The sequence below is a fragment of the Electrona antarctica genome, assembly GCF_951216825.1.
Source record: "Electrona antarctica genome assembly, chromosome: 15".
Classification (NCBI taxonomy): domain Eukaryota; kingdom Metazoa; phylum Chordata; class Actinopteri; order Myctophiformes; family Myctophidae; genus Electrona; species Electrona antarctica.
This window is the reverse complement of record NC_136796.1, coordinates 7,999,770-8,071,858: the sequence shown is the minus strand read 5'-3', so window position 1 is coordinate 8,071,858 and position 72,089 is coordinate 7,999,770. Positions and strand designations below refer to the sequence as shown.

Genomic DNA, 72,089 nt, shown 5'->3' with positions numbered 1-72,089 from the left:
GGTCATATGTGCCCAAATATGACGTGAATTTGTGGCAACACAAACATTAAATGCCATCAACAATGAAGGGAAAATTTACGTCATATGTAGACGAGCAAATCGGCTAACAAATAACATAAATTCACTTGTTCATGAGATGATGTATGATGATGATGTATGTATGATAACTACTTTTTATACATGTGATGTATGCCATGCTTTTTGTTATTGCTTAATGTAAGTCGCTCTGGATTAAGAGCGTCTGCTAAATGCCTAAATTGTAAATTGATGATATATAGAGCGCCCCTCACTTCACACGGGTGTGACTTTTGAGGAGTGCTAGCCCCTCCTATATACAGCTTTAATGTTTGTTTTTCAACAATGCTTGTTTAAGAAAACACCACGACAATAAAGAGAAATGTAATGTTTGTGTTGAGGACTAACACAAACATTTCCACCCGTTGCTTAAACACACATTATGTTGCAATTGATGTTGTAAGATGATAAGAGCGCCCCTCACTTAGTCCATGAGCCAGAGCTCCAAAATTGGTGGGAAAAACTAGACCTATATTAAATTGTTTATAGGATCAATACAAGTAAATGAATACATGATAACCCTTCCACAGTAGTAGCTTTTTCATATTTTCTATTATTTTGCATATCTTCCTACATAATGCCTCATTTGCACATTTAAAAATGTAAATTTTGTAATACAATAAATCATTGTCTTCGTGTAAGTAATCAATTGGGGATGTTTCATGGTGATAACAATCTAATATAGGTATGGTTTTGCCCACTCAATTCATAATTAACGTTCCAATTTTGGAGCTCTGGCTCATGGACTAAGAACCAAAAAGAACTGAACCGGTTCCCATTGGGAACCAACCGGTGGAAAGGGGGTCTATGCGGGCAGCTCAGTGGCATTACAGTGTAGCTTGTTCATGAGATGTAGTCAGGGGATATTAATAAAATCTGGGAATAAATTTCTTAATTCTTACCAAGAATTTTCTTCACTAATGTGTTTGTAAGGGTGTCTACTAACATATCCCACATTGGTTTCTATTCAACCACCCTAGGGGAAGTTTTGACAGCTGCTGAAAGCTGGGGTACAATCAACAACCAATATGGCAAAATGTTCTAAATTTCATTATGCTTTAAGTAGCATGTGCCGTGTCAAACTAGGGGGTTTTCATGATTCTGAATCCATTCCAAGCATTAGTTTTGCACGAAAAACACTCCTCAGGCTAAAAATGGCCATAGCCGTCATCACAAATGTGATGAAGTCAGCATATTTGGGCAAGTGGCTATGGCCAAACTAGGGGTCAAACTAGGGGTTTCACAAATGTGATGAGGTCAGCAACATTTGGGAACATTTGGGAAAGTGGCATGACGTAACTTTTGTGACCTAACGGCTAACGGTGACGTCACAGCATTAACGAATCTGGCCCTATAAAAGCAGGTCACACAGATATCAACGAAGACAACACCTCTCTGCAGCTTAGTCAAAAAGTTTGGTGTTTGTAGTTAGCCGTTATCGAAAGCAATCAGACCTAAACGTACAAACGTACTTCAACAGGGTTGACATGGCTTTGAGGAGGATAAAGAAGGAGTTGCAGGACCTGCAGACGGACCCACCAGCTCAGTGCTCAGCTGGTCCAATCGGGGAGGACCTATTTCACTGGCAAGCCACCATCATGGGACCGACCGACAGTGCATATCAAGGAGGGGTGTTCTTCCTCGCCATCCACTTCCCCACCGACTACCCCTTTAAACCTCCAAAGGTAGCCTTCACAACCAAGATCTATCACCCAAACATAAACAGCAACGGGAGCATTTGCCTTGACATCCTGAGGTCACAATGGTCACCCGCCCTCACCGTATCGAAGGTGTTATTGTCCATATGCTCTTTGCTTTGCGATCCAAATCCGGATGACCCTCTTGTCCCGGACATTGCGCACATCTATAAATCCGATAAACAGCAGTACAACACCTTGGCCAGAGAATGGACTCAAAAGTATGCAATGTGAAAAGACTGAAGGTTTGATGCACATCTTGCTGGACTCCCTTCCTCCAAAATAAGTAGCGGATCAGATCAGAGTGGCTTATTATCAGTATCGGCAAGAACAAAAGTGTTTCCCCAGTTCTCCCCCTGGGAGATGGATTTCTGCATGTAGATGAGAGAGTTCCGACAACTTGGGGAAGAGTGACAAAGGCCTGAATCGGAGGTTTACGGAATGCATTGCAGTCTATGGGCATTAGAGTGACAAACGAGTTACATGAACCTCGTGACCGGGCAGTTTTCTGCCCCCTCATTGGCGGAACTCTCCTGGATTGCTGAGGTTGAGCTCCACACCTACCATCAGCTCCCAGTACTTATTGCAAAACTTACTGTAGTTACCCAAGCCATGCTACTCCTATGCTGGTTGCCGATGACCGAGATCAAACCCAGAAACTTGTGGACCAGAATGAGGGCTGTACTGACTGAGCCTCAGAACTTTCTTTACCGGACTGAAAAGATTTTATCATTGTATTAACATTTTCCTCGTTTGCTTTTGGTTTGGTATATAAAACTACATATTCTATTTTTATCGTTTTTGCATTAAAAAGGCCAAAAAACGTAACAAAAAAGGCAGTAAAGATAGCCATACAATTGCCAGCATAAGGTTGACAGAGGCACACCGCCACAGCAAGTTGGCAGCGTTGATGCAACAATCTACATGATGGAGACCAGAACATCTCAGATCAACCCATGCCAAGCGAAACCCTCTGGCGTCTGGCCTTTTGTTTTAAAATACAAAATGACTATCCTTCAGGGCTGACTCCAGAGGAGGGTTGACAGCTGCAAATTTTCTTCCCAAGATCTTCATACAAAAATGACTTTTTTTCAGAGAGACAAATCAAGATAAAATAATAAACGTTATCAACCTTTCTCTGTTCCAGAAACACTTGCGGGATCTAGCACCAGTAAACATCAGTTAGTAGACCACACAAATCCTACATTGTGTACCATGTCACCTCTAGTGGCTCCAATCGGGATGGTGTATCTTCATAAATTAAACATCTTTAATCACTCAGGCCTCTCCACTGTGGCAAGGGGACGGCATGAGGACAGATGGCCATTATTATATTATAAAAGGGCTGGTTATTTTTATTTTTAAGTGGAGTTTTTTGTTAGTTATTTGCCCATTTTACTGGAGATGGTCCTTATAACCACTTGAGGTTCTTTTTAATGGCATGCCTCTCTGAAGCAAGACATCTACAAATGGGTCTGTGAGACTCGCTCAGGGTAGGCTAAATAATAGGTCTACGGTGTATTTTTTTGATAGGTCGTGGCTGTGACTAGATGATTTGTTTTGTGATGTTACTCCTTGTTTCTTATCTACAATATGTTATTATAAGCTATATACTATAAGCCAGACAGTTATTTTGTTGTGCTGCTTTTGAGTGTAAGACTGAAAAATAAAAACTTTAATTACAAAAGAATAAAAAAATAAATACATATAGTTTATTCTCGAAGGAAGCAGGAATAGCAGTTGGATCAAGGCAGGTGAGGTTAATGGTGTGTTTTATCAGCCTTGCCGTTCCCTATAGTTCCTCCCTAAACTTGTCCCGCACTGAATTATTCACACACTTTTTTGATTCATTTTCAATAATTAAATTGAATTATAATAGCTCTGATTAATATAGCACTTTTCTAAGTACCCAAAGACGCTTTACATAAAGGAAAAGGAAAGAACAAGCTTGTTAAGATTTTTTCTGAATATTTATTTGCTGCTGAATGTTTATTAGATTGGTAAAGTAAGATTCCATCATTGTGAATATTACTAATAGTACCGTAACAATTTGTGATAATAGTAATACTGACATAATAATCTCATCCACCGTCCTACTGAACTCCATATTTTGGCAAGACTGACATATGACGTTCATACTATGTGATGTATTGCCATGCTTTTTGTTCTTGCTTAATGTAAATCGCTCTGGAATAAGAGCGTTTGCTAAATGCCTAAATTGTAAATTGCATCAATGTGACATCAGAGACTCACAGGGAGCCACGCGTCTTGTTCTTTTTTACACGACTGAGACGACTAGAAGAGGGTCTGTGTCTCTGTCCGTGAGTGGGTCTGTCCAGGGATAATCATCTTGCAAAGTCTTGCAGAATCAACGCCGGATGTCTTGTGCGTGCTGCCACTAGGTCTATATTCTATAAGATTTCTTATTTTTTATCTTTGATTCTATACCTGCACTAGATGCGCCCAGACCTCTGTCTATGCTATGGTGTCTCATTTCTGTTGTTGTCCTGTATTGTTTGTATGTTTTAAACCACTACTCTTGCTGTAAACCTAATTGCCCTTCTGGGACATTAATAAAGACCTTGAACCTTGAACCTTGATTTTCTGTCTGTGTATCCGGAGGTTAACTAGCAAACCACTGGACTGATCAGTGCCAACTTTCTTCAGACCAGTAGGCTGAAGAAGTATCTCCACCCGTTTTGTTCACATTATGATTTAATGGAAAAAGGAAAAAAGGTTACTTGTCTAATGGAAGTCAATGAGGTTTAGATCAGACCTTGCACAGATTTTGAGTCAGTCACACATTCATCATCATAAATTAACTGATGTCACAGACTGGCCACATGAAGTCTAAGATCATCATGAGAGCTACTATATGCCGTTATTACTTGTTAGATGAAGTCTTGTTTTGTTTAACTCGACCCACAACTCCAAGATTCAACCTGCTTTTCCCCCCCTGTTTCTGTCCCTGTGAGTGTGTCCCTGTGTCCTGTGCAAACCGGACACAGGGCGAAAATAAATAACTCATGTTTTATATATTCTTTGAGGGGCGCTAGCCCCTCCCATGTCCAGCTTTGAGGGTCTGTGTAAACGCAAACATTGAAGACAAAAGTGAGGACACAAATTGTGATTGGCCGGCGTGATTGAGTGGGAGATGTGCCTGCCATTGGTTGAGAATGAGATGATGTATGATGACGTTACGGCGTATGATGATAAGAGCGACCCTCACTTCACACGGGTGTCATTTTTTTACTTTATTTTTTGAGGGAGCCACTCCTATGCCCAGCTTTCCGGGTCTGTGTGAACACAAACATTGGCTTGTGATTGGCTGATCACCCCATAGCGATGATTTGATTGGCTGAGCAAAGTACAATATTGAAGTTAAAAGTTTTGATTGATTGATCGATTGATTCTTTTATTAGACAATAACAAATGCAAAACAGTACATGGTACAGTCAAAGAACATTGGTCCAAAGGCATAGCACCGAAAGAAAAGACCTTGCGGTCTTGTTTCCATTCGGGTCCCATGCATTCATTCACAACACAACGATGACAATAATCGAGATATCTCAAAAACATGATAACTATGTACAGGTAACTATGTACTTCCGTACAAGTGAGGGCAGAAAAGTGAAGACACCAAAAGTGATTGGCCGGAATTACCTTTGTGATGATTTGATTGGCTGAGCACGGAATGTGATGATGATTGATGACTTCACCGGAGTGTGATTTTTGAGGGGCAGCTTTTGTCCACACACGTCTCAATATTTCTCATTGACAATGAAAGGAGAATTTCAGAGCTCACAGACCACACTGTCTGCACAGAGAAGATCAGAGTTCACAGGCCACACTGTCTGCACAGAGACAATCAGAGCTCACAGACCACACTGTCTGCACAGAGACAATCAGAGCTCACAGACCACACTGTCTGCACAGAGACAGTCAGAGCTCACAGACAACACTGTCTGCACAGAGAAGATCAGAGCTCAAAGACCACACTGTCTGCACAGAGAAGATCAGAGCTCAGAATAGTGTGGAGAGGGCAGGCGTACAGTGACATCTAGTGGCTCAATGTTGTCTATACAGTACATTTACATGGTTTCAGTATAGGCCTTGCCTAGCTCTGGTCCATAGCTCTAATGCGTTTCATTTAGAGCTATGTTACTCTCAACTTTTTGGCCAGAAAGGGATTTTTTTTCACCGGAGGAGAAATATTCCCTATGAGGCAGTTCTCTGGGCAATATCGGTAGAAGGCGCAGCGGAGTAACAAAGTATTTTTTTCCCGGTGGAAACGAAATCCCCTTTTGGCCAAAAAGTACAGTTTATACGTGTGGTGGGGGGCTCAGAGTGCGTCCACTAAGGAAAGTAGGCTTTCTAATGACACAACTCGCCTTTGTGAGTAGCAAAAACGTTTTTTATTTACGCTAAAGAGGAGAGGCTGGTCTGCATTCATGCGAGCGGCGGAAGTTTAGAGTAACATAGCTCTAAATGCAACGCATTAGAGCTATGGACCAGAGCTAGGCCTTGCCATACCTCAGTAGCCTACATGCTTGCTTATATAGCCGCCCTGGAGAAAAATGCACAGGGTGCAACTCACTCACATAGGCTAATCGGAGTGACCAAGAGCCACATACATGTAGTATACTTATACTGTAAACTAAAGAAAGGCTTGCCGAGCTATGAGGCCAACATAGGGCAGGAGCCCATCTCCTGTTTCTGTAGTGAGGCAGCATGATGTACAAGTACACCCCCTGGACATGATGTACAGTCAAGTACACCCCCTGGACATGATGTACAAGTACACCCCCTGGACATGATGTACAAGTACACCCCCTGGACATGATGTACAAGTGCACCCCCTAGACCTGGCGCTAGCATATTACCCCCAATCCAATACAAGCCTCGATGCTGCAGGGAGGAACTGGGTCCCATTTCTAGAGTCTTTGACCTTGCCGGGGATCCCCGAGCTCCAAGTCTCAGGGTGGATCATTCTAATCACAAGGCGTAGATGAGCTGTATACAGTATACATATACCCTGTCACAACTCACTACCTTCAACAACACAACCTAAACAGCCTAGTATACGTATACCCTGTCACAACTCACTACCTTCAACAACACAACCTAAACAGCCTAGTATACGTATACCCTGTCACAACTCACTACCTTCAACAACACAACCTAAACAGCCTAGTATACGTACGGTATACCCTGACACAACTCACTATATTCAACAACACAACCTAAACAGCCTAGTATACGTATACCCTGTCACAACTCACTACATTCAACAACACAACCTAAACAGCCTAGTATACGTATACCCTGACACAACTCACTATATTCAACAACACAACCTAAACAGCCTAGTATACGTATACCCTGTCACAACTCACTACATTCAACAACACAACCTAAACAGCCTAGTATACGTATACCCTGTCACAACTCACTACCTTCAACAACACAACCTAAACAGCCTAGTATACAATATATACTGTATGTATACTGTACCCAGGGGTCTGCAGGACTTGGTTTTGTCCATGGCCAATTTTGGATTTTCTTTATACACCATTGACCATAATGTTCATATTTTGCTCTTGACGGCCAAGCTACACCAGGCTTTTCAGCGTGCGTCTACGCGAAAACGCACACACGCGCGCTTTTAGGTCCAGTCCTATTTTAAGTGCGTGTATGTGGGGCACACGTGTGCGCGTAAACGTGCGCAAAAAGCATGGTGTAGCTCGGCCGTAAGACCCAATTATTTACTACGACACTGTGGCACATTAGGACTAGGAGTCCACTGGTACTGTAGTAGTGGTTCTCACATTAGGACTAGGAGTCCACTGGTACTGTAGTAGTGGTTCTCACATTAGGACTAGGAGTCCACTGGTACTGTAGTAGTGGTTCTCACATTAGGACTAGGAGTCCACTGGTACTGTAGTAGTGGTTCTCACATTAGGACTAGGAGTCCACTGGTACTGTAGTAGTGGTTCTCACATTAGGACTAGGAGTCCACTGGTACTGTAGTAGTGGTTCTCACATTAGGACTAGGAGTCCACTGGTACTGTAGTAGTGGTTCTCACATTAGGACTAGGAGTCCACTGGTACTGTAGTAGTGGTTCTCAAACCTTTTGATCTGCAAGGACCCCCAAATTGACACTAATTAGCCCGCGGACCCCCATTTGAAGAGATCATGCCAGGGACCCCCATAAGAGAAGATTTTTACCGCTCTAGCAGTGATTCTCAACCCGTTTAATTTCAAGGACCCCCAGTTTGACATGCATCAGTCTACGGACCCCCATTTAATGGCATTTCTATCTCTGGGACCCCCAATTTATAATGTAAAATCTATGTTAATTTAACTCTGAGAGTGTACATCCGAGTTCCATCTCACTCTCAGTTACAGACCCATAAGGGTCCATTTGGTTCCAAACTATCATTTAGCTGGGGACCCCCTGAAACTCCCTCAAGGACCCCTGGGGGTCCCCGGACCCCACTTTGGGAACCACTGGCCGACACAACACAATCAGCAGCAACGAAGAAAAAAAAGCTTCCTACCCTGAGATGTCTTCTTCTTGGCTTCTCCACACGTGTAAGTGATGCCAGGGTCAAACTTTGGATCTCATGGACTAAAGTCATTGTAGACCCCTCCTCTCTCTAGGTCAAAACCTCCGGTGCTGTCTCCAGTCATCATGTCCATCCGTCTGACTGGCTCCAGTGGTGGGGACTGTGTAGGGTTGAAGTGGTTTAATGAGAGATTATTGGTCTGTTGAGCTACTGTAGGCCTACTTCAGCTTCCACTTCAGTGGCAGCGGTGGCCGAACGGATAGCGGCGCGGTCTAGATACCGGAAGGTTCCCAGTTCGAACCAGCCGTCCGACACGTTAAAATTACCACCGCTGAAATGCCCTTGAACAAGGCATCAACCACTACGATGAAATGTGTTCTATGAGCAGGGCCTGGCTGGAAACAAGTTCTTGAGCTTAGCCCAGATACCCTGGGTAAATATAGATTTCATTTCATTTCACTAGAGGGCAGCATGAGTCTTTATTCAGAGGAACTTACAGGAGAACTATAGTAACTGCAAGGATAGGCTGTGCTACCTACGGCACACTGAACACATAATATTTAGAAATATAGGACCAGAGCACCTTATTCAAGCACCTGTTGAATTATATTTAAAAATAATACACATCTGTCCCTGTTTGCATGTTTTCATAGCCTACCAGTTATTGTGGGCAGCCTGGCAACGCACGCGCGCGGGTACACGCCCCACGCACACGCGCGCGCGCGCGCGGGTACACGCCCCACGCACACGCGCGCGCGCGCACACACACACACACACACACACAAACACAGTGCTTTAGCGTTTAGCCCTTTCGTCACAAAACACAGCTCATTGCAATATACTATTCAATAATTAAATTCACAGGTACACAGCTAAATGTGTAACCTATCCTACTAGTTTTTGCTTTAATAACACCATTTCACAGAGCAAAATAATAAAAGTTAAGTGACACAATGCACTGAATGCAGAGTGTTACGCTACTGAAGCAGCTATATGTGTTTAGCTAACTCACCTGAATCATAATCATTTGGAATTAAGAAATTGTTCATTGTTGTGAAGATAACTCCCTGGACCCATGGCAACACACTGACAGCAATGTACTGTAAGTCCATGTTGTGTAACGTTACATTATACGTTTTTATGTTTTATTTCACCAATATAATAGTATAATACTCTTTTAGTCACACACGAAAAGAGTTTGTATCAAACAGCTGTGTACAGTGTGGGGCGTCGACTCTTGTGCATGTGTGTGGAGGGAGGGGGGAGGATTTAAAGAGCCCGCTGCGCTGCTGGTTTTCATATCTCAAAGTTCATTTTATTAGGCTACTAGCTACTCACATTCTTTTTGCCAACGGCAGATTCGCGTTTGGCTTATTAAAGCTAGGTTTTCTAGTCCTGGGTGACAATAATCTGAATTTATGGAGCGTCTGCTTCTCTAGAGAGCATCTGACATGTTTTGTGTTTGTTCTTTTCATATTTTAATTTTTGATAGGCTACTTATTATGGCTGCCCTTTTGAATGTTGCCCCATGCATGGAAGTAATAAATAAGAGCAAAGACAAAGTTGTGGTGTTAGCTGTTGTGTTTTTATTGCAGTGGTTTTCAACCTTTTAAAGGCCCATTATTTATTCAACATTTGAGCCACGGACCACCATTTGACATTTAGCCTCTCAGACCCAAGACTTTATCCACAATTCCATGCTGTTTGATGGTACCATCAATACAGAAATGACAATTCTTCTACATTCTCCTATGTGTAGACTTTAACAATAACTTAACTCTTGAGATCGTAAAATGAAACCATATGGACCCTCTCAAGAGTTAAAAATAGGGTCCATTTGGTTACCAACTCTACATAGCTGGGGACCACCTGGCACCTGGAACCCACTCAAGGACCACTGGTGGTCCCCGGAAAACCACTGCTTTATTGTAATATAGTCCAGAAACACACTCTAATGATCAGTGAACAGTCAACATTTAGGAACTCTCTCCTCCGTGTCATCAGTGCCCATACTCCTTCCACGCGCTACGTCCGGCCGGGGAAACTCTCCCCTGTCAGGTGAAAGGAGGCGGCTTGGACTACTCATGCATAGAAGGAAGCATGAGGTCAATCTGCTGCCCCCCCCCCCCCCCCCCCAGGTTGGCAGAGGAAGTGTAGCGCCCAGGATTATATTAGATAATTGACACTGGGTGAAAAAAAAGGGGTTCCAAAATCGTGGGATAAAGATTAAGAGTAAAGAAAAATCACACCCGTGTGAACTGAGTGGTGTAAGGTCTTATATAGCCTGATCAGCTGTGGTCTGACGTAATGTCTGACGTAATGAAATCACACCCGGGTGAACTGGGTGACCGTAGCAACCATGCTCGTTTTTTGGTACGAACAGACAGACAGACAGACAGACAGACACGTAAACTAACAAAGCCAGTCGTAGGAGTGGTTTACACCACTCAAAAAAACACATTTAGGAACATGGACTCTGACACCATCAAGTCAAGTCGCCTTTGTTTATATAGCACAGGGGTGCCCAAAAGGTATAATAAGGGAAAATTAGCTTAAGTTATGGCAAATCTGGAAAAAAAAATGCTTACCACTAGCTTTCTTCACAGATGTGTTCATACAGGTGTCTACTATCACAGAAAAATGTGTTCCAACCCAACTCCCTTGGGAAACTTTGTGACAGCTGCTGAAAGTTGGGGTGCCATTATCAACCAATATAAGGCAAAAAAAATCATTATACTTTAAGTAGCATGTGACATGTGGCTGTGGCCGAATTTAGCCCGGACAGAAGAAGCTTCTTTTCCGAGTTTTTAGACAGCTGGTGGATGGAAAAGAAGCTCCACACACAACCAATTATTTGAATCAAATACTCCTGGACAAATATTACTGCAAGGGAATGATGTTCGGTCAGTTCTGTACTTGAGTTAAAGTACTGCTGTTTATTCCAAAGTACATTAACTTTTTAAGATACATTGCTGTGTTGTTTTCACAATACATATACAGTACATTGTAATTCTATTATGGTTATTTGTAGAACCACAATGCTACACACAGTTTATAGAAACATGTACCTTCAACATAAAAATGCAATACAATTGACAAAGAGACAATTAGATTTTACTTAGGCTACTTTTGCTTTTATAAAAGAAAAAAAGGGGAAAAATAAAATCCATCACTTCCATCATGATTTAGTAATGAGACTGTTCTGTTCTGTTCAAACACATCAATCTGAGAAAGGATTCAGAGAAAAAGGGGTTTCAAGATTGCAGTTAACATGGCAGTGGACGAGGGGGAATCATTTCATTGACGGACCACAGCCAGGCTGAGCGTTAACTACAGTAGTGACAGAGACGGTGGCTATCATCAATCTCATTCTGAATTAATACAACAACAAAAAAAGACGTCAGCAAGGAAAGCCATTGGGAAGAAACATAAAATATGTCATTTATCTTGCATTAAAAACATGGGCTGCATAGCAGGTGATACCGAAAATTCCTTCCTATCAGACCAGATCAGATTAGTCTCTTACGATTGATATGAAGTGTTTACATGAAGCATTTTTATTTTGATTTAATGACTAGTGGAATATTAGGGTCCATACATTATTTACCTGAACAGATCAATTTCCAGCTGAAAGGGGTAATATTGGACTGCTTTATTACACAGTCCCTCATTGAAGACTCAGGCCCAACACAGGAAGACGAAATCCCCCATATACGTTGTTCCACGGGAGCTATACTCATTTCTGCTGAAACAACAGATCCACAGTCCAGCTTTCTACACACTACAGATGCCAACATCTGGACTGAACTGTATGGTCCGTCAGAAGCAACTGGCCTCCACTTTCCCTGGTGTTTCATTTCCACTATACCGGTACAGTGACTGGTTCCACCCACCAACCTGACATCATCTGGCTCTGTAGAGAAAAAAATAGTTCATTAATATCATGTCATTGTAAAATATGAATAAAAACCAATGGAATAGTTTGGCTTTTACCTGAGCAGGTGAGTCCAACAGTCTTGGCAGGTGAGCAGGTGTTTCTAGTTGAATCTGAGGTTCTGCAGTCCAGGAGAACAGACTCACTGCCTTCACACTGGAACTCTTTGGTCCATGTCAGAGACTTCGATTCTCCATAGAGCGCCCCCTTGAGGACCGAAGGAGCCCCACAGTCCATTTCCCTACAGAGCACCTCTGCATCATGCTGGTCAAAGTCACCGTCACAAACTGAGACCCAAGACTGATTAGACTTCACCTCCACTCTGCCTGAACACAAACTATTCCCATTCACTAACCTCACAGACTCTGTAGAAAAAATGAGAAAGAAAGGGAGAGAGAGATCAGTCCACATCTAAGTAGGTATGTGCACCAAGACATATTTTTCCTGAGCGCAGTGTATGTTTTGAATGTTTAAAAATGGGAGTGTTGAATCATTAGTTGTGTTACCTGAACAGATCACATCCAGTCTGGCGTTGGAAGTACTAGACTTCTTTGTTACACATTCCTTCAGCGAAGATTCAGACCCAACACAGGAAGACAAAGTCCTCCAGACAGATTCATGTGTGGAAGCAGAAATAATTTCTGTTGAAACAGCAGAACCACAGCCAAGCTGTCTACACACTACAGATGAAGATTTCAGGTTCCAATCACAGTCCCTCTCAGACCGACCAACCATTGGCCTCCACTCTCCTTGGTGTTTCATCTCCAGTCTGCCAGTACACTTACTGGTTCCTCCCACCAACCTGACATCGCCGGGCTCTGTACAGAGACAATAGAGTATAAAATAAATGAAAAACACAACAACATAATAGTCCAAACAAATATTATAGTGTGTCTTTTACCTGAGCAGGTGAGTCCAACAGTCTTGTCAGGTGTGCAGGTGTTTCTTGTTGAGTCTGACGTTCCACAGTCCAGGAGAACAGACTCACTGCCTTCACACTGGAACTCTTTGGACCACATTGGAGCACTCGCTTTCCCATAAAGTGCCCCCTGGAGCACTGAAGGAGCCCCACAGCCAAGCTCCTTACAAACCACCTCTGCATCCTGATGCTCAAAGTCACCTTCACACACTGAGACCCACGACTTATTGGACTTCACCTCCACTCTACCTGAACAAAAACTATTCCCATTCACCAACCTCACAGACTCTGGAGAGAGAGAGAGAGAGAGAGAGAGAGAGAGGGGGGGGGGGGGGGGTACTTTATAAATACGTGGAAATAAATCATTTTTTTTTTTTTTTTTTGTAACGATTTCTGTTTGTTACCTGAACAGATCACCTCTACTCTGTAATCACTATAAACAGGCCGATTCTTTGCACACTCCACCAGTGAAGACTCGGAACCAACACAGGAAGATGTAATTATCCATGCATTTTCAGCTCTAGAAGCAGAAGTCCGTTCTGTTGAAACAGCAGAGCCACAGTCCAGCTGTCTACACACTACAGCTGCTGTCTTCAGGTTCCAGTGAAACCCACCATCCACTCCTCTCCAATCTCCCTGGTGTTTCAACTCCAGTATACCAGTACAGTTGTTGGTTCCTCCCACCAACCTGACAGGCTCTGTACAGAGAAAACACAATACAGTAAAAAGATAATATTACTTTAGTATAAAAGAATAATCCAAACCTACAATGTATGTAAATGTGTGCCTTTTACCTGAGCAGGTGAGTCCAACCGGCTTGTCAGGTGAGCAGGTGTTTCTAGTTGAGTCTGATGTTCCACAGTCCAGGAGAACTGACTCACTGCCTTTACACTGGAACTCTTTGGTCCACATTGGAACCTTTACTTCTCCATAGAGCGCCCCCTGGAGGACTGCAGGAGCACCACAGCCAATCTCCCTACAGACCACTTCTGCATCCTTATGGTCAAAGTCACCTTCACACACTGAGTTCCACAACTGATTAGACTTCACCTCCACTCTTCCTGAACACAAATTTGTCCCATCCACCAACCTCACTGACTCTGGAGAGAGAGAGAGAGAGAGAGACAGACAGACAGACAGACAGACAGACAGACAGACAGAAGGGGGGACACAAAGGGGAACAAAGGGGGACAGAGATCGAGTTGCATTAGGAAATATATCATCATCATCATCATCATCAGTCTATACCGTGTGTCTATATGTGTACTGTAGGCCAATAGGCCTACATGTATTATATGGTACTTAACCCATTTTGGGCGGGAACCCCTTGTGGTGTTTTAAGCATTCTGTTATACTTTAGCTATTGAAAAATAGCAGATCTACAAGCTCATAGCGCGCCACCGAGTGGCGCGCTGCGAGCTTGTAGGTCTGCTATTTTCGAAAAATCGTGAAAATGTGGCACAAATCTTTGAATATATATTTCAGAGCGAACATTTTTAATTAAAATATTGGCTTCTGGGGGGTCCCTGGAACTACATATTTTGAGATGGGGGTCTGTGGCCCAATAGAGATAATTCTGGGGGTCCTTGACATGAAAAAGGTTGAGCACTACTGACATAGAAACATGGGTTTTTCAGAAAGGCAGGCTTGCAGACTAGGGCAGTGGTTTTCAACCAGTTGTCCGGGGACCACCAGTCGTCCCTTGAGAGGGTTCCAGGTGGTCCCCAGTTTAATGGAGGGTTGGTAACTAAATGGAACCTGATCTTTAACTCTTGAGAGTGTAACATTTTACACTCAAGAGTTATTTAATGTTAAACATCATTACTTAATTTACAAGAAGTCTAAACAATTAGAGAATGTAGAAGAATTGTCATTTTGATCAACGTTTTCCTGTTATATCTCCTAATGGTACCAACATCAATACAGCATGGAATTGTGGGAAAAAATCTTATCCAAAGACAACAAAATATCCTTTAGTTTTAGGTCTGAGAGTGTTTTGTCATCACATGGTGGTCCGTGGCTCAAATGCCGAATAAATAATGGCCTTGATATGAAAATGGTTGAAAACCACTGGACTAGGGCATTAACCAACAAGTCGACTCCCACTAGGAGAAGTTTCTTTTAAATATATATATATATATATATATATATATATATATATATATATATATTAAAAATCACACCCGTGTGAACTGAGTGGTGTAAGGTCTTATATAGCCTGATCAGCTGTGGTCTGACGTAATGTCTGACGTAATGAAATCACACCCGGGTGAACTGGGTGACCGTAGCAACCATGCTAATTTTTTGAGCACAGACAGACAGACAGACACGTAAACTAACAAAGCCAGTTGTAGGAGTGGTTTACACCACTCAAAAATTGCTCTGTGTACAGAAGTCAAACTGTGTGATTGGTTATTGTCACAGACACAAGTGATTCTTTCCTTTTCCCACTGCATCAGGAGCTCATGTCTCAGCCATTAATAATTAACTCTGTGCCGTTATGAGTGTGAGTCTGCCTTTGATGTGCCGCCCACTGGCCGCGGCTTTTTTTCTTAAAATTATTATTATTATTAAGCTTATTGATTTCATTACGTCCATTACGTCATTGGCCATAAACCAGTAAGCTTAAGTAGATACAGGCTTTGAGAAAAACGCATTCAAAGAGCCTATCAATAATCTGCAGCTACTCAGTCAGGGGTATTATGTAAACTGAAAGTTGGATGAATAACAGTCCTTGAGCGTTATGGGATAACAGTCACATATACTGAGGAGGTGTTTGTTCAGCCTCTTCTTGAAGGTGTGAACACTGCTAGATGTAATGTCTCCAACAACCGCAGGGGGAAGGCTGTTCCATAGACATATAAACGTCCCTTTCCGGCTCTGGAGCGTATGTGCTCAAGGGAGGGCAAAACTTTCCCGAGATTCCTTGCGAAGCACTGCGGAAGCATGAGCGTGCGTCACAGTCAGAGCGCATGTTCGGGTCTGTAAGTCCCGGAAAAGATGCGCTGTGATTGGCCAGTAATCACTTGAGTGGCAGCGTGACGTAACGTGCCTTTCACACTTCCGCCGTACTTCCTTCCCCAGTGTAAATTCTTCCGCCCCTCCTTCAACACACATCGCTCCAACGAACTGCAGCGGCCAATGAGGCATCTATTTTTGAGTGGTGTAAAACACTCCTACAACTGGCTTTGTTAGTCTGTGCAGAAAAAATGAGCATGGTTGCTATGTTCACCCTGTTCACCCGGGTGTGATTTCATTACGTCAGACATGATTTCATTACGTCAGACAGGCTATATAAGACCTTACACCACTCAGTTCACACGGGTGTGATTTTTTAAATATCTATGGTTATAGCAGAGTGGAGAAAGCTCCTGTTAGCTCAGCTGCTCTGTGTTCCACCGATTAACTGCATGGCTGAACTGCACTGTTCCAGAGAAGTCAGATGAGAAGCGCAAACCTTTTTCCCCAAACGACCACTTTTAGTGACAGCAAGTCGACTTGCAAAGATCACAAGAAGTTGTTAATGACCTATTGCAGACCTATATTATACTGATGATACACACAGACTAACTATAATATATCGAGAGAAGCATCTTGTGTCTCTGTTTACAGAGGGAGCAGGCAGACAGACAGACAGACAGACAGACAGACAGACAGACAGACAGACAGGAAGTCATTTTACCTGAACAGATCACATCCAGGACATCCATGGAACGAGTCGATCTTTTTGTTGCACACTCCCTCAGTGAAGACTCAGAACCGACACAGGGAAACTGTGTCGCCCATACACGTGAATATTGGGAAAGGGACCTCTTCTTGGTTGAAACAGCAGAACCACAGCCCAGCTGTCTACACACTACAGATGCTGACCTCATGTTCCAGCCACGCTCATCAACCGCTGGTCTCCACTCTCCCTGGTGTTTAACTTCCAGTCTACCATTACACTTACTGGTTCCTTCAGCCAACCTGACATCACCAGGCTCTGTACAGAGACAAGAAAGTTAAGGAGCAAGAATAATAATATGAATTAACTATAAAAAAAAAATCACACCGGTGTGAAGTGAGGGACGCTCTTATCATCGTACATCGATCATGACGTAAAATAGACACTCTGTCTTTTGCTCTGACACTATAAAATTCTTGTAAATTGTAGGTTCTTCAAAAAGTTTGTGAACCTACAATATAAATATAGGAGGGGCTAGCCCCCCTCAAAAAAGAGATGACGCTTAGGTCGATTTGTAGACGGGCGTGCATTTATATTTTTTTAGATTATCTTTAGATAAATTAGAACTTTTCTAGCGTCAGTTGATGCTTTGCCATAATATTAGTACAATGCTCTTTTTAACACTATTATTAATTATTATCATATTAAGCAATAAAGAAAAGTCTGTGGGAGTTTTGAATAGGAAATATTCTGCATGACCCATGGGGCCATCGTTTAAATGTCAGGGACTTTGGTAAAAATGTGTAATAATCTGAACCTAAAGTTTAGTGTGTCTATTACCTGCACAGGTGAGTCCAACAGTCTTGTCAGGTGAGCAGGTGTTTCTAGTTGAGTCTGTGGTTCTACAGTCCGGGAGAACAGACTCACTGCCTTTACACTGGAACTCTTTGGCCCACATTGGAGACTTCCCTTCTCCATAGAGCGCCCCCTGGAGGACTAAAGGAACCCCACAGCCAAGCTCCCTACATACCACCCCTGCATCCTGCTGGTCAAAGTCACCTTCACACACTGAGAGCCACGACTGATTAGACTTCAGCTCCACTCTGCCTGAACACAAACCAGTCCCATTCACCAACCTCACAGAATCTGAAGGTGTGTGTGTGGGGGGGGGGGGGGGGGGGGGGGAAGATTACATTCCTTAGTGCATGAGCAGCTGCCATCAATCAAATGCACTCAGATAATACTGTATACACAGAGTGACTACGGAGAACATATAGACTAAATACAGAGAACAACTATCCCCTTTACAGAGCAGAAAGACAGTGTTTGACACAAACAACATCTTTAACAGCAGGCCATACAGTCACAAACATATACAACAGACAGACAGACAGACAGACAGACAGACAGCATAAGATACAAGATCACTGTTATTGTTTAAGCAATTGTGTTGTCTTACCTGAACATATCACCTCCAGTCTGGAGGAGGAAGAATCAGTGTACTGACTTCCACAATCGCTCAGTGTAGACTCAGACCCAACACAAGATTGAGAATAAAACCTCCACACAGGTTGATTGATAGAAAATCTAGGGCTATATTGTTGTGTTGAAACGGCAGAACCACAGCCCAGCTGTCTACACAATACAGATGATGACTTCAGGGTCCAGTCTTGACCAATCACTGGTCTCAACTCTCCCCGGTGTTTCATCTCCAGTCTACCAGTACAGTTACTGGTTCCTCCCACCAACCTGGCATAATTCAACTCTGTAAGGAGTTAAAAAAGTAATATAATTTGAATTTCATCATGAAATAATAATCACAACTTAAGGTGTAGTGTGTGTCTTTTACCTGAGCAGGTGAGTCCAACAGTCTTATCAGGTGAGCAGGTGTTTCTAGTTGAGTCTGTGGTTCCACAGTCCAGGAGAACAGACTCACTGCCTTTACACTGGAACTCTTTGGTCGACATTGGAGCCTTCACTTCTCCATAGAGCGCCCCCTGGAGGACTGAAGGAGCCCCACAGCCAAGCTCCCTACAGACCACCTCTGCGTCCTGCTGGTCAAAGTCACCTTCACATACTGGGACCCACGACTGATTAGACTTCACCTCCACTCTGCCTGAACACAAACTAGTCCCCTTCACCAACCTCACAGACTCTGGAGGAGTAAAGAGAGAGGGGGGAGACAGGGAGAGAGTATATAAATAGAAACTAATCATCATAAATAAATCATTATCATCAGTCCCCATCTGAGAGTCCATAAAATCCTAGATCTCCGGGAGTCCCTCCATAGTACTCCAGGACCAGTTACCACACGCACTCTTAATGGTCCAAGGAAGACCCTCCACTCTAAATGTTTTAAATCAGCCTCACGGAGGCACTATTAACAGTTGTCTTAACAGATAACAGTCTTGAACTGTAGGTCATACAGTCAATGGTCGCGTTCGGAAATACTGCACCGGAGCGCACTCGCCTATTAGTTTGCAGTGCACAGTGCGCTATTTCCGAACGCGCCCAATATTTTAACCCTGGATGTGTCGGATCATGATGCATGATAAGGTTTTCTTATAAAAAAAGCACATGATTTTCTATTAATTTGTCTCTATTTTGTCCAAAACTCACCAAAATCGCTACAAATCATCTCTGGAGTCATTATGATCAAGTTCGTTTTACAAAAAATGCTGCACATCATGAACTAACACAAAAACACACAATTGCACCGTCTGTCTTAAAACTCCCTTTCCCCCACAGCTTCCTGACGGCTGCACCGGCTATCTGACTCTGGTGGAAACCTGCGCTCTGAGGAGTCATTTAGTAGTAATTTCAGTCTTTGTGTTACCTGAGCAGACCACTTTGATTCTGTTAGAGATATCTTGTTCAGACTCCATTGTTTCACACTCCCCCAGTGAAAACTCAAGCCCATCACAGTGAGATTCAATTGACCATACTTCTTCACGTGTAGAATCAAAAGTCCTTTCTATTGAAACAGCAGAACCACAGTCCAGCTGTCTACACACTATAGATGATGTCTTCTTGCTCCAGTCAGAGTTCCAGTCAGTCCAACCACTCACTGGTCTCCACTTTCCCTTGTGTTTCAGCTCTAGTATACCAGAACAGTGACTGGTTCCTCCCACCAACCTGACAGGTTCTGTACAGAGACATGATAGAAAGGAGTTTTTAAAAGTTGTATTAAAATCCCATCCCATCCATGATCCAAAATTGCATTAAAAAGAAGAAAAAAGCCAAATAAGAAATGATTCCTTCATTATTTAACAATAATACAAATCCAAAGTGTAGTTTGTCTTTTACCTGAGCATATAAGTCGAACAGTCTTGTCAGGTGAGCAGGTGTTTCTAGTTGAGTGAGAGGTTCCACAGTCCAGGAGAACTGACTCACTGCCGTTACACTGGAATTCTTTGGTCCACAGTTGAGCATACCCTATTTCATACGGGTTACCGTAATCCCTTTTGAGGATTGAAGGAACACCACAGCGAAGCTCCCTACAGACCACCTTTGCAGCTTGCTGGTCAAAGTCATCCTCACAGACCGAGACCCACGAGTGATTAGACTTCACCTCCACTCTGCCTGAACATTTACTAGTTCCATCCACCAGCCTCACTGACTCTGGAGAGAGAGAGGGAGACTTTATTGATAAGAACATAAGGAAATCGCTCCATACTTCGTAGGTCCTGGGTTGTACAACCATATACAACCCAGATTCGGCACAAACAAGGGACTAAATTATTTTCGCTCCTATGCCACCAAAATGTGGAACGCCCTACCAACAGTCATTAAGACATGCGAATCCCTTGACTCCTTCAAAACCGCTCTCAAAGGGCACCTACGGACGGCTGCAATTCGAAACTGGCCCCCGTAAAAATCGGAATCCCCCCACCGCCCCCCCTTTTTTCCCCTCACTGTATGTTTCTTTTCCCTTTTTACCTCTGATGAATTCCTGTTCTGTTCTTTGACTATATAGAAGTGTCTATTTGTACGTCTCTAAATGTTTTGATGAATTGAACATGGTGGACCCTCTTGTAAACAAGTGTAATGCTTAATTGGGTCGTCCACTCACAGTTAACAGTCTTTGTATTGAGTTTGTGCTTGAAATGTACTGTAATTCTGCAAACTGTTAATAAATATTTCAATCAATCAATCAATCCAGATACCACAGCTCTGTCAGCACACACAGTGACCCTGTGTGATGACAGAGATGTGGTATCTGGACCTGACACGCACACATGCACACACACACACGTGCACGCACACACAGTATTAGTACACATACACATACACTACAGATAATCTACTATATGTTCAAGTTCTGGCAGTGTCTTTGGCTGGCAACCAACCCAAATCATGCCAAATATAGGCAAACCTGACGTCAATGACCTGGCAGATCATGCCCAGAATATGGACATGACTGCTATCACAGTACAACAGGGCGTGGGCATGAGCAAATCACCACAGATTGAAGTGAAGAATGGTAAATAATTTGTATGGGAGTGACAAATTAGAATGTGTACAGTCTAACTGCATTTTAGGAGTATAGGCTACATCAGGGGTTCTCAACGTTTTTGGCCGGGGACCCCCGGAAATGCTTTGGCAATGTCTCGGGACCCCCGCCCCGCCCCCTCCCGACCCCCAATATAAATTGACTGCTACAATAACCTTAAACCATTTTGGGCGGGAACCCCTTTTGGTGTTTTAAGCATTGTTATAATTTAGCTATTGAAAAATAGCAGATCTACAAGCTCGTAGCGCGCCACTCGGTGGCGCACTACGAGCTTGTTATTGCTTGTTATTGTAGCAGTCAATTTATATTGGGGGTCGGGAGGGGGCGGGGCGGGGGTCCCGAGACATATTTTTGAAAAATCGTTTTTTGAAAATAATTTGGGGACCCCCTAAAATAATTTGGTGACCCCCCGAGGGGTCGCGACCCACGGGTTGAGAACCCCTGGGCTACATGACTACTACTTTCATTTTTTTTTTTGCAAAGGGTAAAACAATCGTTGGTTGCTGGCTTGTTGTTGATTCTGTCTTGTGATTTTCTTTTCATTTTTTGTTGGCCTAAGTATGTGTCTTTATTTGTAATGTGCATGTGATTTTGTAAAAAAAAATCTATAGAAACATTGAAGTTGGTAATGTCATTTGCACAATTTTGTTTAAAAAAAAAGAAAGAAAGGAAAAAAGACAAATACTGAAACACCTTATATACCGTACTCGGCTAGGTAAAGGAGAATGTTCTTACCTTCAGCATTCACTATAAAGTTTAGAGTATACACCCATATGAGAAGGAGACAGCTTTGCGTTATCATGTGCATTTTCGTTCTTCGTTCAACTGCAAATGTGATTTAGACAAGTGTGTGCTGGTCCCTCCACCACAGGAGGGGGACTTTATGTCAAAAGAGGCTGTTGTGACGCATGAAGAAGCCAGCGGTGTGGATTGGCTTAGAGAGAGAAATGTTTCAACACACAGGCAGGGGCATCATAGTGGAGGGAACAGTAGAAGTGGGGAGTTTGCTCAAAATGACCTAGCTGGACTGCTTTGGTCTACAGTTTGAAATTCAACTTGTGTCATAAATACAATTTTTATCTCTGATTAACCCCAATGAAAACAAGTCGTAGGCTTTCTTTGTTTTAAAATGGTCTTAGCAGACCTTGTATTGAACTGTACTTTCCTGTGCTTTTATACTTATTTAGATTACACTTACAGAACACGAATGACGGCTATAGTATGTAATGATGATTACATATAAAGATACATTACAAGAAACATTGCAAGTCCACCCATATGAACCCATTAGTATGTAAATCTACTAGTTGTTTTTGCACGTGTGTGCATAAGATAAATAAACAGGGCATGGAGAGTCAAACATCATAGTCCAGAAACACTCTTATCTATATGAACAGAGTCAACATTTAGGAACATGGACTCTGAAACCGTCCCATACCCTGCCAAATGAGTTAATATATAATAGCAAAGGTTTTTAACAACACCAAATACTTTCAGATCCACGGCCAAATATAAATATTTTGCAGTCCTTGACATGAACATGTTTCAGAACCACTGCCAGTGTGCTACTCTTACTGTACTGTAAGATGGAACAAATGAAGAAACCTTTATCCTTGGATAAAGGTTTCTTCATTTGTTGACTGAGTCAACACAATCCATTACCTGAACCAAATACTCCTGGTAAAATATTACTACTCTAAGGGGATGATGTTCAGTCAGTTCTGTAGGCTATACTTGAGTTTAAGTAGGCTGCTGCTGTTTATTCCAAAGTGTTCCATCCAAAGTACATTCACTTTTAACAACACATTGCTGTGTTATTTTCACAACACTACATTGTAACTCTCTGAAAGATAATAAACGATAATAAACTCCTTGAAACACATTCACCATTAGAATTGCATTGGTATATATTTATATATATTTGGTATATATTTGGTATATTTATGGCAGTGTGTGTGTGTGTGTGTGTGTGTGTTGTTCATGATATATGGTGTTTTTGTTTAAAAGGAATAGACCCCACCCACACACTTTTGAAGGCAATTACAGACACATTGTATGAGTATGAAACCCCTGTTTGAAGGTTATTGTCACATGATGACTCGTTTGATTTCTAAAACCAAATTTGTGCAACAGTGATATTTGGTAGCAATTGTGGTGCCCCAGTGAAATTGCTTTTGCAGTTGTTTAGAGCCCCCCCCTGATGTTCATTATTTGTGGCATTTCTGGCAAAACGCCACCTCCCACAAATTATAGAAGCCAATCGGAAGGGAATATTAAACTTAATGATAGCACAGGTCAGTCTATAATCACCAATAGCCCTTATTTATGGGGCGACTGTGGCTCAAGAGGTAGAGCAGGTCGTCCAATGATCCATGGGTCGGCGGTTCGAATCCCGGCTCCTCCTGTCTACATCGAAGTGTCCTTGGGCAAGACACTGAACCCCAAATTGCTCCCGATGTGCTGGTTGGTACCTTGCATGGCTTCCGCTGCAATCGGTGTATGAATGTGTGTGTGTGAATGGGTGAATGTAATGCACAATCTATGTAAAGCGCCTTGGATAAAGGCGCTATATAAATGCACCATTTACCATTTACCATTTATTTGGTTATTTAGCCTTTATGGCTCATTTAGTTTAATCTGGTAGAAAACAGAACGCATTATACTAACAACATTATCAGCATTCAAATAATCCATTATACACTTATTATAAATTACACAGAAAATGTATCATCATTTAATTTCTGTGTCTATGTCTTGGTGGCACTGCGACCCATGATGGACTTCTTAGTGTTTCTCTCCGGTTTCAAAAGGATTATATAACACTTTGGTCCAAACAGTGCCACCAAAAGGCCAAAACTAGATGCTAAAATTGCAAAAACCTCCACTACATCTGCATATTTGCCTGGAGAGCTGATATATGCTGGGATGAAGGCTATCCACACGGCACAGAAGATCAACATGCTGAAAGTGATTAACTTGGCTTCATTGAAGTTGTCTGGAAGATTCCTTGCCATGAATGCTAGGACGAAGCTGAGGAGTGCCAGTAAACCAATATAACCCAATAACATGCTAAAACCAACTGTTGATCCCACATTACACTCATAGACTATCTTATCACTGTAGTATTTTGTGTTTTTATGAGGAGTTGGTGAGGCAGACACAAGCCAGGCTGCGCAAATTATTGCCTGGATGGAGGTAAGAGCCAGAACTGTTGTTCTCTGCTGCATGACACCAAACCACTTCAGAATGTCTCCACTGCCAGGCTTGGAGGCCTTGAACACAGCCAACACCACCATAGTCTTTACCAGGATACACGAGACACACAGCACAAAGCTGATCCCGAATGCTGCATGCCTCAGCTGACAAGTCCAGAGTTGGGGACGGCCAATGAACAGAAGTGAGCACAAGAAACATAGTTTGAGTGACAGCAAAAGTTGGAAGCTGAGTTCTGAGTTGTTGGCGCGCACCATGGGCGTGTCTCGGTGATAGATGAAGATCCCCAGAACAATGGCACAGATAAGCGTGCCTAGCAATGAGATAGTTGTCAAGGAGATACCCAAGGCATCATGGAAGGAGAGGAACTCTACGCTCTTAGGGACACAGTGGTCACGCTGGGGACTGGACCAGAAGTCCTCTGGACAACCGATACAGTCTGTAGAGTCTAACAAAGATGGCAAGGTTAAAGGGACAGAAACACGGATATTGTCCTATATGAGGATAATGTACATAATATGCACGTTATTTTCATAGGACAATACATTTCTGAAATATGGATTATATCCTACTATGAATTAATGTGGAAAATTCTGTCCTTCCTTATGTCTGTTTGTCTGTAGGCATTACATTTACTCCTCAGTGAGTTCACCAATTGATCTGAACGGGCACCATGGGCAGACTTTTGGCATGCCAGAGTGAAGAAACCTATACTTCACTTTCCCCAAGTTTAAGCTGTTTATTTAGGCTACATTTGTGTTAACTATCACTCAATTAAGACTCTGCTGTTTATAGTTTATAGTTCACACTTTTAAATAGCTGGTTCAGCGTTGCAAAGTTATAAAAGACTTTGATTTGCATAGCAGACCGCAGGCTTTGATAACATGTGTAAAGCAAATCAAAAGCAAAGTTACTATATTTACCCAGGGTAACTGGACTAAGCATCAGATACTTGTTTACAGCCAGGCCCTGCTCATAGAACATTTCATGGTAGTGGTTCAATGTTTTGCTCAAGGGCACCATAGGTGTAGCCTATGGTGCTTGTGTAAAATGTTGTATGACCTTTCATTATACAACCGTCTTGTCAATTTGTGTCAGCAACATCCCACAGTAGCACTCAGCATGCTACAATGACATAGTGACCAATCGGTGGAGGGAGGACATTTGTAGTTACGTTGCCTTTATCATGCATTTTTCTCTTTAGTGTATCGATCTAAGAATGATTTACTGTAAGCAGATTTTTGCCATGGGCTATGGATCAGAAGTGGCAGTTGCAGTACCAAGTCTCAAGTTAGCACTATAGTGTGGGTGAGAACATCCCCGGGAATGGACTAGTAATGTCAACCAACCAGTCTGATTGCTGATCTCTCCCTCAGAGCAAGCAATGCAGTCAAAGCAGCAGACAGGCTCCCCTTTCCTTCTGGCCACACGGGTTCCAGGGGCACAGCTCTCGCTGCACACTGACAGAGGCGGCTACGGAGGAAAGTAAACAATTGATCAATTTCCAAATTACATGCGCGTCATGAGCTCAACATTAGTTATCAAAATAATATTAAAAAGCTCACGTGACCTTTTTGGATTCAAAGTTCCAGAAGATTCTGTTTTCGTCGAGGATGAGTTGTTCACCTGCGGAGGCAGACTTCTTGACGACGCCTACGTTGTGAACCGCCATGGTTCCGTCAGGGAGCCACGCCCAGTTCATGACATCATAGATTGGTAACGGATCACCGTTCTCATCAAATGATACATGATCACCAAATGATGTGGTGAAGCTGACCTTTTCCAGGTAATGCACGAGCTACAAACAATGATAAACAGAATAATGAGGTACAGACAAAAACTACTGTATACATTATATACTACTAAACGCATGGCGTTGCGAGGCGTTGTGAGCTTGGAGATCTGCCGTTTTCACAATATTTATCTGTGGATGAGTTCAAACTAAATGTAATGCCTCAACTGTCAGGATGAGGGGTTCCCAGTTCAAATTATTTTGGGGGTGTCACGGCATGAAAAGGTTCAGAACCACCATTCTAAATACTAAAGTTATACAACTTATACTAAAGACAGGAATTGTTGTATTCCCATGGAGCCCACTAGAAACATACTTTTCTCCTAATGTAATTAATGTTCTTGCTTTTCTCGAATTACATATTTACATACAGTATTCATTATCATTCTAAAATTGAGTCCAACTAAACTGTGAATTAATGGCAACACCTGCCATGGCTGTATTGTCTGCAAACGGGCACAGCTGCCCCCAGTGAAAGGCCCTCTTCCCGGGGCACACTGCAACATGTCATGGAGGGCATGGGCCAGGGCATACACAGCCTTGTACACATTGTACTCGGGCCTGAAGTCAGACACATCCAAAAGGTTGGTTTCTGCCGTTCCAAGGTCCTCTCGTCCGGTACACAGCCCTCCACCAGCATCCACCCACTCTGGGGGAAGGGGTGCGAATTTGCACCCAAATGTGTTCTCCCAAAACTGCCTCACCTGAAGAAACACAATTAAACACTTCAGCGTGCTTAAAATACAATGTACATTATTCAAAAAAATAAAACACAAATTCAGTTTGAAATCGCAGATTAAACACTAAATCAGTGGTTCCCAACCTTTTCTGGATCAGGGCCCTCTTGAAAATATAGAATGGGTTCGTGGTCTCAACACCCTTCTGAGTCCTGACCACTTAAAACGGTCTCCCGTGTTAAGTGGTCACGATTGTGCCCTGTGCATTTTCAGAGCATGTTTATTTTAAAGATCAATCGCGTGTGTTCCGACTCGGAACAATGGAACTAATGTTAACTAAATCCCATGCATAACCTTTGACTGTACTACCTGTACTGTTAACGATCTTGTTAATAAAGTATTCAATCAATCAATCAATCAATCAAATCCATTTTTATCGGTATCACAATAACATACATTTACATGGTTTGAAAGAAAAAAAGACCATGATATTTTGTTATACATGTTCTTTTATATTTTCAATAAAATCTTAGTGTTTTGCCAATTATTTTGGTGGGCTATAACTTCCATTATCCTCGCGGCCCACCAGTGGGGCCCCGGCCAGCAGGTTGGGAATCGACTGTGCTTAAAATTGTAACAAAACCACTGACTATGTTATTTTCATGGCTGCCGTCAGGCTCATTGTCAGGATGTATGTTTAACAAGAAGTCCCTGAGACCTGGCATCTCTCCTCGACGGATGGCGATGCCTAGGGTGCCTCTGAGGTAGGGCATGAAGCGGGCGGTCTGGAGGCCAGTGTTGGTGGTCCACGACTCACTGGCCATCCACTGCAGACCCGTCACGTTCTGCCTGACCACCTGTTGTGTTCAACAAAACTAATATTATTGTTGTGTTGCCGTCACGGTCGGACTGAAACCTTGTATGTAGGGCTGCACGATTAAGGCCAAAATGATTATTATCACAATTATTTTGATCAACATTGAGATCATGATTATTTATCACGCATATTCATTGAGATAAGTGACAATACATGTTGTTTTACACTGTCACAAACACGACACTAGTTGCTTTCACAGATCATGTCGTGCTACTGCACATTCTTGCTAATGTAGGTTGGAATCCAAATAAAACTCGTCTCTCCAGAATAAATACCAAAACTTAGCTCCAATTAAATCAACAGAGCACTGCTTTCACTTTGGCATAATATACATCTTTGCAGACTTAAATACAGTTTGTTTGTATTTACTCGTCTTTAACGTCTTTCACTACATTCATTGCTCCTGCATGATGTATGTGAATAACACTGTTGACATGCAAGTGTTTTACGTGCCAAAAACAGCCAAATACATGTTCACAATGTGTCATACATTTGAAATAATAATTGGATGCTCGTGTTAATTTGATTGTAGGAAGCCGATTAAAATGTGATTAATATGTGCAGCCCTACTTGTATGTCAAATGTCTTTCAGGAAGTGGAAAGGGGGGAAAAATGTTTTCCAAAGGATCACATTTATTATGTGACAAATGTATTATTATTTAGTCACAAAGAAAGAAAGACAGACACAGACAGACAGACAGACAGACAGACAGACAGACAGACAGACAGACAGACAGACAGACAGACAGACAGACAGACAGACAGACAGACAGACACTATGGATCACCAAAATGAACATGAATCATGAAACACAACCTCCTCCATGAGTTTAGGCATGCGGCTGCCAAACACAAACGCGATGACAACGCGAGCCGCGGACGTCTTCATCACAGAGACAATCCTCCGGACCTCGGCCGGGTCACTGTCCATGGGCAGAACCTCCACGTAGGCCAGGCAGGCCAGGCCAGACCGGGCCAGGTCGGCCTGGAAGGACCGGGCAGCATGGTGGCCGTAGTCATTGTTCAGAATCACCAGGCCTACCCAGGTCCAGCCGAACCGCCGTATGATCTGGAGCATAGCACGTACCTGGTTGGAGTAAGAATGGAGGGGTAAATGGATTAGATTAAATTAAATTAGATTAGATTAGATTAGATTAGATTAGATTAGATTAGATTAGACAGAGACATTCAGCACCAGCAGTAGTACACACAAAGCAGTATGTGGAACATGTACTACTTGATCATTGGTCTGTAGATGATGCGCACCTGGAAGGCATCACTTGGGATGGTTCTAAAGAAGGACGGGAACCGATGGCGGTCACTCAGACAGGAGCAGGTAGAATAGTAACTCACCTGCAAAAGGTACAGAGCATCTGTAATGAATTAAACTTAATGTCCCCTGCAAGCAGAGAATATAAGCATATGAGTGATTGATTGATTGATTGATTGATTGATTGATTGATTACTTTAACAGTATGCAGTAAAAAGCACAAGAATGTACAGTTCAATACAAGGTCTTGAGATTTATAACACAAGATGCACTATATGGCTTGTTTCCATTGGGGTCCTTCATATTCAATTCATCTGAACATTTAATGACATTATGATGAATATAACAATAAATCCTGTCTGTGGTCTCTCCAAAGCATTTGAATGGACTCACTAAGATGAGTGTGTAAAGGCACTGGCAGCAGAAAGCACTCCCAACACTCCCATCCTAATTGTAACCTACAATTGACTGATGAATAAAAAAACAATAAAAAACATAACGGACACAAGGAATCAAGACTTTGTCTTGGCAAAAAATGTAATGATGTTGTGTTCAGAACTACGTAGGCTATGGGATCTTACAAAACCATGTGTATTTTGTATTATAAAGTTGTTAACCTTATATTATAAGTATTGACCACAGTGACTCATTCAGTAAGGTTTAGGTTACAACAGTGGCGCGCACAGATAGAAACTAGGGGGTGCTAGAGCACCTCCTGCCCTTTTCCCTCTGAACAAATGTGCCCTTTTGTACACTGTAAAATGTGGACAGTATGATAATTTTATCAATTCTTGATAAAAAGCTTCTAATTTATTATTTAGGCCCCAAAATCTATAAATCTCACACTATTAAGGCAACCGGCCGGTTCCATGCGCTGTACAAGCTGCCCTTTTTTCACTTGAGCACCTGCTCCTCTAAATGTCACGCCACTGGGTTAGAATGTTATATTACGACAGGGGACATAGGATTCCTTCTCTCATGCCTGGGTTGGGAATCACACCTCTAAAACTGATGCATTACACTCCAATCTTTTAAAACCTGCTTTCTGGCCCAGGCCAGACTAGCGGCCCGGGCACCTAGGCTGACACAGCGTGTCGCGGGTTCGACTCCTGATCGCAACGACTTTTGCTGCGTGTCACCCCCCATCTCTCTCCCCCATATCCCGTCAACATACACTATACACTTTCAAATGAAGGCAGACAAAAATAAACTGCTTTCTTGCTCCAATCACATGCTCTGCCTGCAAGTAAATATGTTCCATGTTCTTTCAAGCTGTACAAACTGCAAAGTAACTGAACGCCCTACTTGATCATACTACTATCGTTACACAAAACCATAAAAAGTTAGCAGATCTACAAGCTCGAACTTGGCGCGGAGCGACACATTTTGAGCTTGTTGATCTGCTACTTTTGCTATATGAATTTGAATCCTGAAAAGTAACAGTTTTGTATTTATGAGGTTTCTACTCAACAGAGACGATATACAATGTTTTATCACATTTTATATTTGTAAATAAACAACCCAAATGAAGCATGTCATTTATATAACCTATAATTGGTGATGGTAAATGGTTTCTAGAAGGAAACATACCTGGGGCTCTCTGTACAAACCTAACACGCTAGAAATGGCAATGGAGTGTGTTGAGGAATCGGCGCCCACAATTCCGATCACCGGAGGGGACCCAGCACAGGCCTCATCCAATTGAAACCGACCCTCTCTCCCGCTGACCAATGACAACGCTGCGTTGAATGCACCCCGAAGTGTGTGACAGGTGTCATAGATCCTATAGCCCAGAGTCACTCTGGGCAGCAGGCTGCGGTTTCTGTTGATCTCTGTGACTGCAAACGCCATCGTCTGGGCCTGCCTGAACCCTGGAATAAAAAAACTAACACAGACAATATTTATACTTTGTAGAAATATACAACATGCTGCTATCAAAATCCCTGTTATTTTGTTTTCTATTGTATTCATGATATACACAGAAGGTGCCAACTTAAAGAACCATTTATTTTAAAGGTTCTATAAAGAAACCATAAACACACACTTAAACCCTATACTTTGTCTGCTTTCATTTTTCACTCTACACCAGATATGTCGATATGTCGACAATAGCCAATCTACAAGCTCACAACGTGCTACAAGGTCATCGATTGTGAGCTTGTACCTGTTTCTACTATTTTTCTATTGATTCAAAATTTGGAAGTGATTAAACGTGCACCATAAAAAGAGAACCATATGAAGAGCATGAAGATGGTTCTTCAGTTGATGTTTCTTTGTGGAACCATGTAACATTTCAAAGAACCATTTGAGAACCATTATTTGTCTGTGTGTACTGTGTATACTATAGTACTCACCCATGGCAAGTGGGCTCCTGTGGCTTGGAGGTGAAAGACACCTCAGGGTAGACAGGGACTGAGTGGGTGGTGAACAAACCCCCCAGAACCAAGTCCCCAGCCTTGTAAAAGCTGTTGATATTAAACTGTGCCTGTAACTCACAAGCAGAGGAAGGTGAGGAAGACAAAGTAGAGAAGGAAGATGACAAAGGAGAGAAAGAAGACAACAATATCATGGTCGAGTACATGTATGAAATCAGCTGTGTGTCTAGAGAAGCCATGAGGACTGTCCTCCTCCATCTAATACTGTAACTCCCCTTTCCCAAATGGTTTGTCCAGTTGGCAAACTTTATACACAGTGCTGTGCCATCCCCTGTGCCCATGTATTCCACTACGTAATCCTAATCCTTCACAACTCCCATCTGGGCCCAGGCAGAAGTATAGGGCAGGACTTAACATACAGTACATTAGCAATTCATATAACAATAACAATAGTAATACGCTATCTCTGTGTGTGCATGTCCGTAGACTTTGTTCACCACATATACTGTGTCTTAGTGCCATTTGAAGGGTAGACATCACCAGATATAGCAACTATGGGCAAAGAAATCTACTGTAGTTTACAGATATCCAGGTTGATGCGGTTTGTCCAACGGGGTGAGGGTGGGCATTGATCTCGGGTAGCAATATTCCATATATTATTTCGTTTTTTGTTAGTCACAACACAGTCAATTGCTCCATTCATCAGGCACTAATGTAAATCACTGAACCTTGCACACAATAATCTGATATATGCAAGGTCAAAGTGCAAGTTTAAAATTATTATAACATTAATTATTACAATAAAAGTGTGTATAACAGATATACATCTCTTGTACAATTAATGTGCTTTAAATATTATGAATGTTATTACAGAGTAGTTACAAGTTTATGATACAATTAACCGGAATGCACGTAAATGTTTTAGATGAACAGATTTTAGAATATTGTTCCATTCAATTATATCTACCTACACATCTATTGTACAGAGACCAATAAATCACTTCTAAATTACTGTGTATTTGTGCAGATATATTCACTGTGAATGAGCATATTTTCATATAAAGTTACATTATTCTACTCTAGCATCGGGTATTAAGTATATATTAAGTATATGTATATACCGGATGTTATAAAGGTATTCAACTTTTATTTAGCAAGGCATTGAACCATGTGCTTATATTTAATTAGTGTTATTGTAAATTTCCAACCTTGTAGCATTTAAAAGGCCTCTTGGGCCTGGCTTAATGAAAAACAACATGTTTGTGTGTTTGTGGAGCTACACATGTCAGATGACATCACCCCTCTAAGGGACTGTCATTTGGAACACAACTGGTGAGTTGAAGATGCCTTAGGCTCCACTCTTGTTTTCTCCTCACACCTCAGCCACCATACTATAGCGAAAACGTCCCCACTCTTCCATGTTTTACGTCTCAGTTCCCACTGGAACTTCTCTTTCGGGGCTGTTGCGTCACAAGCTTAAAACAGGTTTGGGTTTGTGTAGTTATAGAAGTTACCTTATCATGATGCAACAAGCCCAATCTGCTCCGTAGCTCCACTGATTAGAAATTGATATTGTACAGAAATTGAAATATTCTCCTCATTGACTTATGTTGCACGATAATAACAGCTCTCAAAGTCACTCTTCAAATACATAGGTTACAGTTAAACAATAAAAAAATAAAGAGAGACACTTTCACACATGGCATGTAACTAATTACATGACCTGGTAAAAGTAATAATAGTAACAATACATAGGCCTACAATTTGCATAGCACTTTTCTTGGTACTCAAAGCAGAACAAACAAAAACAACAAAAATATTACAAGGCAAAAGGGGGGATTTGAATAATAGATTAGAAAATGATGATTAAGATGGCAATTTTAGTAGGAATACAAATTTTTTTGGTACTCAAAGCAGAACAAACAAAAACAACGTTATTAAGAGAATAACTATTTAAAGGCAAACAAAAATATTATAAGGCAAAAAGAGGGATTTGAATAATAGATTAGAAAATGATAAGATGGTAATTTTAGTAGGAATACACATTTTGGGGCATTCATGTGCAGGTTTAGCTCACTTGCTTCCCAGTTCCCATAATGGCTTCAGTTCCACAAAGCTCAGTGGCATTGATTCTTCAAAAAAGTTTGCATGGTCAAGCCAGCTCTCATTGACTTCGATACAGTCCATTTAATTTACAACATTGTGTGTACAGGTTTGTATGAGCTTCTTGTAGTCTACTCTACTGTATAACAAGTGGTCATGGTCTTAAACCACATAAGAAAATGAAATGAAATTAAACAATTCCTCTGCTTACATAATCCCATTTTGGAATGAAAAATAAGAGTGTTGATGAAATTATACTGTATGTTGGAGTGATGTGGGTGATGTCATTTTCAAATGTGACAATGCATGGTGTATAGGTCTAACATTAGCACTTTACTTCTGGCAATTACGTTTAAGCTTCACAAATCGTACATGTACATAATACATTTTGGGCAATAATCAAAAATCCAGTGCAAAATCCCATTGTTTTTTTTTGTCTAGAGAACCAGGAAGGCGCTAACTGTCATTGTTGAAGTCACCTGAGCAGATCACCTCCAGCCTGTATGTGGACATTTCAGGGGATTTTCTTCCACACTCCCTCAGTGAAGATTCGGACCCAACACAAGGAGATCCAATCCACCACACAGGTTGGTTGGTAGAACTCGATCTATGTTGTGTTGAAACAGCAGAGCCACAGCCCAGCTGTCTACACACTACAGATGATGACTTCAGGGTCCAGTCAGACCGAACAACGAGTGGTCTCCATTCTCCCTGGTGTTTCATCTCCAGACTGCCAGTGCAGTTGCTGGTTCCTCCCACAAACCTGACATCATTAGACTCTACAAGAGTCAAGAGAGGAATGTCAACATATAAATAAAAATCACACCCATGTGAAGTGAGGGGCGCTCTTATCATCGTACGTCATCATACATGCATCTCATTCCGGCCAATCACAATTTGCGTCCTCACTTTTGTCTTAAATGTTTGTGTTTACGCAATGTTTGTGGCCATTCACATTATCAATGGCATTTTATGTTTGTGTTACGACAATGTTTGTGTTTACACACACCCTCAAAGCTGGACATAGGCCATCAAAAAACAATCCAAACCTAAAGGTTTACCTGAGCAGGTGAGTCCAACAGTCTTATCAGGTGAGCAGGTGTTTCTAGTTGAGTCTGAGGTTCCACAGTCCAGGAGAACAGACTCACTGCCTTCACACAGGAACTCTTTGGCCCACATTGGAGCCTTCACTTCTCCATAGAGCGCCCCCTGGAGGACTGAAGGAGCCCCACAGCCAAGCTCCCTACAGACCACCTCTGCATCCTGCTGGTCAAAGTCACCTTCACACACTGAGACCCACGACTGATAAGACTTTACCTCCACTCTGCCTGAACACAAATTAGTCCCATTCACCAACCTCACAGACTCTGGAGAGAGAGTGAGATGTGGAGACAGACAGACAGACAGACAGACAGACAGACCATAGACATAGGAGATAGTTTGAGTTCACACACACACACACACACACACACACACACACACACACACACACACACACACACACACACACACACACACACACACACACACACACACACACACACACACACACACACACACACACACACACACACACAGTACTGCCATTGTTTTAGTCATTGCGTTACCTGAACAGATCACCTCAACTCTGCCGGAGGAAGTATCAGACTGCTCTAGTCCACACTCCCTCAGTGCAGGCTCAGATCCATCACAGTAAGACCTCATTAACCATACAGGCAGAAGTGTAGAACCGAAACTCCTTCCTGTTGAAACTGCAGAGCCACAGTCCAGCTGTCTACACACGACAGACGATGACTTCAGGTCCCAGTCAGACCAACCAAACACTGGTCTCCACTCTTCCTCGTATTCCCCCTCCAGTCTGCCAGCACAGTGACTGGTTCCTCCGACCAACCTGACAGTCTCTGTACAGAGATGAGACGGTGAGAAGCAAAAGGTCAAATTCATTATAAAATAATAGTCCAAACTTAATGTGTAGTGTGTCTTTTACCTGAGCAGATGAGTCCAATAGTCTTGTCAGGTGAACAGGTTTTTCTAGTTGAGTCCGAGGTTCCACAGTCCAGGAGGGCAGACTCGTTGCCTTCGCATTGGAACTCTTTGGTCCACATTGGAGCCTTCACTTCTCCATAGAGCGCCCCCTGGAGGACTGAAGGAGCCCCACAGTAAAGCTCCCTACAGAGCACCTCTGCATCCTGCTGGTCAAAGTCACCTTCACACACTGAGGCCCATGACTGATTAGACTTCACCTCCACTCTGCCTGAACACAAACCAGTCCCATTCACCAACCTCACAGACTCTGTGGAGAGAGAGAATTCATAAGTACATATGGAAATAAATGATCATCATCAGTCCACATCTAAGAGTCTGAAGAATCCAAACAGCCTTGAGGAGTGCCTCTGTACTCTAACTGTACTACTCTACTCTACATACAGACACAGATAATATATAGCATCCTCTTAACCCATTTACAGAGCAGAAAGACAGATGGAGAGGATCAGACAGATAGACAGACAGACAGACAGACAGACAGACAGACAGACAGACAGACAGACAGAGAGGATCAGACAGACAGACAGACAGACAGACAGACAGACAGACAGACAGACAGACAGACAGACAGACAGACAGACAGACAGACAGACAGACAGACAGACAGGATCAGACAGACAGACAGGATCAGACAGACACACAGAGACTGTCAAGATCACTGTCATTGTTGAAGCTATTTTTTGTTACCTGAACAGATCACTTCCATTGTGTCATATGAATTATCAGACACATGTGTTACACACTCCCTCATTGAAGATTCAGATCCAACACAGGCCGATGTAATCCTCCATACAGGTTCAGATGTGATGTCCAAAATCTGTCTTGATGAAATAACAGAACCACAGTCCAGCTGTCTACACACTACAGCTGCTGTCGTCAGGCTCAAACCATACCACTCATCCACTCGTCTCCACTCTCCCTGGTGTTTCATCTCCAGTCTGCCAGTACAGTTACTGGTTCCACCCACCAACCTGACACCACCAGACTCTGTACAGAGACAGGAGAAAAAGCAGTGGAAAAAGTAATTGTTTAATTTAAAAAACTAGAAAGGGCTGCTCCTGAAGGTGCGTGCTCGGTAATTTTAAGATGGTATGCCGTAGTTAAGGTTGTTCGTACTGTAAGGTATTGCTAGCATTATGAGTGTTGTTATTGTTAAATATTGATAGTGTTAAGAGCAATTGTGTCAAGTATTATTAGTGTTACGAGCAACGGCAGTGTTAAGTAGTGGTAGTGTTAAGAGTGATTGCTGTGTTAAGGACTGAAGGAGCCCCATGGCCAAGCTCCTTACAGACCACCTCTGCGTCATGTTGGTCAAAGTCACCTTCACACACTGAGACCCACGACTGAATAGACTTCACCTCCACTCTGCCTGAACACAAACTAGTCTCATTCTCCAACTTCACAGACTCTGGAGAGAGAGAGAGAGAGAGAGAGAGAGACAGAGACAGAGAGAGAGAGAGAGACAGAGAGAGAGACAGACAGACAGAGTGACAGACAGACAGACAGACAGACAGACAGACAGACAGACAGACAGACAGACAGACAGACAGACAGACAGACAGACAGACAGACAATAGTTGCCACAGAGAGGGAACGAGTTTGCTGTTATAATTACATTGGTAAAAGTTGCCACCATAAATGCTATTGTTGAAGTTATGCTTTTGTGTTACCTAAACAGATCACCTCCAGTCTGCCAACGGAAGTACTAGACTGCCTTGTTACACACTCCCTCAGTGAAGATTCAGACCCAACGCAGGACGATCTGACCTTCCATACAGATTTGCGTGTAAAACCATAAGTATGCTCTGTTAAAACAGCAGAACCACAGTTCAGCTGTCTGCACACCACAGCTGATGAATTCTGGTTCCAGTGAGACCAACCAACCACTGGTCTCCACTCTCCCTGGTGGTTCATCTCTAGTCTGCCAGTACAGTTACTGGTTCCTCCCACCAACCTGATGTTATCTGGCTCTGTACAGAGACAAGAGAGTAGAAAAACATATTTATTACGTCATTATAAAAATCAAAACATAAAGTGTGGTGTGTGTTTCACCTGAGCAGGTGAGTCCAACCGGCTTGTCAGGTGAGCAGGTGTTTCTAGTTGATTCTGAGGTTCCACAGTCATGGAGAACAGACTCACTGCCTTTACACTGGAACTCTTCAGTCCACATTGGAGCCTTTACTTCTCCATAGAGTGCCCCCTGGATGACTGAAGGAGCATTACAGCCAAGCTCCCTACAGAGCACCTCTGCATCCTGCTGGTCAAAGTCACCTTCACACACTGAGACCCACGACTGATTAGACTTCACCTCCACTCTGCCTGAACATAAACTAGTCCCATTCACCAACCTCACAGACTCTTGAGGGAGAGAGAGAGAGAGAGAGAGAGAGAGAGAGAGAGAGAGAGAGAGAGAGAGAGAGAGCACATAGATCAATCATCATCATCTCTCCAGGAGTTCCACACTCCACTGTAAGATGTAAACAAATATCATTGTTGAAGTCATTGTTTTTCATACCTGAACAGATCACCTCCACTGTGTCACGGGAGAAATCACTTGCCCAATATCCACACTCCCCCAGTATAGACTCAGACCCAATACAGGATGTAATCTTCCATACATGTTGATATGTAGACCCATAAATCCTTTTAGTTGAAACAGCAGAGCCACAGTCCAGCTGTCTACACACAACAGCTGATGTCATCCAGTTTATTTCATACCAAACATCCACTGGTTTCCACTCTCCATGGTTTCTCATCTCCAATCTACCAGAACAGTTACTGTTTCCTCCCACCAACCTAACATCATCAGGCTCTGTAAACGGGGGTGAAAGAGAGGGAGAATTAGAGAGCCGTCTGGCTTCGTCAGGTGCTTGCATAGCATGTATGCAAGCACCTGACGAAGCCAGGCGGCGAAATGCACCGGGCAATAAAAATGAAGCACAAGTAAATCATCTTGTCCTGAGTCTTTGGAGTGTGCGGTCCCTTCCTTTCCCTGGGGAAGTTATCTTTGGCCTGCACTTATTACTCTTACTCGAGTACATTTCCAAGACAAATATTTTACTTTTACTGAGTATATTTCTAGGAAGGCTGTAGTACTGAGTTGACTGTTCTTTGATGGGTGCTAGCCCCTCAAACGTCTGGCTTTCAGACATTTGAGGGGCAGGGGTCTTCGTCACGTCTTCCCTTGAAGACCCCTGCTGTAGAGGTTAAATCAACATGAGGTTGAGCTTGATAACCTGCTGACTGTGATGGAACACCCACGGCCATGCAGCAAAAACAGGCGCAACTCAGGACAGAGACCCAGCAGTGTAACACACTACAATGAAGCACCTCTTGTGACCCTAAAGGTGTCTGTACACTTCTGAGGAGCAGAGGATGGTTAAATTGACATTTAAAACCTTGAGGTATCATTCACCCTCCATACACAAAACGATTCTACCAAGAATACAACTTGTTTTCCACAGTCTGCTGGACTAGCTCTGTCAAAGTTTGTGTCATAATGGGGACTGGTTAAAAACAACTAAACTCTCTCTCTCTCTCTATATATATACAATCTAAGAGATGAAGATTATCTAATCTGTTCTGTAAACAAGAATCGTCTTACCGTCAGTGCTCACTAAAATCAGAATATACGGCCACATGAAAAGGAGACAGCTTTGCGTCATCACATGCATTTTGTTCTTCATTCATCTGCACTTTAGATTTGTACAAAGAAAACTATTGCCCAATGATTTACACAAGTGTGTGCTATAGTCCCTCCACCACAGGAAGGGGGCTTTATGTAAATAGAGGTTGTTGTGACGCATGATGAAGCCAGCGGTTTTTATTGGCGGAGAGAGAAATGTTTCAACACACAGGCAGGGGCATCATAGTGAAGGAAACAGACGAACTGGACGCACGCACGCACGCACGCACGCACACACGCACACACACACACACACACACACACACCATATGGCACCTCTGTGTGAACTTATAGAAAGATCTGACCCTTCGTCATGCAAAAAACTATTACAAAATAAAAACTAGCTAAAAGAAGTTTGAAGTTGATTCCTAGCACAAAGTATGTGGAAGTAGTTAGATGCCAAAAAAGTGGCCCAATAGAGCGTCGCAGTCACGCTCTCTACCATGGACCAGGAAATGATTCTCCGTTCATTTTCCTCATAGACATTTCAGAAAGTATTTATTTAAAGACGTTTACGCCGCGGACAAAGCCAACTCGAGTCGTGACAAATCATGACAACAAACACAATTTTTGGGGCCGAAAAAAAAATTAGAAAGAAGAAAAAAACGGCAGGTTACAACACTTTTTTTGCTGTTTTTCTTCTTTGTAATTATTTGTTTGGTCCAAAATATTGTTTGTGTTGTCATGAGTTGTCACGACTCGAGTTGGCTTTGTCCGCGGCGTAACCGTCTTTAAATAAATACTTTTTGAAATGTCTATGGGAAAAATGCATTGGGATTCATTTCCTGGTCCATGGTAGGGGGCGGGCGGAACTGCGACGCTCTATAGACTGTAGACAACAATTGTCTCTCTCAAGGACCACTGCCTTAAACATGTATGTTGTTGTTAGTAGGAACACAGAAGCACCTGGGAGGAAGTGGAGAAAGAAAGGGGAGGGGCCAAAACGAGTTTCTGTTTCTGACATACTTATCCACTGAGTAGACAGTAGAGGTATTTGACCACTACCCAGTGTTCTGACATCTTTGATGACATCAGGTTGCTGCTGTGGTATGTATGCTGATATGTAGCGCTACGATGCCAGTCAAGAGTCAGGCGTAACTCCATATTTGGGCAAGGCTACGTAACTCCATATTTGGGCAAGGCTAATTGCTAATTTGATGACGGTTTCGTCACCAGTTCTTAAGAGAGTGACAGTGACAGGTCTGTGCGTCATTAAAACATCACCAGTCACCAGCACCATCTGAGTTCTTATGCTCCATGACTTCAAGCACCTTTTCCACACTTCGGCTTAGTGTCATTATATTGTCAAGTTAACATTGTACTTTTCTAGGTAGTTACATCACTTTGGAAAATGCGGGATCGGACAATGGAATTAGGACATCAGAATAGTGGGTGGCCAGACGAGAATGAGGAGAATCCAGGACCCTCAACAGGGGGGAGTGGAGATAAGGACAATGAGGCCTTTTTTAGGAAGGTGAAGGAAATCCACACCGGCCTGGAGAGTCTCAAAGGAAACGTTGCAGACCTCGAGAAGAAACAGAAAACGGTGCTGGGTGTAGCACTGCCCGACGATAGCATGAAGAAAGAGCTCCAGACGCTACGAGAACAGATCAAAACGATGGCCTGTGACATTAAAACGAAACTACGGATGATAGAACCCAAGAAGGAACAGGATGACGGAAAATATGTGTCCATAAACACGAGGATGCAGCGCACTCAGCACGACGGCCTGTCCAGGCAGTTTGTGGAGCTGACGCGCCACTGTAACACCGTCCAGGCTCAGTACAGAGCCCACAACGTGGAGAGGATCAAGAGGCAGCTCAAGATCACCGGCGCCAACGTGACCGACGAGGAGCTGGACAACATGCTGGAGAGCGGGCGGACGGACGTTTTCACGCAGAACATCCTGAGTGACGCCCAGACCACCCGGCAGGCGCTGAACGACATCGAGTCGCGACACGACGAGATCCTGAAGCTCGAGCTGAGCATCAAGGACCTGCACAGCATATGCCAGTACGTTGACATGGAGGTGCAGGCGCAAGGCGAGAAGGTGAACAACATCGAAACGCACATCAACCAGTCGTCCATCTATGTGGAGGTGGCGAAGGAAGACGCAGGAAAGGCGGTTAAATATAAGAAGAGGAGATGCAAGAAAAGGTGTTGTCTCGTGTTGTGTCTTGCCATCCTCATAACTGTTCTAGTCTTCGTCTTGGCATCTGCTTTTGGCATTGATCTTATACCACCATCACAAGCATAAGTAATCATTCATATAGATCAGGGCCTGGTCTTCTCAAAGTGAGGCCTATATAAAGTTATATAGGCCTAGGCTAAGGGGTCGCCAATTGGGAACCCATTGTACTTGTGTTACGCATTATCAGTCATATGATATGATGTCATAATGATGATTGATATACCCATACATATGGATAGTGGTGGAAACTATATCTACAGTAAGTACATTTAATTAAAGGGGCATTCCACTAATTTTCAACATTTTACTATGTCATTAATATACCTTAGAGCTGTTGTGTGGAAATAATAAAACAGTCCCCCCCATTCTGTGTTTCCTAGAACTGGAGGTCTGAAAAAAAATCATTATTAATGATTTTTTTCACCATGTTAAACATGGTGAAACACATCTTGATGATGTCATCAAGATGTGTTTCACCATGTTAATGATTTATTTCATAATTACAGTTCTAGGAAACACAGAATGGGGGGACCTTTTTATTATTTCCACACAACAGCTCTAAGGTATATTAATGACAGTAAAATGTTGAAAATTAGTGGAATTCCCCTTTAAGTATTGTACTCAAATTTCTAATACTGTTTACCGCTACTCCACTACATCTCTTGTGAAAAAAGAATTGAATGCACTCATGTTATGTCAAAGCAAATTCCTATGTGTGTATACACAAATGGCAAATTGAAATAAAGGTATCTGAATCTGAATCTCGGATCAAAATATTGTACTTTTACTCCACTACATTTGAAAACGTTAGTTACTAGTTACTTGTAGATTTTAATTATTAATACAAAACATAGATTAACCACATCAGCCTTGTATACATTTAGGCCATTTAGCGAGCGGTGCCTTTCATCACAACGACGACATCTGATGATGTCCAATCATATATGAGCACATTTGATTCCGTGGTCAAACGGACAGACAGACATACACACAAAGCTGTGCATTGGAGCGTAGTAGTACTTTTTCCACCACTGCATTATGGAGATCTGTCATTCCTTGTCCCTTTTATGGCAATATATGGAGGTCCCTGATGTCATCAGTATATACCCATATATGGGTATGCCCCATTTGTGCCCATATATGGAGCCGACTGATTTTTTTGCTTATTGTGTCCTCCCTTAAGCCAATTTTGTGACTAAACGTTATTCATCACATGTTTATCATGTGAGCTAATAAACACGAGCCAGACTTATTGTATCAATAATATGACATGTAAGAGGTGTACGAAAGATGTCCGTATAGATCCATGGCCTTGGACTAAAGGCCTACTGGCAGTGCTGATCAATCAGTCCAGCGGTATAGGCCAGATTATCCCCAGTCAGTCACTCACACCTCTTACATGTCATAAATTGATATAAATACAATAAAATAATATGGCATGATCAATTATAAACTGGCTCGTGTTTATTAGCTCACATTATGATAAATATGAATAATGAATAACGTTTAGTCACAACATATAATTATTCAATCTGATGCGATCTAGCTGGTTGTTGGAGTTTCCCCCAACACAGGTCAGATGTCTCCAGACCTGTGCAACCATGCACATTTCATTTTCTTTCTTCTTCTTTTTTTTTGCTGGGCAGAAAATAGACCTAATATAGCTATAATAACACCGGGACATGACTTGTCTAAACAACTGTTATTGGCCGCGTTTCCCGTACAGATTTCTTACGCATCTTCTTCATCTTCAAAGTTCTACGCACGCGCATAGGGCTCTAGGCTTCTGTTTGCGGCCCTCTAGGCCGCAAACAGAAGCCTTTCTGCTGCATAATTGGCTGCATGGGCAGCGAATCAGACACCATGTCCTTTTTTGGGAAACGCCATCAAACACGACAAGATAGACATAGAATACCTAGATAGAGCACAGCCTTACGTGTCATAAGGCCTCCTGCATGAATTAATTTAGAAACAACCCCGTTTTTCCTAAAGCCTTTTTAAATATAAAAATGTAATAATTAAATTAATATTTTTAGCATCATCTAGAGAATTTCAGCCATCTTGCCATATGTTTTATATTTCTTTTAGAATTATTGGATTACCCGTGACACGCACATTTAGGAAAATGCGGCTATTAATAACCCGAAGCTCGGACCGACCCTAAAAATTACCATAATGTTAGGCCCGAAGCTCGATAAAGCCCGAAAAAAAATAAAAGAACGCCACTTTAATGGCCAGCGCAGCGGCGTGCGCCGTGGTTCAGACAGTGTGTGTCCAAAATGGACTTATCGCCGAAATAAAGGATTTGTGTAGCTCACGTTCCATTTCCATATCATTCTAATGGATTCCATTTCCAGTGTGGTGAGTATAGCTCCCCTCCTCTGAAGTGAAGCAGGTATATGTCTAAAAGACTCCAAGTATCGTCCCCGTTCTGTGTCCAAAAGAACAAACATAGCCTGCAGAGTTTACAAAATTACAAACCATCCACGCACCGCTCATGGCGTGTCTCGACAGCTTAGAGATCTGTTTTTTTAAATTGGGCACATAACGAGGAGCGCCGCCGCACCGAGGGACGGCGGTTATAATACTAATCATTTTGGAAGCCTGCAGTGGACTGTGGCGTGGTCATCATACACTACAGAATTATATTGATTGATTGATTGATTGAAGAATTTATTAACAGTTTGCAGAATTACAGTACATTTCAAGCACAAACTCAATACAAAGGCTGTTAACTGTGAGTGGACGACCCAATTAAGCATTACACTTGTTTCCAATAGGGTCCACCATGTTCAAATCATCAAAACATTTAGAGACGTACAAATAGACACTTCTATAGACAGAACAGGAATTCATCATAAAGGAGGTAAAAAGGGAAAAGAAACATATACAGTGAGGGGAAAAAAGGGGTGGGCGGTGGCGGGGGGATTCACGTTCAGCTCCGTTAATTTTGTTTTTTGTTTGTTTTCCTTGGAGGAGCTGCGTTGGGTCCCCAAGTCGGCTCCGTGGCCGTACCTTGAGTTGGCTGTGTGGCCGTGACCGTCTCTTGTGTTGTCCTTGCGTTGGGTCCCCAAGTCGGCTCAGTGGCCATACCTTGAGTTGGCTGTGTGGCCGCGACCGTCTCTTGTGTTGTCCTTGCGTTCGTGTTTGAGGGATTCCGATTTTACAGGGGCCAGTTTCGAATTGCAGCCGTCCGTAGGTGCCCTTTGAGAGCGGTTTTGAAAGAGTCAAGGGATTCGCATGTCTTAATGACAGTTGGTAGGGCGTTCCACATTTTGGTGGCATAGGAGCGAAAAGAATTTAGTCCCTTGTTTGTGCCGAATCTGGGTTGTACATGGTTCGTTGCACTCCCTCTGGTGTTGTGGGTGTGGACTTCGTTAACATTAAGGAAGTATCTAGACAGGTACATGGGTATCTTGGTGGTGTATCGAATCTTGTGGACCAGACCCATTTCAAGATGCTGTACTCTGTCGTCGACCCTAAGACATTCCAGCCTGTCGAAGTGGGCAGGGGTGAGGTGGGTTCGGGGGGCTAGGTCAAGTAGGAGCCTGACCAGTTTGTTTTGGGAAGTCTGGAGCCTGGTTTTAAGGGCCTTTGAGGTGCTGTGGTACCAGGAGGTGCATGCATAGTCAAAGAAACCCTGTACAAGGGCTCCTGTTAAGGTCTTCAAGGTGTTTTTGTTGACCAGTGAGGAGATCCTGTAAAGGAATCTTGTTCTATGGTTGACCTTTTTGATTACGTTGGTGGCCATTTTATCACCGGAAAGATTAGCCTCCAGGATGGAACCTAGGTAGGTAATTTCATCTTTACGTGTGATAACATTGTCACCCACTCTAACCAAGAAGCCATTTGCCTTGCTGAGATTACTATTAGAGCCAAAGAGAATGGATTCAGTTTTTCCCAGGTGTAAAGATAGTTTGTTATCAGCGAGCCAGGTGCAGATTCTACCGAGTTCAGAGCTGAGGGCATTTTCAACCTGCAGTTTGTCCCTGTCCGAGACCAGCAGTGCTGAGTCATCTGCGAACAGGAACAAGTTGCAGTCACAAGCTGAAGTCATGTAGTTTACATATATTAGGAACAGTAGAGGCCCTAGTATGCTTCCTTGTGGAACGCCACAGCTCACTGGGAGGGGGGGGGACAGTGTTCCGTTCACTTCCACCATCTGTTCTCTCCCCTCCAGGTAGGATTGCATCCAGCTCACTGATGTGCTATCGAAACCAATTGCTTTTAGCTTGTTAACCAGTATGGAGTGGTTCACGGTGTCAAAAGCCTTTTGGAGGTCCAGCATGACCATGCCGCAGTATTTGCCAGCGTCCACCTCTTGTTTGATGTGGTCGCTCAAAATATCATTTATATGGATCGGTTGGTGACTATATGGTTGATTATATGATTAGTTATTCATCGCAGCCAGCCATGGGTTTAACGAGATAGCTCAGTGCAACTGTCTGCAACATGACGAAAACCAGCTATCGTGTGATAATCCGATCCGATTGATTTTATAAAACATCACTCACGGTGAGCATGCAGTGACACCGCAACATTTTGTTCAGTTCCAAGTTTTATGAACACAAAGGCAGGGTAATATAGCCTACACACACTCCTTATGTTTCCAATTCATTGCAAGATATGATTTAAGCATTGCATTTCAGAGGGGCGGCGTTTAGCGCACTTTTTAAATCATGCAGTTGAAGAATAATTAAATGAAATAAATTAATGTCCGTCAATGCGCACCAAATGTCACTTTTTTGCGCTCCTAAATGAACTTCAAGTCCTCCTTTAACCAATTCCTTCACAGTTTCCAGTGTCAGCTTATAGTTCCTTCGTTATGATTTTTTAAAAGTTGTATTATTTACCGCACCACTATCTTGGCAGCGGTGGCCGAACGGATAGCGGCGCGGTCTTGATACCGGAAGGTTCCTAGTCGAATCAGCCGTCCGACGCGTTAAAATTACCACCGCTGAAGTGCCCTTGAACAAGGCATTGAACCACTACGATGAAATGTGTTCTATGAGCAGGGCCTGGCTGGAAACAAGTTCTTGAGCTTAGCCCAGATACCCTGGGTAAATATAGATTTCATTTCATTTCATTTGTCCTTTGTTCTCTCAGCCACGCTGTCCGCCGTTCAAACATTTGAACGGCAACGCAGTCTCTGTCTGTCTGTGTCTCTCTCTCTGTCTCTCTCTCGCGCTTTAATCATAAAATGGTAATTGGTCAATACGTTATATTATTTATATAAAGTCCACATTTATGTCTGCCTGGCTCAGCTGGGTCGGGTCTCTCGGAATGTCGGAAATAATCGGATTTCGGTCGGACTCGGCGCAGCAAAAACGAAATTGTCACGGATCCATTCGGGTTCGGTTTAACTATTTGAAAATATTTTCGGAACGGGTCGGAATCGGTAACATATCACAGATTAATTTAAAGAGTAAAGAGAGCCTACTGTCAGCTGTCCAGCAGTCCAAATATTATTAAATTAAATTTCAGAATGGTAGACCTGAGGCCTACCATATACCAGGCCTCAAGCCTGAGGCCTATACCAGGCCTGAGGCCTACCATTGCGTGGCACATCTATGCACGGAACGTCTATGTTCACAGGCGTCATGCTTCACTGCGCGTGCGTAGAACTTTGAAGATGAAGAAGATGCGTAAGAAATCTGTACGGGAAACGCGGCCATTGTTAACACTAACATGTCTAGCCTAGTTACAGTATAATAATAATAATAATAATAATAATAAATATAGCTGTCTCCTCTTGAATGAGCTATACGCAATACGAATGCTTTAACTCAGAGGTTCCCAACCACTGGTACTAGTACCACTGGTGTACTTGAGCCCACCTCTGGTGGTACACAGAGGAGTCGCCTAAAAGAGGAGAAAAAAAGACAAAAGTGGAATGAAATATGTATATTACTAGAGGTACTTCTTCTGACCAAGAAATTGGTTGAAATAGGTTATCCAGCCGTGCTGAAATGAGCATGACAGCACACCTAGCAGAAGATTTGAGAACGGATTAATAACATTAGAAATATCGTGTTAGTTGTGCTGATTAGTGATTAGACAGAGTTTTGTCAGAGCAGCAGCAATATTGGCTTAGGAATGGAACAAAAAGGGCAGTATACTCTCCTGTATTTTAACAGCAGTTATTATGGTGGTACAAATATTTTCTGAGGTGGTACTTTGGTATAAAACGGTTGGGAACCAATGCTTTAAATAGCTGGTTGGAGACTGGAGATGACGTCACAGCACAGAACTGACAAAACTGCGAAAAATGACGGAACCCTTAAAAAAATAGTCAGGGATTTAGTGGAGACGGGTAAACCTATTTATCTAACTAGTAATTCTAGATACTCCGTCCTCAGAATGCGTGATTGCGACCTCAGACAAATTTTTTTCATTTTCAAACGATTGCTATAGCGCCCACCTTTGGCCAATTGAAGTAAGACTGGTTCAGCGCTATTTGGCATGACCCTGATCTACCATACTGTAAAGTTTCATAAACATGGCTGTGACTCTGCATGTATGAATTAGGGGCGGAGGAATAATTCTCCTTACCCTTTGACCAATGGTCTTGGGCTTCGCGTCTTCCCCGTATCTACCATATTGCTGCGTTTCACAAGAAAAATAATGCACGGTTATGCCAGAAATGCTATTTTATCCGGGCAAATACAATAAGGGACCATAGCAACTTATCCGCGCGTACAGAAAAAAACGCATGCAGGTCTCATTGAAAATGAACTATAGGTGCGTTAAATCGCAGCCCGTTTGAAAGGACCTTTAGACTAACAGAATGTACCATGTACAAATTGTACAATATGTCTCCCTTCTCGTCAAGGTTTGGATTGGGCCATTGGGGAGGGGTCCCTATGACATAAATCCAAGTATCCAACCACCTCACGCTACAGAATAGGCTCCTGAACTATGGCTTTACTTACATGAGTTCAACCCTGCCAACATGAAACTCAAAGGAGCAATAGGATGTTAAGCGTGAAACGTGACAAACTTCTGAAATTAAATGACTAGATATTATCTAATTATAACAATTCCAATAAAAAGTGTCAATTAACCAATAAAGTCCTATACAAAAAAACAATATTAGCTTAGCCAATCTACAATCTCACAACATGCTGTGAGCTACATTACTTATACATGACTAGTCCAAGTGCCTATCATATCCAAAAGTAGGATCTCAAAAATAAAGTTGGAAACTCATGCAATTAAGTTTTTTTTTCTTTAAACTTTTGGTAGTTAAATATGTGTCAGTCTTGACAGACCAGTGAGGACCAGACCAGTGAATAAATCTGAAATACCAAACACTTTTATTTCAAATCTTTACAGATACAACTACTGTAACAAATAATCAAGTAACCAAGTTAGATGATGCAAAAGGTGAATAAGCATTAGTTGTACAAACAGTGTCCAGAATCATGTGAAACTTAGTGCCAGATAAACTTTAACAGACAAACCTTTATCTTTATGGATTATCATGAAAACCTAATGACAAGTGCAACAAGAACAGGTTGGAGAGCTTCATGGTTGTTTTGACCATACAACAGTACCTTTCGGTTGAGTTATAAATATTCTTGATAGACATTCCTCTTAATCTATAAGAAACCAAGTGAATACAGCAATGTACAATTTGTCGTAGTTATTTTTTGACAGTTTCTGAAACCCTCCGTCCCATCATTCCCACCACTAACTCCAAAATTTAAATTAGGTTGACAATAAAACAAAATAAAGACCAAAACAATTATTAACAAAACAAAACAAGTATTTCTATAGCAAGCCAAATGTTTCTCTGTTCTTCGGGTAACTAAACAAGGTGGAATCTTGGTCCGGCTCTGGCGATGTCACTCTAGGGCTCAGTCTGGGCCAACCCGATAGCTTGCTGCTTCTTCAGGACCAGGAAACTGTAGAACTGGGCAGCTGCATGCTTCCTGTTGTTCCTGCACAATTCCAGCAGGCTAACTGAGTCCTGCCCGGTCTTGTCCATGACACGCTGTTGAGAGACAAGCACAGGGAGCAACATTAGAATAGTGCTGCCTTGTTCAAATGGAGCAGGTTGGTTGCCGGCTCAGAATTAGCGCATGAATTCATACATTGGGAGGTGAAGCGGTGAACAGTCGACACCAGCGTCCTCACTTCCCACATTCACACACCAATGGTGGCAAGCTCACACCGACCGACTCATTGGAGGCAATATGAAAATGAAATTAATCCCTACAAGACATTCATAGTCTGATGAGATATCCCTTTCACTCTCAAGTAGAATGTGCAAAATAAAACAGGTGTGTGTGGTGTGTGTGGTGTGTGTGTGTGTGTGTGTGTGTGCGTGCGATGTGCGTGCGTGCAATAATTATCGATTTAGCAATGCATCGCGATTCAGCCGTGCAGCAATGTGACATAATCGATAATCAAAGCCTAAATATAATTATATATAATTATAATATAATTATAATACTCCATATATTATAATATATAATAGAGGGTATGCGCGTGACATCATCAGCATACCTAGAAGTTATGCAGGAACGCCTACTGAGTGGCAAACAACTACTTCTGGCCTCGACAGCCAATACATCCAAACAGAAAAGTCACATCTGATTGCATTAAGCAACGTTAAACGACATTAAACTCACTTTGTCACTGACTTTGCCACTCACTTGTGCATGTGCATTAAGGTTGGGCGATATGCCAATGTTTTTCAATCGCCCATCGTCTGTCCAAAAATCGCCGATGGACGATATATTCGTGTCATAAAAGTAAAGTGAGAACAGCTCACTACAGGTCGCAAAAAAGCCAGTTTTTGCAGCGCCGTTTGCTACGCGTTGAGAGCTTGTAGATCCGTCTATTTTTGCAGCGCAGCTGCGCAGCCAGGGTAACAAAATAAGAAATAAGTTACAGGTGGAGATGAAGTGAAGTTGGAACGGACAAGCAGCTGCAAGCCAAGCTAACATCACAACCACTGGCTGGTGACAGTGTTGTTAGCCGCAGCAACATGTAGCCTTCCCTAGTAACTTCTCCTCCTCCCGGGCCCGGAGAAGTCTTGCCTCCCTCCCCTCGGAGCGCCGGCCCCCCATGCTGCTGCGGCTGATCCACAAGCTCTCAAGGCATCGCGTCCTGCCTGTTTTTGCAGCGCCGTTCGCTACGCGTTAAGAGCTTGTAGATCTGTCTATTTTTGCAGCGCTGGTGTCGGGGTTCGTTCATGTTGTCAATAAAAAAATAACCTAGATTACAGGCGAAGATGAAGTTCAATCAGTGGGTTGAATCAGTAGCTACACGCTAAACTAAGCGCTAAGCTAACGATCCCCGAGCCTACACTAACACTAGCAGCCTGTTTTTTATTCCCCCCCCGACTTCACGGGTGGCGCATTGGGATTGTGATGAGACACGAGATAGCAGTGTGCATTCTGTTGTGACTGTATATTATTAAACTGCATGGGTCTGGACTCCGGAGCGTAAATGTATGTAGGCTACAGTACAGTAGCCTCCCTCGGCAGTCGGCTCGGTCCCAGCCTTTACTCTGGCCGTTCCCCGATGCTACGTGCGGGGACTCTGGGAGCATACCATTATAACGGGGGGATTTCCACCCGGCCGCTGTTACTACTTTGCTGGCCCAAATTGATTCACACGTTGCTCACACTTTACAGGTTAATTGGGCTAATATTTTGCAAAAGAAAAAATCGTCCCGAAAAATCGCCTAATAAAAATATTCGGCGATTGGACTCGTACATTCGCGATTGACGATAGATTCGTATCGTCACCCAACCCTAATGTGCATACCCTCTATATAATTCTAAATAAAATGTTGTTCAGTATATCTGACTGCTTGTATTGACTGATGAAAAATTGCCATGTTGTGCAGTGATATAGAAAAGTGTGATGCATTGCAATGATCGTAGAATCGAAAGAATCAAATCATTTCATGGTGAATCGTAATCGAATTGAATTGTGAGGGCAGTGCCAATGCACACCTCTACTGGAGACCATGGAGCTTATGTCTATGTCGGGTTCTCTTGTTCCATCTCTTCTCCTCCTGGTCCTGGTCTCCTGTCTGCTCCTCGTCTTGAGAACAACATAGAACACACTCTTCAGCACAAATCACTGTCAGATCACGTCGCATCCAAATAAGGCGCTCATCTTCCAGATACAAAGTTGTGAGAATGACGATAATGTGATCAGTGTTGATATCGGCGACTAAAACTATGGCGAAAAATGTTCGGCGACTACCTTTTTTCATTGAGGAAAACGACATGAAAACTAAATAAAAACTAAGCTATGATGACCTAAACTAAGACTAAATATATTGACAATTTCTTCAACAAATAAAAACTAGACTGAAATGTTAGGAAGGGACTAGTGGAGAAGAGATGCAGTTAGACTAAAACTAAAACATTTCAGGTGATTAAAACATGACTAAAACTAAATGGAATTTTTGTCAAAAGACTGACTAAAACTAAATCCAAATTTGCTGTCAAAATCAACACTACCGCAACTCCAAGGGAGTCATCTTCTGAAACAGAAGCAGGGGACATTTCAGTTTGACATGTTTGCACATGGTACAGTGAGACATTAAGGCTAAAAGGATAACACAAAAAAGTCCTAGGGACTTGTTTCCAATGTGGTCTTATGTATTCAATTCATCAACATAGCATAAAAAACACAATACAAACACTATATGCACAAAGGAGATGGGAAATTACACTAACTTGATTCATAATACACTAGTGTCTAAGCACGCAGTGGACTGCCATTACTGGAGAATAAAAAAGTAATTTAATTTCACATTAGAGAACAAAAAGAAAGAGAGAGAGAGAGAGAGAGAGAGAGAAAACATTTCTTAAACACATTGACTGCTGGATTAGTTTTCCCACTAACCTTTGAAAAATCATCCAATATTCTGTGTCGCTCCATTCCACGTGCCTTCAAATGGCGTGCACGCGTGTCCTAGAGTCGAAAAATAATTATGATCCATGTGCGACAATCCGTTTGAAAAACACAGGTGATCGTGTAGAGCATACATGAGCAACTGGCGGCCTAGGACTAGGTCCAATGAATTTGTATTCAGTGTTTGAAATTAAATAAAAAGAAATACTTTTCAGGATTCCAATTGGAAAATAGCAACAAATAATTCAGGATTGCGACGTGTTTTGAGCTTGTAGATCGGCTATTTTTACTACGACAGTAATACGCAATGTGGCTCTATGGAGTGAGTGTGGAAATATAGTGGCCCTCTCCATCATCAAAGTTGCCCACCCCTGGTGTAGAGAGAGCCCTGGTTACATCAATCCCTTAGGAATGCATTATGTGGAGATTTTCCACCGGCTCCCACAGGCACGGGGAAAACGTTTCGTTTTCTTCCGGTCATGTGATCGAAATGTGTCACGAGGTAAACCGAGAGACACCGAATCCAGCCAAAGACCATAGTTTAGCGAACAGCGCCCTCCAGTGCAATAAAACAAAACTCAGGTAACTCGGGTTCAACAGAGAAGGACACAATTCACCCTTTGTCAGCCTTCTGATTGGTTCCTGACTGTCTAACCAGCAGGCTCTTTCTGCCTTGTTCCGCCCTGGTTCCGCCTTGTTCATGTTGAATTTGCTAAAACATCTTTTGGGGAAAAAACTAAAAACAAACGCCCAGTCACCATGCTGCACCTGTGATGTTCCTTTTTACTGACACCAAGTTTAAAATAAGAGATTTTAAAACATCAATATGAAGCAACTGAAAAACATGATTTTTAAATGGTAGTGGATGGAGAGAGAGGATTTTTGTCCAACCACGAAACGGCAACCAATGGGTGCGAAGAGGGGCACAACCACAGGCGGGACTTCACAAAGGGTGAATTATGGCCAAAAGTCCGGAAACTCGGGTTTAGCAGGGAAGGACATATGGCCAAAAGTCGGGAAACTCGGGTTAAGCAGTCAATGTGTGTAGAAATTCCCACACCTACAAGAATTAGCATTAAATAAAAAAAATCTACCATTTTGATACAATGAAATTAGATTCAATACATCAACTGTAGCATCATAATAATCTGCTTAATGATGGCTTTTCAGCTGATGATTAAGACTGCTAGATGGTTTACTGTGTTTCACCAACTCAAAACAGAGAATATGATTATACAAGCTGCCTTCATAGACTTCAAGCATAATATGAAAGAGGGAGATACTGTACTTACAGGCAGGGTGGACTCAAGGGCCTTGCGTTTAGTGCCACGGGGGGTTGAGGGAGAGGGCATGATGGTCTCGTCTAGGGTCATTCTTCCACCGTCCATTGCAGAGGCCCCCAACATACTGGGCTCCTCCATGATAGTCTGGTCTGAGTGGAGAAATAACAGGAGACAGAAAAAGAGAAGGACATTGATAACAAATTCTCTTTGTGATCATTTTGTTAATGACAGCAACGGAGACGCTGATAGATAATAGTATAAAGCGATCTCAAACTGAATCAATAGAAACCAATAAAAGACGAGAATCTCGTCTTTAGCGATGTGGGCAAAGTGACTAAAGATGAGAAATCTCGTCTTTGGCACAGAATGAGAGAAGTATTTGTCTACTAGTATCTTTTTACCTGTATGAATTCTCATGTGTCGTTTCAGATTGTTCCTCTGGCGAAAGTGTTTGGCACAAACTGTACAAGGAAAGGGCTTTTCCCCTGTATGAATTCTCATGTGTCGTTTCAGACTCTTCGTACAGCCAAAGTCTTTGGCACAAACTGTACAAGAAAAGGGCTTTTCCCCCGTATGAATCCTCATGTGTTGTTTCAGCCCGTTCATATGGCGAAAGCCTTTGGCACAAACTGTACAAGGAAAGGGCTTTTCCCCTGTATGAATCATCATGTGTCGTTTCAGACTGTCCATATGGCCAAAGCCTTTGGCACAAACTGTACAAGAAAAGGGCTTTTCCCCCGTATGAATCCTCATGTGTTGTTTCAGCCCGTTCATATGGCCAAAGCCTTTGGCACAAACTGTACAAGAAAAGGGCTTTTCCCCTGTATGAATCATCAGGTGTTGTTTCAGATTGTTCATTTGGCTAAAGTGTTTGGCACAAACTGTACAAGGAAAGGGCTTTTCCCCTGTATGAATCCTCATGTGTCGTTTCAGACTGTTCATATGGCCAAAGCCTTTGGCACAAACTGTACAAGAAAAGGGCTTTTCCCCTGTATGAATCGTCATGCGTTTGTTCAGATTACTCATATCAGCAAAACCTTTGGCATAAACTGTACAAGAAAGGGGCTTTTCCCCTTTATGAGATCTTATGTGTATGTTCAGATTTCCCCTTCGAGTAAAGCCTTTGGCACAAACTGTACAAGTAAAGCGTTTTTCCCCTGTATGAATCATCATGTGTCTCTTCAGATTAAAGATATACGCAAAACCTTTGGCACAAACTGTACAAGAAAAGGGCTTTTCCCCTTTATGAGATTGTATGTGTATGTTCAGCTTTCCCCTTTGAGTAAAGCCTTTGGCACAAACTGTACAAGTAAAGGGTTTTTCCCCTGTATGAATCATCATGTGTTGTTTTAGTTTGGACATTATACCAAAGCCTTTGCCACACTCTGTACAATTACAGATCTTCTTCCCTGTGTTACTCCTCATAGATGCATGTTTTGATGATGTCGGGTCCTGGGACAGCTTGTTGGTCAAAGACAATCTTTGTCCTTTCACATGTTCTGCCTTGTGTGATTTCGATGTGTCTAAAGCTGGCCGATCTTCCATGGTCTCCTCCCTCTCATCACTGTCTTCAGTGATGTCGGATGCAGAACGGTGTGAAGAGAGCAGCTGGTCACCACTGTCCTCTACGTCAGCTCGTGTTGTGTGCATGTGTTCAGTTGAGGTGTTGGCTAGAGGCTCTGTATCTCTGTTTTCGTCATCATCTGCACGTGTCACTGCTAGTAACGACAATGACCGAGGAGCCTCCTCTGGTGTTTGAACTAGCTTCTCCGGTTCCTCTTCAATCTGTGGAGGTTGTGGTTCCCCTCGGACTAGACTGGAGTTCCTCTCCTGGTGTTCAGAGGAAACCACCTCTTCACACACAGGGAGGTACGGCAGGAACTCTGGACAAAAGATAAAATGACAGTGAACTCAGTTACTATCATACCATTAAATATAATGGCCGACATAGCAGAATCCACTAATTTAGAACCCTCTCTAAATTATTGGATTCTGCTATGGCGGCCATTATATTGCATACTTTGGAAAAAGAAGAGACTGCATAAACAGCTGTATGCTCCAAATAGTCAGAGCATGCAGCTGTTTGTGCAGACTCTTTATTTAGTAAGTAACACTTTGTGTTGCACCAGCGACTACACAGATGTGCATAAAACGACTCTTTTGCATGCATAATTCCGACCATAACGTATGTGACTGGGAACTCAAATATATAAGAAAAATCACACCTGTGTGAACTGAGTGGTGTAAGGTCTTATATAGACTGATCAACTGTGGCCTGACGTAATGTCTGACGTAATGAAATCACACCGGTGTGAACTGGGTGACCATAACAACCATGCTAATTTTTTGGTACGAACAGACACGTAAACTCATTTTTTGGTACGAACAGACACGTAAACTAACAAAGCCAGTTGTAGGAGTGGTTTACACCACTCAAAAATCATACCCGTGTGAAGTTGTCAATGGCAAATGTGAAACGGGACGAAAAGCTGTATAATGTAATAATGACCACACAATATAACAATGTTTAATTGATGTTAGATTTCACCATGATGTAAGATGTACGATTCCCCTAAAAAAAGTACTCTTTTCACCATGTTCATGTAAGGTGATTGGTTAGCCGAATTGCTCGTCTACATATGACGTAAATTTAACTTTCATTGTCAATGGCATTTAATGGTTGTGTTGCCACAAATTTACGTCATATTTCAAGCACATTTTATGTAATTTCTCCTTTTATTGTCAATGGCAAATGTGAGACGTGACAGGACGAAAAGCTGTATATAGGAGGGGCTAGCGCCCCTCAAAAAAACTTTTCACCATAATCATGTAAGATGACAAGTTGACAACTGAATTTATGTGATTGGTTAGCCGATTTGCTCGTCTACATATGACGTAAATTTTCCTTTCATTGTCAATGGCATTTATAATGTTTGTGTTTCCACACATTTACGTCATATTTCAGGCACATATGACGTAAATTTTATGTCCTTTCATCGTCAATGGCAAATGTGAGACGTGACGAAAAGCTGTATATAGGAGGGGCTAGCGCCCCTCAAAAATCACACCCATGTGAAGTGAGGGGCGCTCTTATCATCGTACATCATCGACATAAAATAGACACTATGCCTATTTGCTCAAACACTATGATGTAATATTCTAAATTCATTGTCAATGGGAATTTAATGTTTGTGTAGGACAAAAATAGACACTAAGTTTTCATTTTCAAACGATTGCTATAGCTGGAACGGAGTTAAGACACACCCTTTTGACACCGTGAACCACTCCATACTGGTTAACAAGCTAAAAGCAATTGGTTTCGATAGCACATCAGTGAACTGGATGCAATCCTACCTGGAGGGGAGAGAACAGATGGTGGAAGTGAACGGAACACTGTCCCCCCCCCCCCTCCCAGTGAGCTGTGGCGTTCCACAAGGAAGCATACTAGGGCCTCTACTGTTCCTAATATATGTAAACGACATGACTTCAGCCTGTGACTGCAACTTGTTCCTGTTCGCAGATGACTCAGCACTGCTGGTCTCGGACAGGGACAAACTGCAGGTTGAAAATGCCCTCAGCTCTGAACTCGGTAGAATCTGCACCTGGCTCGCTGATAACAAACTATCTTTACACCTGGGAAAAACTGAATCCATTCTCTTTGGCTCTATTAGTAATCTCAGCAAGGCAAATGGCTTCTTGGTTAGAGTGGGTGACAATGTTATCACACGTAAAGATGAAATTACCTACCTAGGTTCCATCCTGGAGGCTAATCTTTCCGGTGATAAAATGGCCACCAACGTAATCAAAAAAGTCAACCATAGAACAAGATTCCTCTACAGGATCTCCTCACTGGTCAACAAAAACACCTTGAAGACCTTAACAGGAGCCCTTGTACAGGGTTTCTTTGACTATGCATGCACCTCCTGGTACCACAGCACCTCAAAGGCCCTTAAAACCAGGCTCCAGACTTCCCAAAACAAACTGGTCAGGCTCCTACTTGATCTAGCCCCCCGAACCCACCTCACCCCTGCCCACTTCGACAGGCTGGAATGGCTTAGGGTCGACGACAGAGTACAGCATCTTGCAATGGGTCTGGTCCACAAGATTTGATACACCACCAAGATACCCATGTACCTGTCTAGATACTTCCTTAATGTTAACGAAGTCCACACCCACAACACCAGAGGGAGTGCAACGAACCATGTACAACCCAGATTCGGCACAAACAAGGGTCTAAATTCTTTTCGCTCCTATGCCACCAAAATGTGGAACGCCCTACCAACTGTCATTAAGACATGCGAATCCCTTGACTCCTTCAAAACCGCTCTCAAAGGGCACCTACGGATGGCTGCAATTCGAAACTGGCCCCCGTAAAATCTGAATCCCCCCCCCGCCCCCCCCTTTTTCCCCCTCACTGTATATATTTCTTTTCCCTTTTTACCTCCTTTTTGATGAATTCCTGTTCTGTCTATAGAAGTGTCTATTTGTACGTCTCTAAATGTTTTGATGATTTGACCATGGTGTCTATTTGTACGTCTCTAAATGTTTTGATGATTTGAACATGGTGGACCCTATTGGAAACAAGTGTAATGCTTAATTGGGTCGTCCACTCACAGTTAACAGCCTTTGTATTGAGTTTGTGCTTGAAATGTACTGTAATTCTGCAAACTGTTAATAAATTCTTCAATCAATCAATCAATCTTCGTGACACATTTGAATATTTAAAAAATAAAACATTTTAACACAAATCTGGTATGAGGGACACATAATGGCACAGAATGTTTTCAAATGGGGGTAATATAATAATAATACTAATACTAATACCGGTACTAATAATAATAATAATATCTCAAAGTTATAACACAAACAATGCATAAACACAAACATTGAAGACAAAAGTGAGGACGTAAATTGTGAATGGCCGGAATGAGATGTATGATGGTAAGAGCGCCCCTCACTTCACACAGGTGACAGGTGTGGTTTTTATAGTTAATAGTGTGAATGGCCCTTTAGCATTAGTAGATTAGAACAGAAAGTGATGTTTTATTTGTTTTACCTGAGAGAGTGTCACATGTAGTCTTCCTGTGTAGTAATGTCAATGTTGACACATCAGCCTCCTGTTCCTGTTCCTCTTTAATCTGCAGAGGTTGTGGTGGTTCCTCCTGGTCCTGGACCAGACTGGAGCACTTCTCCTCATGCTGCGGAGGTTGTGGTGGTTCCTCCTGGTCCTGAAACAGACTGGAGCTCCTCTCCTCATGCTGCGGAGGTTGTGGTGGTTCCTCCTGGTCCTGAAACAGACTCGAGCACCTCTCCTCATGTTGTGGAGGTTGTGGTGGTTCCTCCTGGTCCTGAAACAGACTGGAGCTCCTCTCCTCATGCTGCGGAGGTTGTGGTGGTTCCTCCTGGTCCTGGACCAGACTGGAGCACTTCTCCTCATGTTGTGGAGGTTCCTCCTGGTCCTGAAACAGACTGGAGCTCCTCTCCTCATGTTGTGGTGGTTCCTCCTGGTCCTGGACCAGACTGGAGCTCCTCTCCTCATGTTGTGGAGCTTCCTCCTGGACCAGACTGGAGCACCTGTCCTCATGTGGTGGCGGTTGTGGTGCTTCCTCCTGAACCAGACTGGAGCTCCTCTCCTCATTCAGTTCAGATGAAAACTCTTTACACACAGACAGGACAACAGAAGATGTGCACAGTATGTTGAATGTACACAACAAATGTTGAATGTATGTAAATATGTTATATGACACCAGGCATGTAATGATATATCGTAAATCGAAGTCTGGAAAACAAATGTGGGTTTAAAAAGCGTGAAAACTCCTATCGTGAACCTAGTATCGTGATTCGAATTGTATCATAAGTCGAGTGAATCGTTACCTATTTGACACGAAGCATGGACCAGTGGTGTAAAGTAACTAAGTACATTTACTGTACAATGTGGAGGTATTTTTTGCTTTACTGGAGATTTCCGATGTTCTGTACTTTTACTTCTAAAATATTGTACTTTTACTCCACTACAATTATTTGAAAACATTACTTACTAGTTATTTTTGTCATTTTGATCCAAATCATACATTAACCACTTCAGCCCTATATACCTGTACATTTCGGCCATTTGAAAGTAGAATGCATCGGATCGCGACACATTGTGAGCTTGTAGATCTGCTATCTTCAAAGGATGTTTATACATTTGATACATTTGAAAACTTTTGTACTTTTACTGAAGTAAATTCCAGACTTATTTGTTACTATTTTTACATCACATCCCCTGTATACATTTGTGTCTTTAGAGTTGCATTTTGAAAAAAGCATTTTAAACAGATTAGAATTTTCGTTTTTGTTACACACCTCCACATGTCTCCACATGTTTCCTCAGAAAATGCCTTCGACTGAAGCTCTTCTTACAATCTGTACAAGTATAGGGATTTTTCCCTGTATGAGTCTTCATGTGTGCCACAACATTGCCAACTCTTAGTTCACAGACTGTACATGTGTGAATCATCATGTGCGTGTTCAGGTTGGAGATTGAACTGAATCTTTTTTCACAAACTGTACACGTGAATGGCCTTTCCCCTGTATGAGTTCTCATGTGTGTCTTCAGATGACTTATGTGCAAACTTATTTTGCCACAAACTGTACAAGACAAGCTTTTCTTCCCTGTGTGACTGCTCATGGGTGTAGTTTGTTTTGATGATGTCAGGTCCTGGGAGAGCTCGTTGCTCAAAGACAATCTTTGTCCTTCCACATGTTGCGGCTTGTGTGGTTTCAGTGTCTTGAAAGCTGACTGATCTCTCCTGTTCTCCTCCCAGTCATCACTGTCATCAGTATCAGAGTCAGAACCGTGTGAAGAGAGGACCAGATCATCAATAGTTGGTTGTGATGCGCCACTGTTCTCTACATCAGCTTGTGTTTGCATGTGTTCTGTTGGTGCGCTGGCTAGAAGCTCTGTCTTTCCGTCTTCATCATCTTCACGTTTCACTGCTAGTAATGTCAATGTTGACCCAGCAGCCTCCACTGGGCTTTGAAGTGGCTCCTGCTGTTCATCTTTAATCTGTGGAGGCTCTGGTTCCTCCTGGGCCAGAATGGGACTCCTCTCCTGCTTTTCATCTTTAATCTGTGGAAGCTCTGGTTGCTCCTGGACCAGCATGGAACTCCTCTCCTGCTGTTCCACAGAAAGCTCCTCTTTACACACAGGGAGGTGCAGGAAGTCTAGACAAAATATATAATGAGAGCAAATCACAAAACGTTTGAACTAAGTTGCAATACAAACGTTATATTGTACAGACCATGAGCCAGTGGAGGTGGAGCCTGCCGGCTATATAATTTATTGGGGATTGCTATTGGCCACAAATTATAGGCAGACATTAAGCAATAAGAGCAAATACACAGTTACACACAGGTACACAACGCATCCTACTTGGCCTCACCCCCCGAACCCACCTCACCCCTGCCCACTTTGACAGGCTGGAATGGCTTAGGGTCGACGACAGAGTACAGCATCTTGCAATGGGTCTGGTCCACAAGATTCGATACACCACCAAGATACCCATGTACCTGTCTAGATACTTCCTTAATGTTAACGAAGTCCACACCCACAACACCAGAGGGAGTGCAACGAACCATGTACAACCCAGATTCGGCACAAACAAGGGACTAAATTATTTTCGCTCCTATGCCACCAAAATGTGGAACGCCCTACCAACAGTCATTAAGACATGCAAATCCCTTGACTCCTTCAAAACCGCTCTCAAAGGGCACCTACGGATGGCTGCAATTCAAAACTGGCCCCCGTAAAATCTGAATCCCCCCCCACCGCCCCTCCCCCTTTTTCCCCTCACTGTATATGTTTCTTTTACCTTTTTACCTCCATTATGATGAATTCCTGTCCTGTTCTTTGTCTATATAGAAGTGTCTATTTGTACGTCTCTAAATGTTTTGATGAATTGAACATGGTGGACCCTCTTGTAATCAAGTGTAATGCTTAATTGGGTCGTCCACTCACAGTTAACAGCCTTTGTATTGAGTTTGTGCTTGAAATGTACTGTAATTCTGCAAACTGTTAATAAATATTTCAATCAATCAATCAATCACGTCGTGGCACGATGTGAGCTTGTAGATCGGCTATTTTTGGTGAATGTTTCCTGAGAATAGGGGTGCTGGGGTTCAAGTGGTTAAATGTCAAGTAATGTGAAGATCATTTCAATCTGTCGTAATGGAAACTACTATTATGTTTTCCTCGTTCCACATAGAGGGAAAGATTTACATAGTTACATACCGTAATATGACATAGCCTAAATGTAAGGTTCTATAAAGCAACAATGTATAGGGGTGCCTTGGATGAAAACTTTACGTATTCCTTTACAGGGGTGACTTGAGAAAAGTTTGAGAACCTCCATGTGTCTCATGCACTTACCAGCACCACACTTGCATGACATCATACACACCTGACACCTCATACTAAAAGACCACAATGGCTAAGTTGCAGGCTTTTTTAGTGTTATCCTGTTGATTATGGTGGGTCAGATGTTTGTTACAGAACTATGTGACATAAGTTTTTATTTCATGATCAATAAAAACATCAATCAATCAAGAATCAGTAATGACTGGCATGGACCCACACACCTGCTCTGTGTAGTTTGATGTGTGGCTGTAGCATAGCGTCCAGCAGTTTGTTACGTGTTTTTTCAGTCTCCATCTCTCTCTGGAAAAGGTTGCACATGAACGATGCAGCCGCACGGAGACGCTCAATCACAAACAATCTGACATTAAAGACATCAGCACCACTCTGCTGCTGTTTGTCCAAAACACACACTATCTCCTCTCCAACAGACGTCAGGTGTTCATTTATCGACAGCCGTACAGACTCCATTTCTTGACGCATTTAACCTCTTTTGTCCCTTTTATGAGAATCTTTCACCGAGTTCTCTAGCTGTTCCTAACTTCCTACATTGAGCTCAGCTGAGTGACTTGTGATGCGAGTACTTTTCACAGCATGCTCATGCAAAGCACTGTCTTTTTGGCAAATGCAAATATTAGAGCAAATATAAGACTTCCGGTGGACGATCTCTTCAAAATAAGAGTATCCTCTAGAATAAACTGAATCCATTGAAAATTAAACTATTCATTTGCACATTAAAACTATAAATTAAGCATTTAAACCATGCTCTAGCCTACAACACACATTAGGTTTCTTCGTAAAAAAAGAAAGAAAAAATAACATAAATATAGCTAAATGGATAAATGGGTCATTCATACTATAGAGGGTAGCGTGACATCATCATCAAACCCGGAAGTCATGTAGGAATGCCTACAGAGTGGCAAAATAATACTTTCTGGCCTTGACAGCCCATGCATCCAAACAGAAAAGTCCTATCTGATTGCATTAAACAACATTAAACAATGTTAACTCACTTTGCCTGTTGCTTTGCCACTCGATGTGCCATTCACTTTAAGCATGCACATACCCTCTATTAGTGTCATTTCAGCATAGTAACTTTTTCAAGACAAAATATATATTTTTACAGGATTTTTACCTTTTTCCCCGAAGGATCGAGGGCATGTTCAGCCGTCAGAAATACATTTGTCCAGCTTAATGCATTATTTCCATATAAATATCAATTTACAATTTTACACTGTAACAGCGGGGACAAATGTTGGTCATAACAGGGGGACTTTTTATGCTAAAGGTGGCCATTACTCCTCAAGAATATGCTATCACATTGTGAACACAGAGCAAGATTTTAATATAGGGCAAGTTCGGAAATAGCACACTGAGCGCACTGTGCAATGCAAACTAATAGGTTCCGGTGCTGTATTTCAGAACGCGCCCATAGAAAGAAAAAACAGGTGCGCTTCCTCTGGAAACTGCCCTTTGTGCAGTGGGTCAGGTCAAATAAAGCGTTCTCAAATAAACATGAGAAATTGCATCCGAACCAGTCTATTTTGGAGTGCCGCTTTTTCCATTTAGTTGGTTTATTAGTTAAAGGACCACTTCACCACTTTTCAACCTACAGTATCTTCATATAATAGGTCCTCACTAATAATCATGATAAAATGGCACGATTTTTTCTACTCAGTCGGTGTCTCATAGGAGGGCTGTGGGCAGTTTAGAAACAGTTAGAACGTTTTTTAAACAAGATTTTTTTACAATCGTGAGAACGATGGCTTCCATTTTCGCATTGCAACTTCAGGACTAGAAAGGCTGCAGTTTCTATTAGCTTGTATTCCCCATCGATGATGTCACTGGAGGACGGTTTCTGAACTGCCCACAGCCCTCCTATGAGACACAGACCGAGTTGAAAAAAATTGCGCCATTTTTTCATGATTATTAGTGAGGACCTATTATATGAAGATAGGTTGAAAAGCGGTGAAGTGGTCCTTTAAGATTTTAATATATTTATCAACCATATTTTCAGAATTATGAAAATGTATAAATTCTCTATATTTAAGCATAACAGGGTGGGGACATGTTATGCTTTACCACATAATGCAACTTAAAACATTTAAAAAAGGCAAATTAAACAGTGATACTTCTTGTGTAGTGTTTCCTACGAAAAATATATGCTACTTTCTGAAGTCATTTGGCTAGCCAAATTACTTTTTTCAGACTTTTTTTGGGCGACTCCTCTGTGTACTAGCCTGGCTAATAAGCCAGACCGAATCAGCCGTTGGCAAAATAAAAATTGCCTGCCCGGCGGATTGCATCAGCGTAACAGGGGGGCACAGTAAAGTCATGGACAAAATTGATTTCAAGATTTTAAACAGAGAGCGAGAAGCGAGAAGCATTAGAATACTATATAAAGAATTAGATATCGATTGAGTGCAAAACATACTCTCCCCATGCCTTCGGCTGGTGGACACAAAAATGTACAATTATGTTGCTAGGCTATATACTGTACAACTGTACAGTATATACTGTATATGTACACCTACCCCAAACGGGGTTCCTGGCTTGAAAGGTAATGTTACGAAAAGGGTTTCCCATACTAACACAGTATGTACTGTAACACAGTCACAGTGTGAATAGTGAATGAAAGGTTGTAATCACAGTTTCCTTGGGGAAGAGTATGAGACTATATGAGCTTCAGGCAGCAATCATTCTACTGACGTTATATTGTGTTGACATACTCTGCCATTCAGATTGACTAAAATATTATTCATTTGAAGATGTTTGTGTGAATAATATTCAATGAAACACGTACATGTAGGAAATAAAAAGGTCACACGTTCAATCCAAAGAGCTTTATTGAAACAAATAAATTAATAAGTTAGTCAAGTGAGTTACTTTCATCCTCAGCAAGTAAGCTTTATTTTTTCTTCTTTTTTTCCTTCTTTTCTTTGCATCTCTTTCTGAGATCAAACCAAGGTGTGTGCATATAAGGTTGTAGAAAACGAGAGCTTTGAAAAGCATCTCATTCCATCCGACAGCAACTTAATCAATTGTAGAATTTTGGAAGACTTCATTGTTTAGCATCTCACTTATTGCTTTGACGAATTTAAATGTCTAAATAATTCCCGTAGGTAAGAGAGAAGTTTTAAGGGGGATGGGGCTGGAATGTCGAATGGCAGCAAGTCAGTGAACCAATGGCCGATGTTATGGAGAATGACAATGAGAGAATGAGAGAGAGAGAGAGAGAGAGAGAGAGAGAGAGAGAGAGAGAGAGAGAGAGAGAGAGACGAGAGAGAAAAAGAGCGAAAACGTGCAGAAGAGTTGTATCATGCATAGCATTCATGTCGATTAGACGGTTATCTCTTAAATTGTTTTTTTTCCTAGTCTAGTGCCCCCTAGTGGCCTCAGAGGTAGTTGTGTGGAAGCCATTCTGACCTACGTGACATGCTTAGGGGAATGGGACCCATGCCGAGTTCGAGTTTAGTGGGATATGACGTTACAAAAAGGAAAAGCGCATGCCTCCTCCAGCCCCCCACGTTATGAGATCTGACAGCGTGCCGTAAAGTCTGTGAACGAACGCACAATGTCAACAACGCGTTGAGGACCTGATAATGTTAGTGACAATACTATAAACAACTCACAATCGGCATAGAATAATACTCTGAGTATACCAAAGGTTGCAGCAATTACAAAAATAATAACATCCTAGAATTGTGTCTTGTACCGATTTTTTTTTTTTTTTTACACACGATCGGTGTCTCTCTTTGTAAATCAAGGCTTTGCAAAAATAATATAAAACAATAGAAAAACACAAAAAAACAAAATGGGGCGGAGGTGGTCGTCCTGTGATATCAGTGAAATACAGTGACATCCACAAAAAGCAGCATTTACATTTGAATTTAAAAAGGGGAGACTTTCAGTTACAAGAGTTATAAACACAGAAGGCACAGGTGTTGTCCTTTAATGCCACGACCCAAGACTTAGTTTCTACCCAACGCCTGGGTTATGCTTCGCGTTACACCGGGGCTCCACCGGGCGCGTCAGCGTCACGTCTCCGTCACCGTCAGGGAATGTTCCCTTTTCCCTCAATGAAGGGTGGCTCCACTGCCCGCGTTGCGTTGCGTTGCGTGACTGCATTAAAATTGCCCCGGTTCGTTTTTTGACGCACGCGACGGAGACGCAGCGCGTCCGGTGGAGCCCCGGCGTTAGTAGTATGTCGCACACTGAAATATCCGCCGTGCATGCAAGCGCACATGTTGTGAGGTTATTTGGGGTGTGCGACACAAGCGCGAATATAATTCAGGCGAAGGCCTAATTTTAGAAATCCATGCTTGATTGGCCTTGCTGCACGGAAAAAGTAATTAATTAAATACATTTTTGCTATTGTTTCTCCACGGGAAACAAACAGCTTTCTTCTGAAGACATGTGAAAAGACAACATGCAATATAGCGCTCTCACATAAACCCCTCAGTATTCCACACAGTAAAGCCCTCAGTATTCATTTAACCACTTCAAGCACTATTTTGGGCATGTCTTGTCATAAGCAAACATTTCAAAACACTTTTTGTATGTTCATAAATGAAAATAGCTGATTTTCAGCTATTTTAGCCCGTCGTACAACAACGTATATGTACAGTATCGTTTAAGAGGTTACGTCCGCTTAAACGGTGTAAAAAGTTACCCAAACTAAGAACTTGTTACATTTGTACAGTACACCTTCAGAGTTCAATTAACACTGAGCATTTTGCTATGCAGGGGACAATGACGTAGTGGCATTTCAACACATTTAGGCCAGAAAACAAAGACATTTACCGTCAAATAATACTAGTGCCAAACAAACAAACTCTTACAGTAAGTCCAGTGAGAGGGCCATTACTCTACATCGCCTACTGTATGGCAGTGGTTCTCAACATGTGGACTCCAAGGGGGCTAAAGGACTGGTAGTTCATCTTCACCATTACTGTGTTACATTAGTATCATAAAATATTACCAGAGCATGTTGATGTACAAGAAAGAGATTCACTGTCATTTACAATATAGGCATACATACAGTAGACAGTTACGGAATTCTGGACCAAATGACAACCCATATCAGACCAAATCAGGTCCAACAATAAAATTACAGCCACAGAGAAAAAAACAATCTTATCAAGTGGGGGTCTGTGGCCTAATGCATGTCAATTGGAGGGGAGGGGGGGGGGGGGGGTCCTTGAACTTAAGAAGGTTGAGAATCACTGGTCTATGGTAACAATAGCACCAGATCGAGCCAAGTTTAATGAACAGCGCACTTTAAGTACATTCACTATTTAGAATCTGTGTGTGATTTGAATGGAAGTGTGAAACACCTGAGTCGACTGGCTTGAATGGACCAAATGAAGAATGCCTCCGAGACGGTCGCGGGAGAACGTGAATACACTGACACCACGACGCGTAATCAGTGCCTCAAACTGTGACTCCGCCCACCCCCGGGGGAAGTTGTGATTTGCTCTCGTTTACTGCAATGAAATTTGCGGCATTTTAAAAACAATATTGAGCAGAGTAGCGATTACCATACGTTGAAAGAGCTGTTGCCCGTGGACAAGGCACGCTACCTCCGCAAGTTAGATAGCATCGGCATAGATGTTTGTCCCTATGTGATTAAGGAGTGGACCAAGTTGCATTGGCAGCCATAGAAAATTCTTACCCCAGGCTAAAACCGGATGTGACGTTTTTGGGCGTTCCTGTCTAGCGTGGTGTCAGTGTATCAGGGCTGGGCAATTGGCAGAAAATATACCAAAACTGATATTTACTACAAATAACCGACTTAATCGTGCTCATGGTTAATGGAATAATGTTATTTTTTCCTTTTATTCGTACTGTATATAGCAACAAATCCATATGAAGAATATTTTAATGCATATTATTAATTATGAATGCATTTATAAATCGATTCGTCTGATTAACCACCTTCGTTGCACAATGGTGGCGTGCAAAAGTAGTGAACATTGCAGATCTACAAGCTCACAGTTGTAGATCGTCCATTTTCACCATATTAAAAAAATATATAAATCCTTAATTGCAATGAATTTAAATAATGGTGATAGTGATTTGATATATCGCCCAGCTTGTGTTGGCTGGAAGAAATGGTGCCGTGCCGTGCTTCTGTGAAAATTAAAATCTTACCAAGGCTGGCATGTATTTTGGTGTGAGTGTGCGTGCATGCGTATTTGTGTACAGTCGTTTGTGTCATCCGTGATTCAACTTGACAAAAATGCTACATTTATTTACTTACAAAATATATAACTTATATTTTACATTCACTTTTAAAAAAGAACTGAAAATGTTTCTTTAAAATAAATCCTAGAAATTTGACTAAAACAAATCCTAGAAATTTGACATCACATTTGGCATGACAGATCAGATCACCCATAATGGAGTGCAACAAAAAATGAAATAAGACAAAACTAAACAAAAAAAGGCCATAATTATGCATGAAAAATATGCCTGTGTACAATTTACATTTATAATTCTCTCACTAGAAGTATTTAAGCAAAGGATTTTCTACGTGTGCGTGTGTGTGCATGTGTGCGTACTAAGGCCTATTCATACTCGTGATAAGATGACCACCGAAAACTACAACATGACGTCACGCCGTGGTGATAAGCGACTCACCGTTCACATCTCTCTGTTTTTTACTATAACCACCGAAAGTCACCTCATCACCTAAAACTAGAGTATGAATAGGCCTTTAGGGTTGCCACCTGTCCAGCATTCACATCATGGACAGTCCAGGAAAAGAAATTACAAAATGTCCAGAAATCAGAGTATTTTTGAAATGTAGACAGCTTCCACTGTTTGTTCCTAAATGGAATTTAGCAATAAAATACTTGACACCGTTATTGGTTTAAGACTGTACTGCAATGCGTTCCGAATCGTTCTTTGATGCTTCATGTTGACAAAGCGGGATGCACACGCACATTAGACACAACAACGGACTGACATGCGGAAACAATGTTCGGACATGCGGTCAGACATGCGCTGCTCCCGTGCTTGCGGTTAGGGTTAGGTTAGGGTTTGAGGTAGGTTGTCGGTCTGATGACAGTCGGACCAGTGCAGTTTCCTGATGAACCACGTTGGACACTATTCATATTGTAGTTGTACCGATATCGTTGCCGTTGCCATAGGGCAGAAACCTCTTATCTCCATATTTTACCTTTTTGTGTTTTTTCCACAAACTTCATTACCTAAAAGCATTACAAGTACAGATCTACAAGCTCGACATACTGTAGTGATGTATGACATTATTTCTTGAGAAATATATTTTGTTTAATGTACCTTGTCAAAACGGATTGAAGTAAATTAAACTTAACCTAAAACATGACATTGTTTTAAGTGGTAGCTATGTCACAACCAGAATGTGATCGTTTTCAGATGTGGTTATGCTGTTATGGAATGATTTTTACCATAAAACTTGGCCTATAGGCTATACAGTCCTAAAGGTATATTAGTTTTGTAAGATTACCACTATTCATTCATAGGCTATTTGTGACCAGATTTGACTGAGAGACTGCCATCGCGCAAATTCCAGCTTTTCACCAGAGAAAACACTTCCCCCCCCCCCCCCAAAATGAGTTAATAGCACAGGCAGACTCTTCACATACTAGAGCATGTCTGAAATAAATGTCAGAGCTGAAATCGACATGTAAATATGAAATAAATGCTTAAACATGTAGCTAGGTGTAATGTTAAAGACCACAGAAGTGAACCTTTCAAGCCTGTTTTCTCAATTCACCGTTTTCTGCAAGACATTACTCTATAAGCCATATCTCCAAAACTGGTGGGTCAAACTGAACATCCAATACGTCAATTTGAAGCTATGATTCCCTGCTTTCAAAATTTAAAAAAATCCAATGGCAGTCTCTCAGTCAAATTTGGTCACATTTAGTCATTCAGGGTGTAACTCACAAAGCTGGCTAAGTTCAACTTCTGCACGTGAATTTCCCAGCATCGTATGAGTCCAGGATTTGTACTTGCACTGGCAACCCTAGTGTGTGTGTGTGTGTGTGTGTGTGTGTGTGTGTGTGTGCACGCATGTGCTCTCTCCAGTTTTGTCCACTAACTTATCGATTGTGTGCTTGCTGTACATGAAAGAAAAACAACAAAGAAGAATATACTGGTAAAATGGACATTCCACAGATGGGTGGAAAGTGGATCTGGGCCCTGGGCTAGCATTATACAGCCGCCTGTCAGTGGAGTGAAATGATAAAGCTGGAACCGTCCATTTCTTAATTTCTTAAAAGTTAAGACACATGTATTCATAGAGATAAACGGCTGCTTTGGTAAATCATGGACGAGAGTACTGTCCTCCTGGCCGCAAGGCGTGGAGAGAGAGCGCTTCCAAGGCTGTGGACTGTTAAGCCTGAGTTATACGTGTATTCGTATGATAGTGCCAAAAATAGCCACTATCTTCGGAAAGACGAAGCATAATTTAGGTATGATGGGACATCTTGTGGACTGGAATGGTGATCCAAACCCCTGGTGAGAAACACGCATTACGTAACGCAAGACTGAAAAATGTAAATCCATTTACTGAATAAAGACAGAAAGTGGGTTGGGTAGGGGTCACCGGGGCCAGGCGTGAGTGACGATAGGGAGACGATAAAGAGAAAAGCCTCTAAATAAATGTATACTCTGACCTGGTATCAGTAGGATCTACACAGCTGGTCCTTAAGGAGTATGCTTCTCTGAGAGGAAAGGCTGCAAGACAGGAGAGGGTCAACGGTATCAGAATAATGTCTAGATGCAAACGATTATATATAACAAACTGATGTGCGACCTCTACTCGGGGGGGGGGGGGGGGGGGGGGGGGGTTGGTTCCAAAATGGACACTCACAGGTCTGTAACTCTGAGAGTATACAAATGGAATGACCCTTACGGATCCATTTGGTTCCACTTGTATGCTCCACTTGTACTTTAAGTTAAAAAAGAGAGAAAAACAAGTTTTTTTTTCTTCGTTTTTTGCAAGTGGGCTTGTTGGAGACAGGACTTGTGAGACAAGGAACTCAAACCAGTAGACGATGCCAAGTCTCTCCTGAACCCAATCTCTGTTGTCACCAGTGTTGGGGAAGTTACTCTAAAAAAATATTACATTACATGTTAATTACATTTATAGGTCTACCTACTGTTACAATATTACTTTCTGCCAAAGTAATGCATTGTTGTGTAACTTTGACAAAACGCTGTCAAATTAAACACAAAAAGACCTGGCAGAATATTAAATAGAGGGCACAGGCTAAATAGAAGAGAGTATAGACTACAACAATAATTGGTATTAAAATGCTATTTTAGCAGCTTTAATTTAAATGTGACGAAAAGGATAATAACCCTCAATCGGTTCAGGGTAACATTTGTATATTTAGAAAATTCTAATAATAGTGAATGATAGACAAACTGAATTGTCCTGTGCTCCTTTTATATAGAACCATTTCTCACAATTTTTAAGGCATTCATTTTATGATGTGCTTTACTTTTGTTAACTTTTCTTTTATGCAAAGAACCTCGTCTCGTTTGCTTCCTTTCATGTTAATGTTCTTTTTAAACATATTTGAATGTACAGCACTTTGAACGGCATGTCTTGTATGAAAGATGTAATAAAACTGATTATAATACTACTGTTAGAATAGCCTAATAATGTTAGAAGCTAATAAATTATAAATCAACAGTTCATGAAAGTAATGCATTACTTGACATGTAAATGTAATACTATCATCCAATTTGTAACATGTCACTTTGTCACTCGTTAAAGCAATATGATAAATTACATAAATTACTTTTGTGTTTACCCCCAACACTGAGGTCCACGTGACTGCGTTTTGCACAGTAAAAAACAGAAAGGACAGGTCGAGTCTGCCCTGGTCGAAGGTCGCTCAGCAGAACTGATGTTCAACTCACACACAG

The 72,089-nt window shown here is 42.2% G+C and overlaps 5 protein-coding genes across 5 annotated transcripts; 2 read left to right on the top strand and 3 right to left on the bottom strand.

The window, feature by feature from the left end:
- Nucleotides 1–1,562: 1,562 nt before the first annotated feature.
- LOC306938521 (ubiquitin-conjugating enzyme E2 D4-like) lies at nt 1,563–2,006 on the top strand (the record flags this gene model as incomplete). The annotated part of the gene is made up of 1 exon (XM_079522746.1): nt 1,563–2,006. The coding sequence occupies one exon, from the start codon at nt 1,563–1,565 to the stop codon at nt 2,004–2,006; it is 444 nt and encodes a 147-aa protein (XP_079378872.1).
- Nucleotides 2,007–11,805: 9,799 nt separating this feature from the next.
- LOC306938250 (scavenger receptor cysteine-rich type 1 protein M130-like) lies at nt 11,806–13,412 on the bottom strand. The gene is made up of 4 exons (XM_079522326.1): nt 13,178–13,412; nt 12,783–13,094; nt 12,336–12,641; nt 11,806–12,255 (listed from the first exon to the last, which is right to left on the bottom strand). Exons 1-4 carry the CDS (start codon nt 13,293–13,295, stop codon nt 11,942–11,944), a joined length of 1,050 nt encoding a protein of 349 aa, XP_079378452.1. The 5' UTR covers nt 13,296–13,412; the 3' UTR covers nt 11,806–11,941.
- A 10,707-nt stretch (nt 13,413–24,119) lies between these two features.
- On the bottom strand, nt 24,120–31,051 carry LOC306938730 (extracellular calcium-sensing receptor-like; the record flags this gene model as incomplete). Its single annotated transcript, XM_079522996.1, has 8 exons — nt 24,120–25,033; nt 25,935–26,058; nt 26,156–26,383; nt 26,806–27,026; nt 27,773–27,911; nt 28,748–29,017; nt 29,197–29,283; nt 30,791–31,051. The coding sequence occupies 8 exons, from the start codon at nt 31,049–31,051 to the stop codon at nt 24,120–24,122; spliced, it is 2,244 nt and encodes a 747-aa protein (XP_079379122.1).
- Nucleotides 31,052–40,775: 9,724 nt separating this feature from the next.
- Nucleotides 40,776–43,382, top strand: LOC306938729 (syntaxin-4-like; the record flags this gene model as incomplete). The annotated part of the gene is made up of 2 exons (XM_079522995.1): nt 40,776–41,556; nt 43,327–43,382. The coding sequence occupies 2 exons, from the start codon at nt 40,776–40,778 to the stop codon at nt 43,380–43,382; spliced, it is 837 nt and encodes a 278-aa protein (XP_079379121.1).
- A 5,539-nt stretch (nt 43,383–48,921) lies between these two features.
- Nucleotides 48,922–62,700, bottom strand: LOC306938330 (uncharacterized protein). The gene is made up of 8 exons (XM_079522450.1): nt 62,387–62,700; nt 60,113–60,973; nt 58,824–59,423; nt 54,169–55,650; nt 53,777–53,916; nt 52,476–52,544; nt 51,572–51,662; nt 48,922–49,596 (listed from the first exon to the last, which is right to left on the bottom strand). Exons 1-8 carry the CDS (start codon nt 62,643–62,645, stop codon nt 49,562–49,564), a joined length of 3,537 nt encoding a protein of 1,178 aa, XP_079378576.1. The 5' UTR covers nt 62,646–62,700; the 3' UTR covers nt 48,922–49,561.
- Nucleotides 62,701–72,089: the final 9,389 nt, after the last annotated feature.

What these genes read in the sequence shown, in the direction of transcription:
- LOC306938250 (XM_079522326.1), bottom strand. Translation starts at nt 13,295, where the DNA reads ATGTGGTCCAAAGAGTTCCAGTGTGAAGGCAGTGAGTCTGTTCTCCTG. An exon ending in TGTTGGACTCACCTGCTCAG is followed by an intron (nt 13,095 to 13,177) that starts GTAAAAGACACA and finishes GTCTCTGTACAG; the next exon opens with AGCCCGGCGATGTCAGGTTG. An exon ending in TGTTGGACTCACCTGCTCAG is followed by an intron (nt 12,256 to 12,335) that starts GTAAAAGCCAAA and finishes TTTTCTCTACAG; the next exon opens with AGCCAGATGATGTCAGGTTG.
- LOC306938330 (XM_079522450.1), bottom strand. Translation starts at nt 62,645, where the DNA reads ATGCGTCAAGAAATGGAGTCTGTACGGCTGTCGATAAATGAACACCTG. An exon ending in ACATGTGGAGACATGTGGAG is followed by an intron (nt 59,424 to 60,112) that starts GTGTGTAACAAA and finishes CTGTGTGTAAAG; the next exon opens with AGTTTTCATCTGAACTGAAT. An exon ending in TATTGGATGATTTTTCAAAG is followed by an intron (nt 51,663 to 52,475) that starts GTTAGTGGGAAA and finishes GTTGTTCTCAAG; the next exon opens with ACGAGGAGCAGACAGGAGAC.